This window comes from Dipodomys merriami, unplaced genomic scaffold, assembly GCF_024711535.1.
Source record: "Dipodomys merriami isolate MVZ:Mamm:240054 unplaced genomic scaffold, mDipMer1.0.p SCAF_73, whole genome shotgun sequence".
NCBI lineage: Eukaryota > Metazoa > Chordata > Mammalia > Rodentia > Heteromyidae > Dipodomys > Dipodomys merriami.
The window spans coordinates 6,123,742-6,195,830 of NW_027206324.1; positions in this window are offsets into that span (position 1 = coordinate 6,123,742).

Here is a 72,089-nt window from a genome sequence, read left to right on the forward strand (position 1 = left end):
TAACCCTAATCCTAACCCTCACCCTCACCCTAGACCTCACCCTAACCCTAATTCTAACCCTCACCCTCACACTAACCCTAACCCTCAACCTCACCCTAAACCTCACACAAACCCTAACCCTAATCCTCAATCTAAACCTCACCCTAACCCTAAACCTATCCCTAACCCTCACCCTTAACTTAACCCTCACCCTCAGCCTAAACCTCACCTTTACCCTTAACATCATCCTCACCCAAAACCTCACCCTAACCCTAAACCTCATCCTAAACTCATCCTAAACGTAAACTTAACCATCACCCTAAACCTAACCCTCACCCTCACCCTAGCCCTCACCATAACCCTAATTTTAATTCTAACCCTCATCATAACCCTCACACTAACCCTAACCCTAACCATCACCCTAAACCTAATCCTCACCCCCACCCTCACCCTCAGCCTAAACCTAAGCCTAAGCCTAACCCTAACCCTAACCCTCACACTCACCTTCACCCTCACCCTTATCCTAACCCTAACCCTAACCACAACCCTAAACCTCAACCTAACCTTCACCCTATCCCTAAGCCTAAAATTAACCTTAACCCTAACCCTCGAACTAACCCTCCAACTAACACTAAATCTAACCCTAAACCTCAAGCTCACCCTAACTCTAATTGTAACCCTATCGCTAAACCTCACCCTAACCCTAACCCTCACCCTCACCCTCACCCTCACCATAACTCTAACCCTAAACCTAACAATAACACTAATCCTAACCCTAAACCTAACCCTCACCCTAACCCTAACCCTAATCCTATCACTAAACCTCATGCTAACCCTAATACTAAACTTAACCCTCACCCTAACCCTAATCCTCACCCTCACCGTAACCCGAATACTGAACCTAACCCTCACCCTAACCATAAACCAAACACGAAACCTTAATATAACACTAACCCTAACCCTCAACCTCACCGTAGCCCTCACCCTAAGCCTGATCATAACCCTAATCCTCATCCTTACCCTCACCCTAACCCTAAAATTAACCCTCACCCATACCCTAACGTTAACCCTAATTCTCAACCTAACCCTAAACCTCAAGTTCACCGTAACCCTGACCCTAACCCTCACCTTAACCCTAAACATAACCAAACCCTAACTCTCACTCTAACCCTAAGGCTCACACTCACCCTAACCCTTACCCTAAACCTAATCCTAACCCTAAGCCTAACCCTTACCCTCAACCTAACCCTAAATCTAACACTAATTCTAACCCTAACCCTCAATCTCAGCCTCACCCTAACCCTAACTCTAAATCTAAACCTCACCTTCACCCTAACCCTAACCCTAACCCTAACCCTAACCCTAACCCTAACCCTAAACCTAACCCTAACCCTAACCCTAACCCTAACCCTAAACCTTACCCTCACCCTAGCCCTCACCCAACCCTAATCCTAACCATAACCCTCTTCCTAAACCTCCCCCTAACCCTTACCCTAACCCTAACCCTTAACATCAACCTCACCCACAGCCTAACCCTAAGCCTAACCCTAAACCTAACCTTAACACACACACTCACCCTCAACCTAACCTTAATCCTAACCCTAACACTCATCCTAACCCTCCGCATAACCCTAAACCTCACCCTAACCCTAACCCACCCTCACCCTCAGCCTAATCCTAAGCCTGACCCTAACCCTAACACTCACACTCACACTAACCCTAACCCTAAAACTCACCCTAAACATAACCCTCAACCTCAACCTCAGCCTAACCCTAAGCCTATCCCTAACCCTAACACTAACCCTCACACTCACCCTAACTCTAAACCTAATCCTACTCCTAACCTTAACTCTAACCCTCACCCTCAACCTAACCCTCACCTTAAGCCTAACCCTAACATTAATCCTAAACCTAACTCTCACCCTCAGACTCATCCTAAACCTAACTCTAACACTAAAACTCACCCTGACGCTAACCCTAACGCTAACCATATAACTAAACCTCATCCTTGCCGTAACCTTAACCCTCACCCTCACCCTCACCAGAACCTTAACCCTAACCCTAATGCTAACAATAATCCTAACCCTAACCCTAACCCTCACCCTAACCATAATCCACACCCTAACGCTAACCCTCACCCTAACACTTAACCTCACCCGAAACCTAACCCTCACCCTAAAACTATCCCTAACCCTAACAATAACCCTCACTCTAACGCTAACCCTCACCCTAACCCTAACTCTAAACCCCTAAACCTCACCCTCACCCTAACCTTAACTCTAACCCTAACCCTAACACTATCCCTCACCATAACCCTAACCCTAACCATCACCCTAAATCTAATCCTCAAACCAACCCTCACCCTCAGCCTAACCCTAAGCCTAAGCATAACCCTAAACCTAAACCTCACACTCACCCTCACCCTAAACTTAATCCTAACCCTAAACCTAACCCTAACCCCAAACCTCAACCTAAACCTGACCCTAACCTTAAACCTAAAACTAACCCTAACCCTAACCCTCATCCTAACCCTCAACCTAACCCTAACCCTAACCCTAAACCTCACCCTAACACTAACCCTAATCCTCACCCTAATCCTAGCCCTTACCCTAACCCTAATTCTAACCCTCACCCTCACCCTAACCCTAAACTTCATCCTAACCGTAAACCTCACACTAACCCTAAACCTCATCCTAATCCTCACCCTAACCATAAACCTAACCATCACCCTAACCCAAACCCTCACCCTCACCCTAGCCCTCACCCAAACCCTAATCTTAATGCTAACTATCAGACTAAATTCAACCTAACCCTAACCCTAACCATCACCCTAAACGTTTTCTAACCCCCACCCTCACCCTCAGCCTAACCCTAAGCCTAAGCCTAAGCCTAACCCTAACCCTCACAATCACCCTCACCCTCACCCTAATCCTCACCCGAATGCTAACCATAACCCTAAAGCTCAACCTAACCCTCACCCTATCCTTAACCCTAAAACTAACCCTTACCCAAACCCTCGACCTAACCCTCCAACTAACCCTAAATCTAACCCTAATCCTCACCCTCACCGTAACCCTAATCCTAACCCTAACCCTAAACCTCACCCTAATCCTAATCCTAACCCTCACCCTCACCATAACTCTAACCATAACCCTAAAAATAACACTAACCCTAACCCTAAACATAACCCTAAATCTAACCCTAAACCTAACACACACACTCATGCTAACCCAAATCCTAACCCTAACCCTCACCCTAACCCTAATCTTCACTCTCACTGTAACCCTAACCCTCAACCTAACCCTCACCCTAACCTTAACCCTAACCCTAAACCTTAATCTAACACTAACCCTAACCCTCACCACACCCTAGGCCTCACACTAACCCTAATCCTAACCCTAATCCTCATCCTTACCCTCACCCTAACCCTAACCTTAACCCTCACCCAAACCCTAACACTAACCCTAACTCTAAACCTAACCCTAAACCTCAAGCTCACAGTAACCATAACCCTAAACCTTAACCTAACCCTAAACATAACCGAACACGAATTATCACCCTAACACTAAACCTAACCCTAAACCTCACCCTAACCCTAACCCTCAACCTCACCCTCACCCTCAGCCTAACACTAAGCCTAACCCTAACCCGAACACTCAAACTCACCCTAACCCTTACCCTAAACCCAATCCTTACCCTAAGCCTAACCCTCACTCTCAACCTAACCCTAAATCTAACACTAACCCTAACACTAACCCTAAAACTCACCCTAACTCTAACCCTAAACCTCACCCTCACCCCCACCCTCACCCTAACCCTAATGTGAACCCTAACCCTCAACCTAACCCTAACCCTCACCCTCACCATAGCCGTTACCCTAAACCTCAACCTAACCCTAAACTTAAACCGAACCCTAACTCTCACCCTTACCCAAACCCTAACCCTCACCCTAACCCTAAATCTAAACCTCACCCTCACCCTCAACTTCACCCTCAGCCTAACCCTAAGCCTAACCCTAAACCTAACCCTAACACACACACTCACCCTAACCCTAACCCTAATCCTAACCCTAACCCTCATACTAACCCTCCCCATAACCCTAACCCTCACCCTAACCCTAAACATAACCAAATCCGAACTCTCACCCTAACCCTAACCCTCACCCTAACCCTAACCCTCAACCTCACCCTCACCCTCACCCTAACACTAAGCCTAACCCTAACCCTAACACTCAAACTCACCCTAACCCTTACCCTAAACCTAATCCTTATGCTAAGCGTAACCCTCACTCTCAGCCTAACCCTAAATCTAACACTAACCCTAACCCTAACCCTTAACCCCACCCTAACCCTAACCCTAAACCTCAACCTCATCCTAGCCCTCACCCTAACCCTAATCCTAACCTTAACACTCAACCTAACCCTCACCCTAACACTAAACCTAACCCTCACCCACAACCTCACCCTAACCCTAATCTGAACCCTAACCCTCAACTTAACCCTAACCTTCACAGTCACCATAGCCCTGACCCTACCCTCAACCTAACCCTAAACCTAAACCTCACCCTCACCCTAGCCCTCATCCGCAACTTCACCCTCAGCCTAACCCTAAGCCTAACCCTAAACCTAACCCTAACACACACACTCACCCTCACCCTAACCCTAATCCTAACCCTAACCCTCATCCTAACCCTTCCCATAACCCTAACCCTCACCCTAACCTTAAACCACACCCTCACCCTCAGCCTAATACTAAGCCGAAAACTAACCCTAACCCACTCACTCATCCTAACCCTAACCCTAAATCTCATCCTACCCTAACCCTCACCCTCAACCTCAGCCTAACACTAAGCCTAACCCTAACCATAATACGCACCCACACACTCACCCTAACAAAAACTATAATACTACTCCTAACTCTAACTCTAACCCTCACCCTCAAACTAACCCTCACCTTAAGCCTAACCCTTACATTAATCCTAACCCTAACCCTCACCCTCAGCCTCACCCTAACCCTAACTCTAAAACTAAACCTCATCCTGACCGTAACCCGAACCCTAACCCTATCCCTAAACCTGATCCTAGCCCTAACCCTAACCCTCACCCTCACCCTCACCATAAATGTAACTCTAACCCTAATGCTAACAATAATCCTAACCCTAACCTAACCCTCACTCTAAACATAACCCTCACCCTAACCTTAACCCTCAGCCTAACACTTACCCTCACCCTAACACTAACCCCCACCCTAACACTTACCCTCACCCTAACACTAACCCTAACCCTAACAGTAACCATAACCATCACCCTAACCCAAAACAGCACCCTCTCCCTATCCCTCTCCCTAACCCTAACCCTAATCCTCACCCTAAACTTCACACCAACCCTAACACTAAACCACTATCTAACCCTCACCTTCACCCTAACCCTCAACCTAACCCTCACCCTAACCCTAAACCTCACCCTTGCCCAAACCCTCACCCTCATCCTATCCCTCATCTTTACCCTTACCGTCACCCCCACCCTAACCCTCACTCTAACGCTAACACTCACTCTTTCACTACCCCTCACCCTAACCCTAACTCTACCCCTAAACCTCACCCTAAACCTAAACCTAACTCTAAACCTAACCCTAACACTATCCCTCACTGTTACCCTAACCCTAACCATCACCCTAACCCTAATCCTCACCCCCACACTCACCCTCAACCCAACCCTAATCCTAACCCTAAACCTAACCCAACACTAAACCTCAACTTAACCCTGACCCTAACCTTAAACCTAAAACTAACCCTAACCCTAACCCTCGACCTAACCCTCCAACTAAACCTAAATTTAACCCTAATCCTCACCCTCACCCTAATCCTAACCCTAACACTAAACCTCACCCTAACCCTAACCCTAACTGTCAACCTAACCCTCACCCTCACCATAAATCTAAAGCTAACCCTAAACCTAACCCTCACCCTAACCCTAACCCTAACCCTAAACCTTACCCTAACACTAACCCTAATCCTCACCCTCACCCTAGCCCTAACCCTAACCCTAATCGTAACCCTAATCCTCATGGTAACCCTCACACTAACACTGAACCTAACCCTCATCCTTACCCTAAGGCTAAACCTCAACCGAACCCTAAGCCTCACCCTCCCCCTCATCCTCAGCCTAACCCTAAGCATAAACCTAACCCTCACACTCATGCTAACCCTTACTCTAATCCTAATTCTAACCCTAAACCTAATCCTCACCCTCACGCTAACCCTCACCCTAAACCTAACTCTAACACTAACCCTAAACCTAACTCTCAAACTTAGCCTCAGCCTTACCCTAACTCTAACCCTAAACCTCACCCTCACACTAATCCTAACCCTAACACTAACCTTAACCCTAACCCTAAACCTCACCCTCACCCTAGTCCTGATCTTAAACCTAATCCTGACCCTCATCCTAACCCTCACCCTAACACTAACCCTAACCCTCACACTCATTCTCACCCTAACCCTCATCCTAACCCTCTCCATAACCCTTACCCTAAAGCTCAACCTAACCCTAACCCTCACCCTCAACCTCACGTTTAGCATAACCCTTAGCATAAACCTAAACCTAACCCTAACACACTCACTCATCCTCACCCTAACCCTAATCCTAACCCTAAACCTAACCTTAACCCTCACACTCACCATAACCCTAACACTAATCATAATCCTAACCCTAACCCTAACCCTCACCGTGACCCTAAGCCTCACCCTAAACCTAACCCAAAACCTAACCCTAACCCTAACCCTAACCCTCACCCTCAGCCGCACCCTAACACTAACTCTAACCCTAAACCTCACCATCACAATAACCCTAACCCTAACTTTAACCCTCAACCTCACATTCACCCTAGCCTTTACCCTAACCCTAATCCGAAACCTAACCCTCATCCTAACCCTCTGCCTAACGCTAACCCTCACCCTCAACCTCACCCTCAGCCTAACCCTAAGTCTAACCCTAAACCTAAACCTAACACACACACTCACCCTCACTCTAACCCTAATCCTATCCCCAACCCAAACCCTAAAATTCCCGCTAACTCTCACCCTAACGGTAATCCTAACACTAACCCTTACCATAACCCTCAACCTAAACCTCACCCTAACCCTAACTAACCCTAAACCTCACCATCACACTAACCCTAACTCTAACCCTAACCCAAACCCTAAACCTCACCCTAACACTAATCCTAACCCTAACCGACACCTTTAATCTCAGCCTAATCTAAGCCTAACCCTAACCCTAACCCTCACACTCACCCTAACCCTAACCCTAAACCTCACCCTAACACAACCCTCACCCTCAGCCTCAGCCTAACCCTAAGACTATCCCTAACCCTAACCCTAACTCTCACACTCACCATAACACTAACCCTAATCCTGCTCCTAAACCTAACCCTAATCCTCACCCTCAACCTAACCCTCACCTTAAGCCTAAACCTAACATCAATCCTAACCCTAACCCTCACCCTCATCCTCACCCTAACCCTAACTCTAACACTAAACCTCACCCTGACCCTAATCCTAACCCTATCTCTAAACCTCAACCTAGCCCTAAACCTAACCCTCACCCTCACCGTCACCATACTTAATCCTAACCCTAATGCTAACAATAACCCTAACCCTAACCCTAAACCTCACCCTAAACATAACCCTCACCCTAACCCTCACCCTAACACTTACACTCACCCTAACACTAACCCTAAACCTCACCATCTCCCTAGAACTCGCCCTAACCCTAACCCTCACAATCACCCTAAACTTCAAACTAACCCTAACACTCATCCTCAATCTAACCCTCACTCTCACCCTAACACTATCCCTAACCCTCACCCTAAACCTAACACTCACCCTTACCGTAACCCTCACGCTCAGCCTAACCCTCACATTTACCCTTACCGTCACCCCCACCCTAAGCCTCACTCTAACCCTAACCCTCACCCTAAGCCTACCTCTACCCGTAAACCTCACCCTCAACCTAACCCTAAATCTAACCCTAACCCTAACACTAACCCTCACCCTAACCCTAACCCTAACCATCACCCTAACCCTAATACTCACCCCCACCCTCACCCTCAGCCTAACCCTAAGCCTAAGACTAACCCTAACCCTAAACCTCATACTCAGCCTCACCCTAACACTAATCCTAACCCTAAACTTAACCCTAACCCTAAACCTCAACCTAACCCTAACCTTAACTTTAAACCTAACACTAACCCTAACCCTAACCCTCGAACTAACCCTCCAAATAGACCTAAATCTAACCTAAACCTCACCCTCACCCTAACCCAAACCCTAACCTTAACCTTAAAACTCATCCTAACCCTAACCCTAACCCTCACCCTCACCATAAATCTAAACCTAACCCTAACAATAACACTAATCCTAACCCTAAACCTAACCCTATCCCTAAACCTGACCCTAATGTTAACACTCAACCTCACCCTAACCCTAATCCTAAACCTAACCCTCACCCTAAGCCTAACTCTAACCCTAACCCTAACACTAACCATCACCCTAACCCTAATCTTCACCCCCACCCTCACCCTCAGCCTAACCCGAAGCCTAAGCCTAACCCTAACCCTAAACCTCACCCTCACCCTCACTCTTACCCTAACTCTAAACCTAACCCTAACCCTAACCCTAAACCTCAACCTAACCCTCAACCTAACCTTAACCCTAACACTTACCGTAACTCTAACCCTCGACCTAAGCCTCCAACTAAACCTAAATCTAACCATAATCCTCACCCTCACCCTAACCCTAATCCTAACCATAACCCTAAACCTCACCCTAACCCTAACACTCACCCTCACCCTCACCCTCACCATAACTCTAACCCCAACCCTTACAATAACAGTAATCCTAACCCTAAACCCAAACCTAACCATAACCCTAACCCTAATGCTAACACTCAACCACACCCTAACCCTAAAACTAACCCTAATCTTCATCCTCACCCTAACCGTCATCCTCAATGTAACCCTAACGCTCATCCTAACCCTCACCCTAATTCTAACCCTAACCCTAAACCTTACCCTAACACTAACCCTAATCCTCACCTTTACCCTAGCCCGAACCCTAACCCTAATCGTAAACCTAATCTTCATCCTAACCTTCACCCTAAATCTAAGCCTAAACCTAACCCTGTCCCGAACCCCAACCCTCCCTGGAACCCTAACACTAACCCTAACACTAACACTAACCCTAAACCTAACCCTAAACCTCAGACTCAACCTTACCCTACCCAAACCCTAACCCTAAACCTCATCCTAACTCTAAGCCTAACCAAAACACTAGTCCTAACTCTCACATTCACCCTCACCCTAACCCTAATCCTAAACCTATCCCTATCCCTAACCCTAACCCTCACCCTAACCCTTAGCCTAGCCCTCAACCTTACACTTATCCTAACCCTAACCCTCACCCTAAACTTAATACTCACCGTAATCCTAAACCTCACCCTAACACTTACCCTCATCCTAACACTAACCCTAACCCTAACCTTAACTCTCACACTAACCCTAAACATCACCCTAACCCTAAACCTCACCCTAACATTAACCCTAACCCTCACCCTCACCCTAGTCTTCAGCGTAACCCAAACCCTCATCCTCACCTTAAATCTCACACTAACCCTAATACTAATCATCAATCGAAACCTCAACCTCACCCTAACGCTAACACTAACCCTCACCCAAACCCTAACACTCACCCATAGCGTAACCCTCAGAATCAGCCTAACCCTGAACTTTTCCTTTACCTTCACCCCCACGCTAACCGGCAACCTAACGCTAACCCTCAACCTAACCCTAAATGTCTCCCTAACCCTAACCCTAATTCTAACCCTAACCCTAACACTAAACCTCACTCTAACCCTAATCCTAACCCTCACCCTCACTCTAACCATAACCCTCACCCTAACCCTAACCCTCACCCTAACACTTACCCTCACCCTAACACTAACCGAACACTAACACTAACCCTCACACTAACCCTAACCCTGACCCTAATCCTAAACCTCACCTAAACCCTAACCCTAACCCTCATCCTCACCCTAAACCTCACACTAACCCTAACCCTAATCCTCAATCTAACACTCACTCTAACCCTAACTCTAACCCTAACCCTAACCCTAAACTTAACCCTAAACCTCACCCTTATCTTAACCCTCAACCTCAGCCTAAACCTCATCTTTACCCTTACCATCATCATCAACCTAACACTCACCCTAACGCCAAACCTCATCCTAACCCTCACCCTAACCTTAAACCTAACCGTCAACCTAACCCTAACCCTAACCCTCAACCTCACTCTCAGCCTAAACCTAAGCCTTAGCCTAACCCTTACCTTAACCCTCATCCTCACCCTAGCCCTCAACCTAATCCTAATCCTAATCCTACCCCTCACCCTAATCCTCATCCTAGCCCTAACTCTAACCATCACCCTAAACCTAATTTTCACCCCCAACCTTACCCTCAGCCTAACCCTAAGCCTAAGCCTAAGCCTAACCCTAAACCTCAACCTCACCCTCACTCTCACCCTAATCCTAACACTAACCCTAACCATAACCGTAAACCTCAACCTAACCCTCACTCTAACCTTAACCCTAAAACTAACCCTAACCCTAACCGTCGACCTAACCCTCCAACTAACCCTAAATCTAACCCTAAACCAAACCTTCACCCTATCCCTAATCCTAACCCTAACCCTAAACCTCACCCTAACCCTAACACTAACCCTCACCCTCACCCTCACTCTCACCCTCACCATAACTCTAACCCTAACCCTAACAATAACACTAATCCTAAACCTAAACCTAACCTTAACCCTAACACTAACTGTAATCCTAACACTCACCCTCATGCTAACCCTAATCCTAACCCTCACCCTAACCCTAATCCTCACCTTCACTGTAACACTAACCCTCAACGTAACCCTCAACCTAAACCTAACCCTAACCCTAAACCTTAACCTAACACTAAACCTAACCCTTACCCTCAACCTAGCCCTCACCCTAACCCTAATGCTAAAACTAATCCTCATCCTTACCCTCACCCTAACCCTAACCTTAACCCTGACCCTAACCCTAACCCTAACCCTAACCCTAACTCTCAACCAAACCCTAAAACTCATGCTCACCGTAACTCTAACCCTCACCCTAACCCTAAACATAACCGAACCCTAACTCGCATCCTAACCCTAACCCTAACCCTCCACCTAACCCTAACCCTCACCCACACCCTCACCCTCAGCCTGACCCTAGAGTAACCGTAAACCGCACACTCACCCTAAACCTTACCCTAATCCTAACCCTAACCCTAACGCTAGCCCTCACCCTCAGCCTCACCCTAACACTAACCCTAACGTAACCCTCAACCTAACCCTCACCCTAACCCTAACTCTAACCCTAAACCTCACGCTCACCTTAAACCTCACCCTAACCCTACGCCTAACCCTCACCCTCACTGTAACCTTAACCTTAAACCGAAACCTAAAAATAACCCTAACCCTAACCCTAACCCTCACCCTAACCATAACCCTCTTCCTAACCCAAACCCTCAACCTAACAAACGCTCACCCTAACACTTACCCTCACCCTAACACTAACATTAACCCTAACACTAACTCTCACCCTAACACTAACCCTAAATCTAACCCTAAATCTCTAGCTCACCCTAACCCTAACCCTAACCCTAACCGTAAACCCCACCCTAACCCTAAACCTATCACAAACCCTAACTCTAAACTTAAAACTCACTATCACCCTAGCTCTTATTCTAACCCTAACCATAAACCTAAACCTCATCCTAACACTAACCCTAACCATCACCCTCACCCTCACCGTAACCGTAACCCTAAACCTAACCCTAACAATAACCATAACCCTAAACCTAACCCTCAGCCGAACCATAAACTTCACCCTAATGATAACCTTCACCCTAACACTTACCCAAATCCTAACACTAACCCTATCCCTAACATTAAACCTCACACTAACCCTAACCGTCACCCTAACCCCAAACCTCACGCTAACCCTACCGCTAACACTAACCCTCACCCTGGCCTTCACCCTAACCGTAACCCTCATCCCCACCCTAACCCTCACCCTCACCCTCACCCTCAGACTAACCCTAATGCTAATCCTAATCCTAACCCTAACCCTCAAGCTCACCCTAACCCTCACCCTTAACCTAACCTTAACTTAACACTAACCCTAACCCTAACCCTCACTCTAACCCTAACCCTAAACCTAACACTAACCCTAACCCTAATCCTCACCCTCATCCTCACCCTAAACCTAAATCTAACCCTAAACCTCACGCTCACCTTAACACTATCCCTAACCCTAACCATAAACCTCACTCTAACCCTAACAGTAAACCTCACCCTCAACCTAGCCCTTGCCCTAACCCTAATCCTAACCCTAACCCTCATCCTAACCCTCCCCCAACCCTTACCCTAACCCTCACCCTAACCCTAACCCTCACCCTCAAGGTCATCCTCAGCCTAACCCTAGCCTAACACTAGACCTAACGCTAACACACACACTCACACTCACCCTAACCCAAATCCTATCCCAAACCCTCACCCTAACCCTTACTCTAACCCTAAACCTCCCCTCACCCTAAACCTAACTCTAACCCTAACCCCAAACCTAAAACTCAACCTAACCCTAACCCTAACCCTCACCCTCAAACTCACCCTAACCGTAACCCTAAACCTAAACCTAACAATAACTCTAACCCTAACCCTAAACTTCACCCTACACATAACGCTCACCCGAACCCATACCCTCACCCTAACACTTACCCTCACCCTAACACTAAGCCTAACACTAACACTAACCCTCACACTAACCCTAACCCTAACCCTAAACCTAAACTTCACCCTCACCCTCACCCTCACCATAATTCTAACCCTAACCCTAAAAATAAAACATCCTAAAACGAACCATCACCCTAACCCTAATCCTCACACCCACCCTCACCCTCAGCCTAACCCTAAGCCTAAGCCTAACCCTCACCCTAACCCTCATACTCACCCTCACCCTAACCCTAATCCTAAACCTAACCCTATCCCTAAACCTCAACCTAACCTTCACCCTCACCCTAACCCTAATACTAACCCTAAACCGAAACCTAACCCTAACCCTCCCCCTAATCCTAACTCTGACTCTAAACCTCACCCTCACCCTAACCCTAACCCTAACCCTAAACCTCACAGTAGACCTCATCCTAACCCTAAACCTCACCCTTACCCTCAACCTCACTGTAACTCTAACCCTAACAATAACAATAACACTAACCATATCACTAACCCTAATCTTAACCCTAACCATAACCCTCACCCTCAGGCATAACCTCACCGCAAACTTAACCCTAACACTAACCCTAAACCTAACCGGAATCCTCAACCACACCCTTAACCTCAGCCTAACCCTAACTCTAACCCTAAACGTAACCCTAACCCTCACTGTAAACCTAACCCTAACCCTAAACCTAAATCTAACCCTAACCCTAACCCTCACCCTAACCCTAAGCCTAACCCCAACTCTAACCCTTACTCTCACACTCACAATAACCCTAATCCTAAACCTAACCCTTTCCCTAAACCTAACCCTCATCCTAACCCTCATCCTAGTCCTCAACCTAACCCTAATTCTAACACTAAAACTCATCCTAACACTCACCCTAAGGCTAAACCTAAACCTCACCCTAACCCTAAACCTAACCCTCACTCTCATGCTCGGCCTAAGCCTAAGTCTAAGCCTAACCCTAACCCTCACTCTCACCCTAACCCTAACACTAACCTTAACTCTAACCATAAACCTCACTCTCAACCTGACCAAAACTCTAACCCTAACCCTAAACTTAAACCTCATCCTAACCCTAAACCTAACCCTCAACCTAACCATAACCCTCACCCTAACTTTAACCCTCACCCTAACATTTACCCTCACCCTAACACTAACCCTAACCCTAACACTAACCCTCACACTAACCCTAACCATCACCCTAACCCTTAACCTCACCCTAAATATAAACCTAACCCTCACCCTCACCCTAGCCCTAACACTCATTCTCACGCTAAACCTCACACTAACCATAAAACAAATCCTCAATCTAACCCTCACCCACACCCTTCCCCTAACCTTAAACTCACCCTAACCCTAACCCTCAACCCACCATAACCCTCACCTTCAGCCTAACCCTCATGTTTACCCTTATCATCACCCCCACCCTAAAACGTTCCCTAACACTAACCCTCATCCTAACCCTCACACTAACCCTAATTCTACCCCTAAACCTCACCCTCAAACTAACCCTAACTCTAACCCTAACCCTAACACTAAACCTCACCCTAACCCTAACCCTAAACCTCCCACTCACCCTCACCATAACAGTAACCCTAACCCTAACCCTAACAATAAACCTAACACTAACCCTAACCCTCACCCTAACCATAACCCTCATCCTAACCCTAACCCTCACCCTAACCCTCATCATCACTCTAAACCTCACACTAACTCTAACCCTAATCCTAAATCTAACACTCACCCTAACCCTAACCTTAACCCTTACCCTAAAGCTAAACCTAAAGCTATGTCTCACCCTTATCTTAACCCTCAACCTAAGCCTAAACCTGACCATAACCCTTACAATCATCCTCACCCTAAACCTCCCCCTAAACCTAATCGTCATCCTAACCCAAACCGTAAACCTCACACTCAGCCTAACCCTAAGACTAAGCCTAACCCTTACTCTAACCCTCACCCTTACCCTAGCCCTCACCCTGACCCTAATTCTAACCCTAACCCTCATCCTAAACCTCACCCTAACCCTAACCCTAACCCTCACCCTCACCCTCACCCTAACCCTAATACTAACTGTAACCCTCAAACTAACCCTAAACCTCACCCTTACCATAACCCGTACCCTAACCCTCACCATAAACCTAAACTTAACCCGAACCCTAATGCTCACACTAAATCTAACCCTAAACCTCACCCTAACCCTAACCCTTATCCTCACCCTCACCCTAACCCTCAGCCTAACACTAATCCTAAACTTAACCCTCATCCTAACCCTAAACCTAACCCTAAACCTGACCCTCACCCTAACACTAACCCTCACCCTCAACCTCACCCTCAGCCTAACACAAAGCTTAACCCTAAACCTAACCCTAACACACAAACTCACCCTCACCCTAAACCTAACCCTAACCCTAACCTTAACCCTAACCCTCCCCCTAACTCTCCCCCTAACCCTAACCCTAACACTAAACCTAACCCAAACCCTCAACCTAACCCTCACCCTAAACCTAACACTAACCCTAAACATCACCCTCACCCTAAACCTCACCCTAACCCTAGCCCTCACCTTCACCCTCACAGTAACCATAACCTTAAACTGAACCCTAACAATAACCCTAACCCTAATCCTAACCCTCACCCTAACCATAACCCTCACGCTAACGCAAACCCTCACCCTAACACTTACCCACACCCTAACCCTAACACTAACCCTAACACTAACCATCACCCTAACACTAACCCTAAATCTAACCCTAAACCTCTCCCTCAACCTAACCCTACCCCTAACCCTAACCGTAAACCCCACCATAAACCTAACCCTATCACAAACACTAACTCTAACCCTAAACATCACTATCACCCTAATCCTAATTCTAACCATAACTCTAAACCTAAACCTCATCTTAACCCTAATCCTAACCTTCACTCTCACCCTCACTGAAACCTTAACCCTAACCCTAACCCTAACAATAAACCTAACCCTAACCCTCACCCCAGCCATAACACTCACCCTAACCCTAACCTCAACCTAACACTTACCCTATCCCTAACACTAACCCTAACCCTAACACTAAACCTCACACTAACCCTAACCATTACACTAACCCCAAAACTCACGTTAAGACTATCCCTAACCCTCACCCTCACCCTAGCCTTCACCCTAACCCTAACCTTCATCCTCAACCTAACCCTCACCCTCACCCTCACCCTCACCCTCAGCCTAACCCTAACACTAATCCTAATCCTAAGCCTAACCCTCACCCTAACCTTAAGCCTCACCATAACCCTAACCCTAAACCTAACACTAACCCTAAACCTAACGCTCACCCTATCCCTAACCCTAAACCTAACACTAACCCTAACAATAACCCTCAACCTCAGCCTCACCCTAACCCTAAATCTAACCCTAAACCTCACCCTCAAACTAGCCCTTGCCCTAACCCTAATTCTAACCCTAACCCTCATCCTAACCCTTCCCCTATCCCTCATACTAACCCTAATCCTCACCCTAACCCTAACCCTCACCCTTAACTTCACCCTCTGCCTAACCCTAAGCCTAACCCTAGACCTAAATCTAACCATAACCGTAACACTAACCCTATCCCACACCCTAACCCTAACTTTAACCCTAAACATCACACTCAGCCTAACCCTAACTCTAACACTAACCCAAACCCTAAACCTCAACCTAACCCTAAGCCTAACCCTCAACCTAACCCTCACCGTAATTGTAATCTTAAACCTAAACCTACCAATAACCCTATTCCTAACCCTAACCCTCACACTAAACATAATTCTCACCCTAACCCATACCCGCACCCTAACACTTACTCTCACGCTAACACTAACCCTAACACTAGCACTAACACTCACACTAAACCTAACCCTAACCCTATACCTCAACATAACCCTCAACCTCAACCTAACCCTAACACTAACCCTAAACCTAACCCACACCCTAAACCTCCCCCTAACCCTATATCTAAACCTCATCCTCACCCTAACCCTAAATCTCACCCTAACTCTAACACTTACCCTAACTCTAACCCTCACCCTAACACTTACCCTAACCCTAACACTAACCCTCACACTAACCCTAACCATCACCCTAACCCCAATCCTCAAGCTAACCCTATCCCTCACACTCACCCTCACCCTAGCCCTCACCCAAACCCTAAACCTCATCCTAATCCTAACCCTCATCCTCACCCTCACCCTCAGCCTAACCCTAACCCAAATCCTAAACCTAACATTAACCCTCACACTAACGTTAACGCTCACCCTAACCCTCACCCTAACCCTAACCCTAAACCTAACCCTAATCCTCAGCCTCAGCCTCACCATAACCCAAACCCTAACCCTAACCCACACCTTAACTCTAAGCCTAACCCTAAGCCTAACCCTAACCCTCACACTCACCCTAAACCTCACCCTAATCCTAAAACTAACCCTGCCCATAACCCTAGCCCTTTCCCTAACACTCACCCTAGTCCTCATCCTTACCCTAATCCTAACCCTAAACCTCATCCTAACCCTCACCCTAACCATAAGTATAACTCTAAACCTAACCCTAATCCTCAACCTCAGCCTAACCCTAACCCTAAATCTAACCCTAAACCTCACCCTCACCCTAACCCAAACCCTAAACCTCACCCTAATCCTAACCCTAAACCTCACCCTCACCCTAGCCCTCACCCTAAACCTAATCCTAACCCTAAACCTCTTCCTAGCCCTCACCCTAACACTAACCCTAAACCTCACCCTCACCCTAACCATAATTCTAACCCTATCCCTCAACTTAAACCTAACCGTCACCCTCACCGTAACCCTTATTCTAACCCTCACCCTAACCCTAAACTTAACCCGAACCCTAACTCTCACCCTAACCCTAACATTAACCCTCACCCTAACCCTAACCTTCAACCTTAACGTAACCATCACCCTCAGCCAAACCCTCACGTTTACCCTTAACGTCACCCCTACCCTTACTCTCACCCTAAAACAAACACTCACCCTAACCCTCACCCTAAAACTAACCCTACACCTAAACCTCACCCTCACCCTAACCATAACTCTAACACGAACCCTAACACTAAACCTCAACCTAAACCTAACCCTAACCTTCAAACTAACCCTAACCCTCACCCTCACCCAAACCCTCAACCTAAACCTAAGGCTAACAATAACGCTAAGCTTAACCCTCACACTCACCCTAACCCTAAACCTAATCCTAATCCTAACCCTAACTCGAACCCTCACCCTCACCCTCAGCCTCACCCTAACCCTAATTCTAACCCTAAACCTCATCTTTACCCTAACCCTAATCCTAACCCTCACCCTAACCGTAACCAAAACCCTAAACCTAAACCTAACCCTAACCCTCCCCCTAACTCTCAACCTAACCCTAACACTAATCCTAACCCTAAACCTCACTGTAACCCCAAATCTAACACTAACCCTCTTCCTAACCCTCACCCTAACCCTAACTCCACCATAAACCTCTCCCTCACCCTAACAAAAACTCTAACCCTAACTCTAACACTAAACCTCACCCTAACACTAACCGTCACCCTAACCCTCATCATCAGTCTAAACCTCACACTAACCCTAACCCTAATCCTCAATCTAACCCTCACCCAAACCCTAACCCTAACCCTTACCCTAACCCTAAACCTAACCCTAACGCTCACCCTTAACTTAACCCTCATCCTCAGCCTAAATCTCACCATTACCCTTACCATCATCCTCACCCTAAACCTCCCCCAAGCCTAAACCTCATTCTAACTCTAACCGTAAACGTAAACCTAACCATCACCCTAACCCTAACCCTCTCCCTCAACCTCACACTCAGCCTAACCCTAAGACTAAGCCTTACACTTACCCTAAACCTCACCCTCACCCTAGCACTCACCCTCACCCTAACCCCAACCCTAACCCTCATCCTAAACCTAACCCTAACCCTCACCCACACCCTCACACTAACCCTAATACTAACCCTAACCATCAACCTAACCCTAAACCTCACCCTCACTGTAATCCTTACCCTAATGCTCATCCTAAACCTAAACTTAACCTGAACCCTAACTCTCAACCTAAACCTAACCCTAACCCTCACCCTAACACTAACCCTAAAACTCACCCTCAACCTAGACCTCAACCTAACCCTAATCCTAATCTTAACTCTCATCCTAACCCTCACCCTAACCCTAACCCTAGCCCTCACCCTAATCCTAACCCTCACCCTCAACCTCACCTTCAGCCTAACCCTAAGCCTAACCCTAAACCTAACCCTAACACACACACTCACCCTTATCCTAACCCTAATCGTAACCTTAACCCTAACCCTAACCCTCACCCTAACTCTCACCCTAACCCAAACGTTAACACTAACCTTAACCCAAACCCTCAACCTAACCCTCACCCTAACCCTAAATCTAACCCTAAAACTCACCCTCAGACTAAACCTCACCCTAACCTTAACCATAACCATCACCCTCACCCTCAGCCTACACCTAAGCCTAACCCTAGACCTAAGCCTAAAAAACACACTGACCCTCACCCTAACCCTAACCCTAATCCTATCCCTAACCCTAACACTAACCCTTACCCTCCCCCTAACTCTCACCCTCACCCTAACCCTAACCGTCAACCTAACCCTAACTCTAGCCTTAAACCTCACCCTCACCCTCACCGTAACCGTAACTCTAAACCTAAACCTAACAATAACCCAAACCCTAACGCAACCCTTAACCTAACCATAACCGTCACCCTAACACATAACCTCTCCCGAACATTTACCCTCACCCTCACACTAACCCTGACCCTACCACTAACCCTCACACTAACCCTAACCATCACCCTAACCCTAAACCTCACCCTAAAGCTAAACCTAACCTTCACCCTTACCCTAGCACTCACTCTAACCCTAACCCTCAACCTATCCCTAAACCTCACATTAACCCTTACACCAAGCCTCAATCTAACCCTCACCCACACCCTTTCCCTAACCCTAACCCTCACCCTAACCCTAACAATCACCGCACCGTAACCCTCACCTTCAGCCTAACCCTCACGTATACCCTTACCATCACTCCCACCCTAATACTTACCCTTACCCTAACACTCATCTTAACCCTCAACCTAACTCTAACTCCACCCTAAACCTCAACCTCACCCTAACCCTAAACCTCCCCGTAACTGTATCCCTAAACTTAACCCTAACAATAATCCTAAACCTAACCCTAACCCCTCAACCTAACCATAAACCTCACCGTAACCCTAACCCTCACCCTAACCCTCATCCTCACTCTTAACCTCACACTAACCCTAACCCTAATCCTCAATCTAACCCTCACCCTAACCCTAACCCTAGCACTTACTCTAACCCTAAATCTAACCCTAACGCTCACCCTTATCTTAACCCTCACCCTCAGCCTAAACCTCGACATTACTCTTACCATCATCCTCACCCTAAACCTTCCCCTAACCCTGAACCTCATTCTAACTCTAACACTAACCGTAAACCTATCACCCTAAACCTAACCCTAACCCTCAACCTCACACTCAGCCTAACACTAAGACTAAGCCTTACACTTACCCTAACCCTCAACCTCACCCTAGCCCTCACCCTAACCCTCATCTTGACCCTCACCCTAATCCTAACCCTAACCCTCACCCTAACCCTAAACCTCACCCTCACTGTAACCCTCACCCTAACGCTCACCCTAAACCTAAACTTAACCAGAACCCTAACGCTCACCCTAAACAAAACCCTAACCCTGAAACCAAACCTAAACCTAAACCTTACCCTCACCCTAGCCCTCACCCTAACCCTAATCCTAACCTTAAACCTCATCCTAACCCTCCCCCTAACCCTAACCATAAACCTCACCCTAACCCTAACCCTCACCCTCAACCTCACCCTCATCCTCACCCTCACTGTAAACCTAATCTTAAACCGAAGCCTATCAATAACTCTAAACCTAATCCTAACCCTCACCTTAACCATAACCCTCACCCTACCCCAAACCCTCACCATAACCCTTACCCTCACCCTAAAACTAACCATAACACTAACACTAACCCTCACCCTAACACTAACCCTAAATGTAACACTAAACCTCACCCTCAACCTAACACTAACCCTATCCCTAACTGTAAACCCCACCCTAACCCTAATCCTAACCCTTACCTGCACCCTCACCCTCACCGTAACTCTAAAATTAAACCTAACAATAACACTAATCCTAACCAGAACCATCACCCTAACTCTAACCTTCACCCTCATGCTCGGCCTAAGCCTAAGCCTAAACCTAACCCTAACCCTCACCCTAAACTTAACCCTATCACAAACCCTAACTCTAACCCTAAACCTCACTGTCACCCTAACCCTAATTATATCCTTAACCCTAAACCTAAACCTCATCCTAACCCTAAACGTAACCCCCACCCTTACCGAAACCGGAACACTAACCCTAACACTAACAATAACCTTAACCATAACCCTAAGACTCACCCTAACCATAACCCTCACCCTAACCCTAACCCTCACCCTAACACTTAGCCTAACCCTAACAATAACCCTAACCCTAACACTAAACCTCACACTAACCCTAACCATCACCCTAACCCTAAATGTCACGCTAACCCTATACCTAAACCTCACCCAACCCTAGCCCTCACCCTAAACCTAACCCTCATCCTCACCCTAAACCTCACCCTCACCCTCACCCTAACCATAACTCTAACCCTCAACCTAACCGTCACCCTAACCCTAACCCTAAACCTAACACTAAACCTAACCCTAACCCTCACCCTCAGCCTCACCCTAAACCTAACTCTAACCCTAAATTTCACCCTCACCCTAATCCTAAACCTATCCATAAACCTCACCCTAACTTTAACCCTAAACCTCACCCTCACCCTAGCGCTTGCCCTAACACTAATCCTAACCCTAACCCTCATCCTAACCCTCCCCCTAACCCTAAACCTAACCCTAACCATCACCCTCACCCTCAGCCTAAATCTAAGCCTAAGCCTAGACCAAACACACTCACCCTCACCCTAATGCCAAAACTAATCCTATCCCTAACCCTAACACTTACCCTTACTCTCCCCTTAACTCTCACCCTAACCCTAACTCTAACCGTCACCCTAACCCTAACTCTAACCCTAAAACTCACCCTCACCCTAACCCTAACTCTACCCCTAAGCCAAACCCTAAACCTCAACCTAACCCTAACCTTAACCCTCACCTTCACCCTCACCGTAACCGAAACCCTAAACCTAAACCTAACAATAACCCTAACCCTAACCCTAAGCCTCACCCGAACCATAACCATCACCATAACCCAGAAACTCACCTAACACTTACCCTCACCCTAACACTAACACTAACACTAACACTAACCCTCACACTGACCCTAACCCAAACCCTAACCCTAAACCTCAACCAAACCCTCACCCTCAACCTAAACCTAACACTACCCCTAACCCTAATCCTCACCTTAACCCTCCCCCTAACCCTATATCTAAATCTCACCCTCACCCTCACCCTAACACTAACCCTAACCTTAACCCTCATCCTAAATCTAAGCCTAACCCTAACCCTAATCGTAATCCTCACCCTCACCCTCACCCTAACCCTAATCCTGAACCTAACCCTAACTCTAAACCTAACCCTCACCCTAACCCTCAGCCTAACCCTCACCATTAAACTTATCCTAACCCTAAACCTCAACCTAACTCTATACCTAACCCTAACCCTCACCGGAACCCTCACCCTCACCCTCACCCTCATGCTCGGCCTAAGGCTAAGCCTAACCCTAACCCTAACCCTCACCCTAACCCTAAATCTAACCCTAACCCTAAACCTAAACCTCATCCTAACCATAACCCTATACCTCACGCTCACACTCACAGTAACCATAACCCTACCCCTAAACCTAACAATAAACCTAACCCTAACCCTAACCCTCACCCTAACCATAACCCTCACCCTAACCTTAACTCTCACCCTAACACTTACCCTCACCCTAAAACTAACACTAGGAACCCTCACACTCACCCTAGCTTTCACCCTAACCCTAACACTCATCCTACACCCTAAACCTCACACTAACCCTGACACGAATCCTCAATCTAACCCTAACCCTCACCCTAACGCTAACAATAACCCTCACCGTAACCCTAACCTTCACCATTACCGGAAACATCACCCTCAACCTAACCCTGACCTTTAACCTTACCGTCAACCCCATGGAAACCTGCACCCTAACCCTGACCCTCATCCTAACCCTAACTGTCCCCTGAACCTCACCCTCACCATAACCCTAAGTCTAACCCTAACCCTAACACTAAACCTCACCCTAACCCTCACCTTAACACTAAAACTCATCCTAACCCTCATCCTAACTGTAAACCTAACCATCAACCTAACCCTAACCCTCACCCTCAACCTCACGCTCAGCCTAATCCTAAGCCTAAGCCTAACCCTTACCTTAACTCACACCCTCACCCTAGACCTCACCCTAAACCTAATCCTAATCCTAACCGTCTCCCTAACCCTAAACCTCAACCTAATCCTCACCCCCACCGTCACCCTCAGCCTAAACCTAAGCCTAAGCCTAACCCTAACCCTAAACCTCAAACTCACCCTGACCCTCACCCTAATCCTAACCCTAACCCTAAACCTAACCCTAATGCTAATACTCACCCTCAAGCTAACCCTAATCCTAAACCTAACCCTCACCCTAACCGTAATCCTCACCCTCATTGTAACCCTAACCCTCAACCTAATCCTCACCCTAACCCTAAACCTAACCCTAAACCTCAATCTAACACTAAAACTAACCCTCAGCCTCAGCATAGCCCTCACACTAACCCTAATACTAACCCTAATCTCATCCTTACCCTCACCCTAACCCTAACCTTAACCCTCACCCTAACCCTAACTCTAGCCCTAACTCTCAACCTAACCCTAACCCTCATGATCACCGGAAACCTAACCCTAACTCTCACCCTAACCTTAACCCTCACACTTACACTAAACCTAACCCTCACCCCCACCCTCACTCTCAGTCTAACCCTAAGCCTAACCCTAACCCTAACCATATCGCTCACACTCACCCTAACCCGTACCCTAAACCTAATCCTAACCCTAAATCTAACCCTCACACTCAACCTACCCCTCACCCTAACCCTAAATCTAACACTAACACTAAACATAACCCTCAAACTCAGCCGCACACTAACCCTAACTTTAAGCCTAAACCTCACCCTCACCCTAACCTTAACACTAACCCTAACCCTAAACCTCAACCTAATCCTAACCCTAAACCTCACCCTCACCCTAGCCCTCACCCTAACCCTAATCCTAACATTAACCCTCATCCTAACCCTCAACCTAACATTAAACCTAACCTTAACCCTAACCCTAATACGAACCCTAACCCTCAACCTAACCCTATCCCTCACCCTCACTGTACCCCTTACCCTAACCCTCAACCTAACCCTAAACTTAACCCAAACCCTAATTCTCAACCTTACCCTAACCCTAACCCTCACTCCAAGCCTAACCCTAAAGCTCACCCTCACCCTAGCCCTCACCCAACCCTAATCCTAACCCTAACCCTCTTCCTAAACCTCCCACTAACCCTTAACCTAAACCTCATCCTAACCCTAACCCTAACCCTCAAACTCACGCTCAACCTAACCCTAAGCCTAACCCTAAACCTAACCCTAACACACACACTCACTCTCACCCTAACCCTAATCCTAACCCTAACCCTCATCCTAACCCTCCCCATAACACTAACCGTCATCCTAATCCTAACCCACACCCTCACCCTCAGCCTAATCCTAAGCCTAACCCTAACCCTTACCCTCACACTCACCCTAAACCTAACCCTATACCTCACCCTAACCCTAACCCTAACCCTCAACCTCAGCCTAAACCTAAGCCTATCGCTAACCCTAACCCTAACTCTCACACTCACCCTAACGCTAACCCTAATCCTACTCCTAACCCTAACCCTAACCCTCACCCTCAACCTAACCCTGACCTTAAGCCTAACCCTAACATTAATCCTAAACCTAACCCTGACCCTCAACCTCACCCTAACCCTAACTTTAACACTAAACCTCACCATAACACTAACCCTAAATCTAACCCTAACCCTCACACTCAACCTAACCCTAACCCTAATCGTAACCGTAAACCCCACCCTAACCCTAACTCTAACCCTCACCTGCACCCTCACCCTCACCGTAACTCTAACCATAACCCTAACAATAACACTAATCCTAACCAGAACCATCACCCTAACTCTAACCCTCACCCTCATGCTCGGCCTAAGCCTAAGCCAAAGCCTAATCCTAACCCTCACCCTCACCCTCACCGTAACCCTAACCCTAATCCTAACAATAACCTTAACCATAACCCTAACCCTCACCATAAACATAAACCTCACCCTAACCCTAACCATCACCCTAACACTTACCCTAACCCTAACAATAATCCTAACCCTAAACCTCAACCTCAGCCTCACCCTAACCCTAACGCTGAACCTAAACCTCACCATCACCCTAACCCTAACCCTAACCCTAATAATAAACCTCACCCTAACCCTAAACCTAAACCTCAGCCTTACCCGAGACCTTACCCTAACCCTAATCCTAACCGTAATCCTCTTACTAACCCTCCCCCTAACCCTAACCCTAACCCTCTCCCTAACCCTGAACCTCACCCTCACCCTCAGTCTAAACCTAAGCCTAACCCTACACCTAAAACTAACACACACACTCACCCTCAACCTAATCCTAATCCTATCCCTAACCCTAACCTTAACCCTCCCCCTAACTGTCACCCTAACCCAAACCCTAACCCTAAGCCTAACTATAACCCTAAACCTCACCCTCACCCAAACCCTAACTATAACCCTAACCCCAACCTAAACATAACTCTAACCCTAACCCTCACCCTCACCGTAACCTTAACCCTAAACCTAACCCTAACCATAATCCTAACTCTATTCCTAACCCTCACACTTACCATAACACTCACCCTAACCCATATCCTAAACCTAACACTTACCCTCATCCTAACACTAACCCTAACCCTAAAACTAACCCTCACACTAACCCTAACCCTAACCCTAACTCTAAACCTCAACCTAACCCTCACCCTCAACCTAACCCTAACACTAACCCTAATCCTAACACGTACCCTAACCCTCCCCCTAACTGTATAGCTAAACCTCACCCTCACCCTAAGCATAAGCCTCACCTTTACCCTTAGCATAATCCTCACCCTAATCTCACCCTAGCCCTAAACCTCATTCTAACCCTCACCCTAACCATAAAACTAACCCTCACCCTAACCCTCACACTCACCCTCAACCTAACCCTAATACTAAAGGTAACCATATCCCTCAACCTCAACCTAACCTTCAACCTCACACTAACCCAAACACTAACCTTAACCCTAAACCTCACACTAACCCTCCCCCTAACCCTAACTAACCCTAAACCTCACCATCACCCTTACACTAACCCTAACCATAAACCACACAATAACCCTAACCCTAAACCTCACCCTCAACCTCACCGTAGCTCTAACCCTAACCATAACAATAACACTATCCCTAACCCTAACCCTAAGAATAATGCTAACCCTCAGACTCACCCTCACTGTAAACTTAAACCTAAAAATAACCCTGAAGATAACCCTAACCCTAAGCCTAACCCTAAACCTAACCCTAAACCTAACCTTAACCCTCACCGTAACCCAAACCCTAACACAAACCCTAAACATAAACCTAACCCTAATCCTCAGCCTCATCCTCACCCTAACCCAAACCCTAACCCTAACTCTAAGCCTAACCCTAACCCTAACACTAACTCTCACACTCACCCTCATTCTAACCCTAATCCTAAACCTAAACCTATCCCTATCCCTAGGCCTAAACCTAACCCTCACCCTAGCCCTCACCCTTACCCTAATCCTAACCCTAAACATCAACCAAACCCTTGCCCTAACACTAACATTAACACTCAACCTAACCCGAAGCCTTACCCTAACACTAACCCCAACTCTAACCCTAAATCTCACCCTCATCCTAAACCTAACTCTAAACCTAACCCTAAACCTAAACGTCATTCTAAACCTAACCCTAACCCTCACCCTCAGTGTAACTGTAACCTAACCCTAACCCTAACCCTAACAATAACCCTACCCTAACCCTAACCCTAACCCTCACCCTGACCCTAAACTTAACCGAACCCTAACTCTCACCCTAACCCTAACCTAACCCTCCCACTTACCCTAACCCAAACCCTCACACTCACCCTCAGCCTAACTTAAGCCTAACCCTAACCCCAACCCTAACCCTCGTACTCACCCTAACCCTTACCCTAATCCTAATCCAAACCCTAAGCCTAACCTTCATTCTCAACCTAACCCTCACCCTAACCCTAACTCTAACACTTACCCTAACCATAACCCTCAACCTCAGTCTCAACCTAACCCTCAATCTAACCCTAAACCTCAACCTCACCATAACCCTAACCCTAACACTAAACCTAAACCTCACCCTAATCCTAATCCTAAACCTCACCCTCAGCCTAGCCCTCACCCTAACCCTAACCCTAATCCCAACCCTAACACTCATCCTATCCCTCACCCTAACACTAACCCTAACCCTCACCCTCACCCTCAACCTAATCCTAACCCTAAACCTCAACCTAACAATAACTCTCACCCTCACCGTAACCCTTACCCTAACCCTCACCCTAACCCTAAACTTAACCGAACCCTAACTCTCACCCTAACCCTAACCCTAACCCTCACCCTAACACTAAACATCACCCTTAGCCTAACCCTCACATTTACCCTTACCATCACCCCCACCCTAACACTCACCCTAACCCTAACACTCAAACTAACCCTCAACCTAACCCTAACTCTAACCCTAAACCTCACCCTCACCCTAACCCTAACTCTAACACTAACCCTAACCCTAACTTTAACACTTAACCTCACCCTCACCCTCAGCTAAAAACTAAGGCTAACCCTAAACTTCACACTCATCCTAACCCTAACCCTAATCCTAATCCTAACCCTAACCCTAACCCTCACCCTCTCCCTCAGCCTCAACCTAACCCTAATTCTAACCCTAAACCTCAACCTCACCCTTACCCAAAGGCTAACCCTAACCCTAACCCTAACCCTCCCCCTAACTTTCAACCTAACCCTAACCCTAACACTAACCCTAACCCTCAAACTCAACCTAACCCTCACCCTAAACCTAACTCTAACCCTAAATTTCACACTCACCGTAACCCTCACTCTAACCCTAACCCAAAGTCTAAACCTCACCCTAACACTAACCCTAAACCTCAACCTCAAACTAGCCCTCACCCAAACCCTAATCCTACCCCTAACCCTCATCCTAACCCTCACCCTAACACTAACCCTAAACTTCACCCTCACCCTAACCCTAATCCTAACACTAACCCTCCACCTAACCCTAACCCTCACCCTCACCATAAGCCTTACCTATCTCTCGACCTAACCCTAAACTTAACCCGAACCCTAAATCTCAAACCACCCGTAACCCTAACCCTCACCCTAACCCTAACCCTCACCCTTACCGTAACCCTCACCCTCACCTTTAACCTTACCGACACCCTCACCATAAACCTAACCCTAACCCTAAACCTCAACCTAACCCTAACCCTCAACCTCACAATCAAAATCACCATAATTCTACCCCTAACACTAACAACAATAACACATACCCTAAACCTAACCCTAACCGTAACCATAACCATAACACTCACCCTCACCCTCACCCTCAGCCTAAACCTAAGCCTAACCCTAACTCTAACCCTCACCAGAATCCTACGCTAACCCTAAACCTATCCCTAACCCTAACCCTAAACCTAACCCTAATCCTCAGCCTCACCCTCACCCTAACCCAAACCCTAACCCTAACACTCAGCCTTAACCTAAGCCTAAACTTAACCCTAAACCTCACAGTCACACTCAGCCTAACCCTAATCCTAAACCTAACCCTATCCCTAACCCTAACCTTCACCCTAACATTCACCCTAACATTTACCCTCAACCTAACCCTAACCCTCACCCTAACCATAACCCTCACCGTAACCCTAACCCTCACCCTACCAGTTACCGTCACCCTAACACTAACCCTAACCCTAACACTAACCCTAACCCTCACCCTCACCCTAGCCCTCACCCTAACCCTAATTCTAACCCTCCCCCTCCCCCTAAACCTGACCCTCATCCTCACCCTAAACCTCACACTAACCCTAACACTAATCCTCATTCTAACCCTCATCCTATCCCTAACCCTAACCCTTACACCAACCCTAAACCTAACCCTAACGCTCACCCTTATCTTAACCCTCACCCTCACCATAAACCTCACATTAACCCTTACCATCATCCTCACCCTAACCTCACCCTAACCCTAAACCTCATCCCAACCCTCACCCTAACCGTAAACCTAACCATCACGCTAACCCTAACCCTCACCCTCAACCTCACCCTCAGCCTAACCCTAAGCCTAAGCTGAAACCTAACCCTAACTCTCACACTCATCCTCACCCTCACCCTAACCCTAACACTAAACATAACCCTAACTCTAAACCTCAACCTAACCCTCACCTTAACCTAAACCCTAACCCTAACCCTAACCCTAACCCTCGACCTAACACTCCCCCTAACCCTAAATCTAACTGTAAACCTCACCCTCACCGTAATCCTAATCCTAACCTTGACCCTAAACCTCACCCTAACCCTCACCCTAACCAACACTCTCACCCTCACCCTCAACCTCACCCTCACTGTTACTCTAAACATAACCCTAAAAATAACAGTAATCCTAAACCTAAACCTAACCCTAAACCTAACCCTAACCTTAATCCTAACACTCACCATCAACTTAACCCTAATACTAACCCTAAACCTCACCCTAACCCTAACACTCACATCACCGTAACCCTAACTCTCATCCTAACCCTCACCCTAACCCTAACCCTAAACCTAAACCACATCCTAACACTAACCCGAACCCGAACACTCACCCTAGCCCTCACCCTAACCCTAATCCTAACCCTAATCCTCACCTAACCCTCACACTAAGCCTAACCTTAACCCTCACCTTAACCCTAATTTTAACCCTAATCCTCACCCTAACCCTCAACTTAACCCGAACCCTAAGTCTCAACCTAACACTAAACCTGACCCTCAACCTAACCCTAACCCTCACCCTCACCCTCACCCTCAGTCTAAACCTAGACTAACCCTAATCCTAAACCTAACCCTCACACTCTCCCTAACCCTTACCCTAATCCTAATCCTAACCATAAGCCTAACCCTCACCCTCACCCTAAACCTCACCCTAAACTTAACCCTAAACCTCACCCTAACCATAACCCTAAACCACACCCTCAGCCTAACCCTAAGCCGAACCCTAAACCTAACCCTAACATACACACGAACCCTCACCCTAACCCTAATCCTAAATCTAACCCCAACCCTAAACCTAACCCTCCCCTTAACTCTCACTGTAAACCTAACCCTCACACTAAACCTAACCCTCAACCTAAACATGACCCTAACCCTAACCCTAACCCTAAACCTCCCGCTCACCCTAATCCTAACTCTAACCCTAACCCAAACCCTAAACCTCACCATGACCCTAACCCTAATCCTAAACCTCACCCTAACCCTAAACCTAACCCTCACCCTCAGCCTAAACCTAACCCTCACCATAACCCTAACCCTAACCCTAATCCTAACACTAACCCTAAACCTAAAACTAACCCTAATCTTAACCCTAAATGTAACCCTAATCCTCAGCCTCACCCTCACCCTAACCCACACCCTAACCCTAACCCTCATCCTAACTCTAAGCCTAATACTAACCCTAACCATAACTCTTACACTCACACTCACCCTAACCCTATTCCTAAACCTAACCCTATCCCTATCCCTAGCCCTCACCCTAAACCTCACCCTTACCCTAATCCTAATACTAAACCTCATCCTAAATCTCACCCCAACCCTAACTCTAAACCTCACCATAACCTGAAGCCTAACCCTCACCCTCATGCTCGGCCTAAGCCTAAGCCTAAGCCTAACCCTAACATTAACCCTCACCCTAAACCTAACCCTAACACTAACCCTAACTCTAACCCTAAATCTCACCCTCATCCGAAACCTAACTCTAAATCTAACCCTAAACCTAAACCTCATCCTAACCCTAACCCTAACCCTCATTCGTACTATACCTGTAACCCTAACCCTAACCCTAACAACACGCTAACCCTAAACCTCACTCTAAGCCTAAACTTAACCGAACCCTAACTCTTACCCTAACCATAACCCTAACTTTCACCATTACCCTAACCCTCACCCTCACCCTCACCCTCAGCCTAAACCTAAGCCTAACCCTAACCCTAACCCTAACCCTCACAGTCACCCTAACACTTACCATAATCCTAATCCTAACCCTAAGCATAACCCTCACCCTTAACCTATCCCTAATTCTCACTGTAACCCTAAACCTAACCCTAACCCTAACCCAAAACCTAACCCTAATCCTCAGCCACACCGTCAACCTAACCCAAACCCTAACTCTAACCCTCACCCTAACCCTAAGCCTAACCCTAACCCTAACCCTAATGCTCACACTTACCCTCACCCTAAACCTAAACCTAAAACTAACCCTAACCCTAACCCTAAACCTCACCCTAAGCCTCACCCTAATCCTCACCCCAACCCTAATCCTAAACCTACAACTCATCCTAACCCTAACCCTAAACCTCACCCAAACCCTAAACTTAACCGAACCCTAAGTCTCACCCTAACCCTAAACTTAACCCTCAACCTTACCCTAACCCTCACCCTCACTCTCAACCTCACCCTAAATCTAAGCCTAAACCTACCCCTACCCCTAACCCTCACACTCACCCTAACCCTTACCATAATCCTAATCCTAACCCTAAGCGTAACCCTGACCCTCTAACTAACCCTCACCCTAACCCTAACTCTAACACTAACCCAAACACTAAACCTCAAACTCAGTCTCAACCTAACCCTAAATCTAACCCTAAAACTCACCCTCATCCTAACCCTAACCCTAACCCTAACCCTAAACCTCACCCTAACCCTAAACCTAAATCTCACCCTCACCCTAGCCCTCACCCTAACCTTAATACTAATCCTAACCCTCATTCTAACCCTCACCCCAACACTAACCCCAACCCTCACCCTTACCCTTACCCTAATCTGAACCCTACACCTCAACCTAACCCTAACTCTCACACTCACCCTAACCCTTACTCTAACCCTCACCCTAACCCAAACTTAACCCAAACCCTAAATCTCACCCTAACCTTAACCCTAAACCTAACCCTCACACTTAGCCTAACCCTTACCGTCACCCCATCCTAAACCTCACCCTAAACCTAACACTCAACCTAACACTCACCCTAACTTTAACTCTACCCCTAAACCTAACCCTCACCCTAACCCTAACTCTAACACTAACCCTAACACTAAACCACACCCTAACCCTAACCATAACCCTCAAACTAAACCTAACACTCACCTCACCCTCACTCTCAGCCTATACCTAAGGCTAACTCTAACCCTCACACTCCCCCTATCCCTAACCCTAATCCTAATCCTAACCCTAACCCTAACACACACCCTCAACTTAACCCTCAGCCTAACCATAACTCTAACACTAACACTAAGCCAAACCCTCACCCTAACACTCACCCTAACCCTACCTCTAACCCTAAACCTCAAACTCACACTGACCCTAACCCTAACCCTAAACCTGAACTTCACCCTTGCCCTCACCCTAACCCTAACCCTAACCCTAACCTTCATCCTAACCCTCACACTAACCCTAACCCTAACCCTCACCCTAACCCTAACCCTACCCCTCAACCTAACACTCAGCCTAACCCTAAGCCTAACCCTAAACCTAACCCTAAACCACACACTCACCCTCACCCTAACCCTAATCCTAACCATAACCCTAACACTTAACCTCACCCTAACCATAAACCTAAAACTTACCCTAACCCTAACCCTCAACCTAACCCTCACCTGAACCCTAACTCTAACCCTAAACCTCACACTCACCCTAAACCTAAATCTAACCCTAACCGTAAACCTCCCTTAAATCTAACCCTCATCTTCACCCTCATCGTACCCCTAACCCTAAACCTAACAATAACCATAAAACTAACCCTAAACCTCACCCTAACCATAACCCTCACCCTAACACTAACCCTCACGCTAAAACTTACCCTAACCTTCAGCCTCATCCTATCCCCCACCCTAAACTTAATTCTAACCCTAACACTCACCCTAAACCTAACCCTCATCTTCACACTAAAACCTCACACTAACCCTAACCCAAATGCTCAATCTATCCCTCACCCTCACCCTAACACTAACCCTGATACATACACTCACCCTAACCCTAACCCTATCCATCACCCTAACCCTAACCCTCACCCTCACACTCACCCTCAACCTAAACTTAAGCCTAAGAAGAACCCTAACCCTATCCCTAACCCTAACCCTAACACTGACCCTAAACCTAAACCTAACCCTTAACTTAACCCTACTCCTCAGCCTCACGCTCAACCTAACCCAAACCCTAACCCTAAACCTCACCCTAAATCTAAGCCAAAACCTAACCCTAACCCTAACCCTCACAGTCACCCTAACACTTACACTAATCCTAATCCAAAACCCTAAGCATAATCCTCACCCTTAACCTAACCCTAATCCTCACTGTAACCCTAAACCTAACCCTAACTCTAACCCAAAACCTAACCCTAATCCTCAGCCGCACCCTCACCCTAACCCAAACCCTAACCCTAACCCTCAGCCAAAACCTAAGCCTGACCCTAACCCTAACCCTAACGCTCACACTCACCCTCACCCTAAACCTAATCCTAAACCTAACCCTATCCCTAACCCTAACCCTCACCCTAAGCCTCACCCTAGCCCTCACCCCAACCCAAATCCTAAACCTAAACCTCATCCTAAACCTAACCCTAACCCTCACCCTAAAATTAAACTTACCTGAACCCTAACTCTCACCCTAACCCTAACCCTAACCCTCACCCTCACCCTCACCCTCAGCCTAAATCTAAGCCTAAACCTAACCCTAACCCTAACCCTCACTCTCACCCTAACACTTACCATAATCCTAATCCTAACCCTAAGCCTAACCCTCACCCTCTACCTAACCCTCACCCTAACCCTAACTCTAATACTAACCCAAACCCTAACCCTCAACCTCAGTCTCAACTTAATGCTAAATCTAACCCTAAAACTCACCCTCATCCTAACCCTAAACCTAACCCTAACCCTAAACCTCAACCTAACCCTGAACCTAAACCTCACCCTCACACTAGCCCTCACCCTTACCCTAATACTAATCCTAATCCTCATTCTCACCCTCACCTAACACTAACCCCAACCCTCACCCTTACCCTAACCCTAATCTTAACCCAAAACCTCAACCTAAACCTAACTCTCACCCTCACCCTAACCCTTACCCTAACCCTCACCCTAACCCTAAACTTAACCCGAACCCTAAATCTCACCCTAACCCTAACCCTAACCCTCACCCTTAGCTTAACCCTCAAGTTTACCCTTACCATCACCCCCACCCTAAACCTCACCCTAACCCTAACAACCTAAGACTCAGCCTAACCCTAACTTTAACCTTAAACATCACCCTCACCCTAACCCTAACTCTAACACTAACCCTAACATTAAACCACATCCTAACCCTAACCCTACCCGCAAACAAACCTAACACTCACCCTCACCCTCACACTCAGCCTAAACCTAAGGCTATCTCTAACCCTCACACTCCCCGTCTCCCTAAACCTAATCCTAATCCTAACCCTAACCCTAACACACAACCTCACGCTAACCCTCAACCTAACCCTAACTCTAACACTAACACTAAGCCAAACCCTCACCCTAACACTCACCCTAACCCTATCTCTAACCCTAAACCTCAAACTCACATTGACCCTAACTCTAACCCTTGCCCTCACCCTAACCCTAACCCTAAAACTCACCTTCACCCTAGCCCTCACCCTAACCCTAATCCTAAACCTAACCTTCTTCCTAACCCTCACCCGAACCCTAACATTCCCCCTCAACCTAACCCGCAGCCTAACCCTTAGCCTAACCCTAAACATAACCCTAACCCACACACTCACCCTCACCCTAACCCTAATCCTAACCATATCCCTAACACTTAACCTCACCCTAACCCTAAACCTAAAACTAACCCTCATCCTAACTCTCACCTGAACCCTAACTCTAACCCTACACCTCACACTCACCCTAACCCTAAATCTAACCCTAAACTTAACCCTAAACCTCCCCTAAATCTAACCCTCAAACTCACCCTCACCGTACCCCTAACCCTAAACCTCACAATAACCCTAAAACTAACCCTAAACCTCACTCTAACCATAACCCCCAACCTAACACTAACCCTCACGCTAACACTTACCCTCATACTAACACTAACCCTAACTCTAACACTAACCCTCACAGTAACCCTAACTCTCACCCTAACCCTAAACCTCACCTTAACCCTAACCCTAACCCTCAGCCTCACCCTAGCCCCACCCCAATCTTAATTCTAACCGTAACCCACACCATAACCGTAACACTCATCCTCACCCTAAACCTCACACTAACCCTAACCCTAATCCTCAATCTATCCCTCACGCTCACCCTAACACTCACCCTAACCCTAACCCTCATCCAAACACTCACCCTAACCCTAACCCTATCCATCTCCCTAACCCTAAACCTCACCCTCACCCTCACCCTCAGCCTAAACCTAAGCCTAAGCCTAACCCTAACCCTAACACTCACCCTCACCCTAGCCATCACCCTAAACCTAATCCTAACCCTAACCATCATTATAACCCTCACCCTAACCCTAATCCTAACCATCACCCAAAACCTATTCCTAAACCCTAAGATCACCCTCAGCCTAACCCTAAGCCTAAGCCTATCCCTAGCCATAACCCTCACCCTCAGCCTCACCCTCACTGCAAACAACCCAAAACATAACACTAAAAATAACCCTAATTTAAACCCTAACCCTAACCCTAATCCTCACCCCACCCTCAACCTCAGGCAAACCCTAACCCTATCCCTAACCCTCTCAATGAAAGCCTAACCCTAACCCTAACCCTAAACCTAAACCTAAACCTCACCCTAACCTTAAACCTAATCCTAATGCTCATCCTCACCCTCACCCTAACCCAAAACCTAAACTTAACCCTCACCCTAAACCTAAGCCTAAACCTAACCCTAACCCTAACCCTCACCCTCACCCTCACCCTCACCCTAAACTTAATCCTAACACTAACCCTATCCCTAACCCTAACGCTCACCCTAACCCTCGCCCTAGCCCTAAGCCTAACCATAATGCTAACACTAAACCTCACCCTAACCCTCACCCTAACCCTAACCCTAACCCTCACCCTAACCCTAACCTTAACCCTCAACGTCATTCTCAGCCTAAGCCTAAGCCGAAGCCTAATCCAAACCCTAAACCTCACCGTAACCCTAATTGTAACACTAAGGCTAACTCTAAACCTAAACCTCACTCTCACCCTAACCCTAACTCTAACCCAAACATTAAACCTAAACCTCATCCTAACCCAAAACATAACCCTCACTCTCACCCTCACCATAATTGTAACTCTAACCCTAACCCTAAAAATAACCCGAACCCTAACCCTCACCCGAACCATAACCCTCACCCTAACCCAAACCCTCACCCTAACAAATACCCTCAACCTAACACTAACAGTAACCCTAACACTAACCCTCACACTAACCCTAATACTAACCCGATACCTCAACCTAACCCTCACACTCACACTAACCCTAACACTAACCCTAAACTTAACCCTCACCCTAACCATCCCCCAAAACTATATCTAACCCTAAACCTCACCCTCAACTTAACACTAAAACTAAACCTAACACTAAACCCCACCATAACCCTAACCGAAACCCTCACCAATACTCTCACCCTCAACATAACTCTAACCATAACCTTAACAATAACACTAACCCTAACCCTAAACCTAACCCTAACCATAAGCCCAACCCTAATCCTAACACTCACCCTCACCCTAACCTTAATCCTAACCCTAAACCTCACCCTAACACTAACCCTCACCCTCACCCAAACCCTAGCACTCACCCTAAACCTAACCCTAAGCCTAATCCTCATCCTAACCCTCACCCTAACCCTAACCCTAACCCGCACCCACAGCCTCCCCCTCCTCCTCACCATAACTCTAACCCTAACCCTAACAATAACACTAACCCAAACCCGAATCATCAACCTAGCCTTAATTCTCACCCCCACCCTCACCCTCAGCCTAACCCTAAGCCTAAGCCTAACCCTCACACTAACCCTCATACTCACCCTCACCCTAACCCTAATCCTAAACCTAACCCTATCCCTAAAGCTCAACCTAACCCTCAACCTCTCCCTAACCATAACACTAAACCTAACGCTGACCCTCACCCTAAACCTCACCCTCACCCTAACCCTAACCCTTACCCTAAAACTCACACTAAACTTCACCCTAACCAAAACCCTCACCCTCACCCTCAACCTCACCGTAACTCTAACCCTAACCCTAACATTAACACTAACCCTAACACGAACACTAAACCTGACCCTAACCATAACCCTCACCCTCAGCCTCACCCTCACCGCAAACTTAACCCTAATCATAACACTAACAATAAACCAAACCCTACCCCTAACCCAAAACCTAATCCGCACCCCCACCCTCACCCTCACCCTCAGCCTAACCCTAGGCCTAAGCCTAACGCTAACCCTAACCCTCACCATAATCCTAACCTTAACCCTAAACCTAACCCTAACCCTAACCCTAAACCTAACCCTAATCCTCAGCCTCACCCTCACCCTTACACAAACCCTAAACCTAACCCTAATCCTCAGCCTCACCCTCACCCTTACACAAACCCTAACCCTAACCCTCACCCTAACCCTAAGCCTACACCTAACCCTAACCCTAACCCTAACATTTACCCTCACCCTAACACTAACCCTAACTGTCACACTAACCCTCACAGTAACCCTAACTCTCACCCTAACCCTAAACCTCAACCTAAACCTAACCCTCATCTTCACTCTAAACCTCACACTAACCCTAACCCTAATCCTCAATCTATCCCTCACCCTCACCCTAACTCTCACCCTAACCCTAACCCTCATCCAAACACTCACCCTAACCCAAACCCTATCCATCACCCTAACCCTAAACCTCACCCTCACACTCACCCTCAGCCAAAACCTAAGCCTAAGCCTAACCCTAACCCTAATACTCACCCTCACCCTAGCCCTTCCCTAAACCTAATCCTAACCCTAACCCTCATCATAACCCTCACCCTAACCCTAATCCTAACCATCACCCAAAACCTATTCCTAACCCCCAAGATCACCCTCAGCCTAACCCTAAGTCTAAGCCTAACCCTAGCCCTAACCCTCACCCTCAGCCTCACCCTCAATGCAAACTCAACCCAAAAAATAACACTAAAAATAACCCTAATTTAAACCCTAACCTAACCCTAATCCTCACCCCCACCCTCACCCTCAGCCTAACCCTAAGCGTAACCCTAGGCCTAACCCTAACCTTCACTGTAACCCTAACCCTAATCCTAATCCTAAACCTAACCTTAAACCTAACCCCAGTCCTCAGCCTCAACCTCACCCTAACCCAAACCCCAACCCTAGCCCTCACCCTAACCCTAAAACTCACCCTCCCGCTCACAGTAACCGTAACACTAAACCTAACCCTAACAATAGCCCTAAACCTAATATTAACCCTCATCCTAACCATAATCCTCACCCTAACCCAAACCCTCACCCTAACAATTACCCTCACCCTAACACTAACACTAACCCTAACACTAACACTCACACTAACCCTAACCCTATCCTTAAACCTAAACCTCAACCTAACCCTCAACCTCACGCTAACCCTAACACTAACCCTATCCCTATCCCTCACCTTAACCCTCTCCCTAACCCTATATCTAACCCTAAACCTCACACTCACCATAACCCTAACCCTAAGCCTAAACCCCATCCTAACCCTAACCCTAACCCTCAACCACACCCTCACCCTCACTGTAACTCTAACCCTAACCCTAACAATAACACTAACCCTAAACCGAACCATCACCCTAACCCTAATCCTCACCCCCACCCTCAATCTCAGCCTAACCCTAACCCTAACCCTCACCCTAACACTTACCCTCACCCTAACACTAATCCTCAATCTAACCCTCACCCACACCCTTCCCCTAACTCTAACCCTGACGCTAACCCTAATTCTACCCCTAAACCTCACCCTCACCCTAACCCTAACTGTAACCCTAAACCTAACACTAAACCTCACCCTCACCCTAAACCTAACCCTCACCCTAAACCTAAACCTCACCCTCACCCTCACCCTCAGCCTAAACCTAAGGCTAACACTGACCCTAACCCTAACCCTCACACTCACCCTAACCCTAACCCTAATCCTAATCCTAACCCTAAACCTAACCCTCACCCTAACCCTAACCCTAATCCTAACCCTAACCCTAACCCTCAACCTCAGCTTCACACTAACCCTAATTCTAACACTAAACCTCACCCACATCCTAAAATAACACTAACCCTAACCCTAACCCTCCCCCTAACTCTCAACCTAACCCTAACACTAACACTAACCCTAACCCTAAATCTCAACCTAACCCTCACCCTAACCCTAAATCTATCCCTAAAACTCACCCTCTCCCTAACCCTCACTATAACCCAAACTGAAACCCTAATCCTCACCCTGACCCTAAACTAACCCTCACCCTCACCCTCACAGTAACCGTAACCTAAACCTAACACTGACCCTCTCCCTAACCCTCATCCTAACCCTCTCCCTAACCCTATATTTAACCTTAAAACTCACCCTCACCCTAACCCTTACCCTAACCCTAAACCACACCCTAACCCTAAACCTAACCCTCATCCGCACTCTCACCATCACTGTAACTCTAACCCTAACCCTAACAATAACACTAACCCTAACCCGAACAATCACCCTAACCCTAATGCTCACGGCCACCCTCACCCTCAGCCTAACCCTAAACCTAACCCTAACACTATCCCTAATCCTCACCCCCACCCTCACCCTCAGCCTAACCTTAAGTCTAAGCCTAACCCTCACCCTCACCCTAACCCTAACCCTCACCCAAACCCTAATCCTCAACCTAACCATCACCCTAACCCTAACTCTACCCTGTAACCTCACACTCACCATCAGCCTAAACTTAAGGCTAAGCCTAAGCCTAATCCTAACACTCTCACTCACCCTTACCATAACCCTAATCCTAACCCTAACTCTAACTCACACCCTCACCTTAACCCTTACCCTAACCCTAACACTAACCCTAAACCTAACCCTCACCCTCAGCCTTACCCGAATCCTACTTCTAAAACTAAACCTCACCCACATCTTAACGCTAACACTAACCCTAACCCTAACCCTAAACCTCCCCCTAACTCTCAACCTAACGCTAACACTAACACTAACCCTAACCCTAAAATTCAACCTAACCCTCAACCTCACCCTAACCCTAACACTAACCCTATCCCTAACCCTCACATTAACCCTCTACCTAACCCTATATCTAACCCGGAACCTCATACTCACCCTAACCCTAACCTTAAACCCCACCTTAACCCTAACACTAACCCTCACCCTCACCCTCAAACTCACTGTAACTATAACCTTAACCCTAACAATAACACTAACCCTAACCCGAACCATCACCCTAAACCTAATGCTCACCCCCACCCTCACACTCACCCTAACCCTAAACTTAACCATAACACTAACCCTAATTCTCACCCCCACCCTCACCCTCACCCTAACCCTAAGCCTAAGGCTAACCCACACCCTCACGCTCACCATAACCCTAGTCCTAAACCTAACCCTATCCCTAAACCTCAAACTAACCCTCACCCTCACCCTCACCCTAACACTAACCCTAACCCTAAACCTCACCTTAACTCTGCCCATAAACCTAACCCTAACCCTAACCCTAACCCTCAACCTAACCCTAGCCCTAACCCTAAACCTAACCCTAAGCCTAACCATAAACTTAACAGTAATGCTCACCCTCACCCTCACCCTAACCCAAACCCTTAACCTAACCCTCACACTCACCTTCAGCCTAACCCTAAGCCTAACCCTAACCCTATCCCTAACTCTCATCGTAACCCTCACTCTAACCCTAAGCCTAACCCTCAATCTAACCCTAACCCTAACCCTAAAGCTAACACTAGTCCTCACCCTCACCCTAACACTAAGCCTCACCCTCACACTAACCCAAACCCTAACCGTAAACCTCACCATAACCCTAAGCCTAATGGTAACCCTAACACTAACCCTCACCCTCACCCTCACACGAACCCTAATCCTAACCTAACCCTATCACTAAACCTAACCCTCACCCTAACCCTCAGGCTAGCCCTCACCCTGACCCTAATCCTAACCCTAAACCTCATAGTAACACTCACCCTAACCCTAACACTAACCCTCACCCTAACACTAACCCTAACCCTCACCCTCATGCTCGGCCAAAGCCTAAGCCTAAGCCTAACCCTAAACCTCACCCTCACCCTAACCCTAACATTAACCCTAATTCTAGCTGTAAACCTCACTCTCACCCTAACCCTAACTCTCACCCTAACCCTAAAGCTAAACCTCATCCTAACCCTAACCTAACAATCAGCATCACCCTCACTGTAACCATAACCCTACCCCTAAACATAACAATAACCCTAAACCTAACCCTAAACCTCAAACTATCCATAACCCTCACCCTAACCGTAACCCTCGACCTAACACTTGCCCTCACCCTAACACAAAACCTAATCCTAACACTAAACCTCACACTAAATCTAACCATCACCCTAACCCTAAACCTCACCCTAGCCCTAACACTAACCCTCACCCTCACCCTACCCCTCACCCTAAACCTAACCCTCATCCTCACCCTAAACCTCACACTAACCGTAACACTAATACTCAATCTAACCCTCACCCACATCCTTCCCATAACCCTAACCCTCACCATATCCCTAACCCCCACCCGACCGTAACCATTACACTCAGCCTAACACTCAAGTTTACCCTTACTGTCAACCCCACCCTAACTCTTACCATGACCCTAATGCTCACCTAACCCTCACCCTAACCCTAACTCTACCCCTAAACCTCACCCTCACCCTAAACTAACCCTAACTCGAAATCTAACCCTAACATTAAACCTCAAACTAACTCTAACCCTAACCCTCACACTAACCCTCACTATAAACGTAACCCTAACCCTAACCCTAACAATAACCCTAACCCTAACCCTCACCCTAACCATAACCCTCAACCTAACACTTACTCTCACCCTAACCCTAACCCTAACCCTAACACTAACCCTTACACTAACCCTAACCCTCAGCCTAATCCTAAACCTCACCCTAACCCTAACTCTAACACTAACCCTCACCCTCACCCTAGCCCTCAACCTAAGCCTAATTCTAACCCTCACCCTCAACCTAACTGTATCCCAATTCCTCACCCTAAAACTCACATTAACCCTAACCCTAATCCTTCATTTAACCCTCACCCTAACCCTAACCCTAACCCTAACCCTAAACCTATCCGTAACACTCAACCTTATTTTAAACCTCACCCTCAGCCTAAACCTACCCTTTACCCTTACTATTATCCTTACCCTAACCCTAAACCTCATCCTAACAGTCACTCTAACTGTAAACGTAACCATTCAAATAAACCTAACCCTCACCCTCACACTAGCGCTCACCCTAAACCATCCTAATCCTAACCCTCACCCTAACACTAACCCTAACCCTAAGCCATAACCTCAACCTAACCCTCACTCTAACCCTAACCCTAACACTAACCCTAACCATAAACCACAAGCTAACACTCCCCCTAACCCAAATCTAACCCTAAACCTCAACCTCACCCTAACTCTAATCCTACCCCTAACCCTAAACCTCACCCTAAACCTAACCCTAACCCTCACCTTCACCCTCACCCTCACCCTCACCTTAAAGCTAACCCAAACCCTAACAATAACACTAATCCTAACCCTAAACCTAACCATAACCCTAACCCTAACCCTAACCCTAATCCTAACACTCACCCTCACCCTCAGCCTAACCATAAGCCTAAGGCTAACCCTAACCCTCACACTTACCCGCACCCTAACCCTAATCCTAACCCTAACCATAACCCTAAATCTTAACCTCAACCCAAGCCTCACCCTAACCCTAACCCTCACCCTCAACCACACCCTCACCGTAACTGTAACTCTAAACCTAACCCTAACAAAAACCCTAAACCTAATCCTAACCCTCAACCATAAACCTCAGCTAAACCAAACCCTCACGCTAACACTTACCCTCACCCTAACACTAACCCTAACCCTAACACTAATCCTCACACTAACTCTAACCCTAACCCTAAACCTCAACCTAAACCTCACTCTCACCCTAACAATAATCCTAACCCTAACCCTAAAACTCACCCTAACCCTAAACCTAACCCTCCCCCTCCCCTTCCCCCTCACCCTCACCATAACTCTAACCCTAACCCTAACAATAACAGTAATCCTAAACCTAAAAATAACCCTAACCTTAACCCTAACACTAATCCTAACACTCACCTTCTTGCTAACCATAATCCTAACCCTAACCCTCAACCTAACCCTAATCCTCACCCTCACCATAACCCGAACCCTCAAACTAACCCTCCCCATATCCCTAAACCTAACCATAAACATTAATCAAACACTAACCCTAACCTTCAGCCTCAAAATTGCCATCACCCTAAACCTAATCCAAGCCCTAATGCTCATCCTTACCCTCACCCTAACCCAAAACCTAACCCTAAATCTCAACCTAACCCCAAAACCTCAAGCTCACCGTAACCCTAACCCTAACCCTCACCATAACCCTAAACATAACTGAAACCTAACTCTCACCCTAACCCTAACGCTAACCCTCACGTAACCCTAAACCTAAACCTCACCCTAACCCTAACCCTCACCCTCAACACAGCCTAACCATAAGCCTATCCATAACCCTAACCCTAACCCTCACACTTACCCTAAACCTGACCCTAATCCTACTCCTAACCCTAACTCTAACCCTCACCCTCAACCTAACCCTCACCTTAAGCATAAACCTAACATTAATCCTAAATCTAACCATCAACCTCAGCCTCACCCCAACCCTAACTCTAAACCTAACCCAAACCATAAACCTCACCCTAACACTAAACTTTACCCTAACCCACACCCTCACCCTCAGGCTAATCCTAAGCCTAACCCTAACCCTCATCCTCACTCTCACCCTAACCCTAATCCTAACCCTAACCCTCATCCTAACCCTCCCCCTAACCCTTACCCTAAACCTTACCCTAACCCTAACCCTCACCTTCAACCTCATCCTTAGCCACACCCTTAACCTAAACCTAAACCTAACCTAACACACTCACTCAACCTCACCTTAACCCTAATCCTAATCCTAACCCTCACCCTCACCCTTACTGTAACCCTAAGCCTAACCCTAACCAGAACCTTAACCCTCACACTCACCCTAACCCTTACCATAATCCTAATCCTAACCCTAACCCTAAGCCTCACACTCAGCCTCAGCTTAACCCTAAATCTAATCCTATACCTCACACTCACCCTAACCCTAACCCTAAACCTAACCCTAAACCTCACCCTAACCCTAACCATAAACCTCAACCTCTTCCTAGCCCTCACTCTAACACTAATCCTAACATTCAACCTAACACTAATCTTAACCCTAAACCTATTCCTAATCCTAACTCTAACCCTAACCCTCACCCTAACCCTAACCCTCACCCTCAACCTCAGCCTAACCTTAAGCCTATCCCTAACCCTAAACCTAACCCTCACACTCACCCAAAGCCTAACCCTAATCCTACTCCTAACCCTAACTCTACCCTCACCCTCAACCTAACCCTCACCTTAAGCCTAACCCTAACATTAATTCTAAACCTAACTCTCACCCTCTGTCTCATCCTAACCCTAACTCTAACACTAAACCTCACCCTGACCCTAACCATAACCATATAACTAAACCTCATCCTAGTCCTAAACCTAAGCCTCACCCTCACCCTCATCATAACCGTAACCCTAACCTTAATGCTAAAAATAATCCTAACCCTCACCCTAACCATAACACTCACCTTAACACTAATCCTCACCCTAACACTTACCTTCACCCTAACACTAACTCTAACCCTAACACTAATCCTCACACTAACCCTCACCATCACCCTAACACTAATCCTCAATCTAACCCTCACCCTAACCCTAAAGCTAACACTAACCCTCACCCTAACTCTAACCCTAACCCTTACCATAACCATCGCCCTCAGCCTAACCCTCAAATTTACCCTTACCATCACCCCCAAGCTAACCCGCACCCTAACCCTAACTGTACCCCTAAACCTCACCCTCACCTTAACCCTAACTCTAACCCTAACCCTAACACTAAACCTCACCCTAACCCTAACCCTAACCTTAAACCTCACCCTCACACACACCCTAGCCCTTACTCTAACTCTAATCCTAACCCTAACCCTCATCCTAAACCTCCCGCTAACACTAACTGTCAACATCAACCTCACCCTCACCCTAACCCTAAACCTAAACCTAACACACACACTCACCCTCACTCTAACCCATATCCTATCCTTAACACTAACCCTAAACCTAACCCTCCCCCTAACTCTCACTATAACCCTAAACCTAAAACTAACCCTTACCCTGACCCTCAACCTAAACCTCACCCTAACCCTAACTCTAAACCTAAACCTCAACCTCACCCTAACCCTAACCCAAACCCTAAACCTCAACCTAACACTAATCTTAACACTAACCCACACCCTCACCCTCAGGCTAATCCTAAGAATAACCGTAACCCTAAACTTCACCCTAACCCTAAACCTCACGCTCAACCTCAGCCTAACCCTAAGCCTATCCCTAATCCTAACCCTAACCCTCACACTCACCCTAACACTAACCCTAATCCTACTCCTAACCCTAACCCTAACCCTCATCCTCAACCTAACCCCCACCTTAAGGCTAACCCTAACCCTAAATCTAACACTAAACCTCACCCTAACCCTCACCCTAACCCTAACCCTAAACCTCATCCTAGCCCTAACCCTAACCCTCACACTCACCCTCACCATAACCTTAACCCTAACCCTAATGCTAACAATAACCATAACCCTAACCCTAACCCTCACACTATCCGTAACCCTAAACCTAACCCTAACCCTCACCCTAACACTTACCCTCACCCTAACACTAACCCTAACCCTAACAGTAAACCTCACACTAACCCTAAACATCACCCTAACCATAAACCTCACCCTAACACTAACCCTAAACCTCACCCTTTCCCTAGACCTCGCCCTAACCCTAACCCTCATCCTCACCCTAAAATTCACACTAACCCTAACCCTAAACCTCAACCTAACCCTGTAACTAACCTTAACCCTAACACTTGCCCTAATCCTAACCCTAGACCTAACCCTCCAACTAAACTTAAATCTAACCATAAACCTCAACCTCACCCTAACACTAACCCTAACCCTAACTCTAACCCTAATCCTCACCTTCACCATCACTCTCAACATAACTCTAACCCTAACCCTAACAATAACAGTAATCCTAACCCTAAACCTAACCCTAACCCTAACCCTAACCCTAATGCTAACACTCAACCTCAACCTAACCCTAATCCTAACCCTAAACCTCACCCTAACCCTAACCCTCACCCTCACCATAAGCCTAACCCTCATCCTAACCATCACCCTAACCGTAACCCTAACCCTAAGCATTACCCTATCACTAACCCTAATCCACACCTTCACCCCAGCCCTCACCCTAACCCTAATCGTAAACCTAATCCTAACTCTAACCCTAAATCTTATCCTCACCCTAACCCTAACTCTAACCCTAATCCTAACCCTAACAATAACCCTAACCCTCACCCTAACCATAATCCTCACCCTAACCCTAAACCTCACACTAACACTTACCCTCACCTACCACTAACCCTAACCCTAACACTAACCCTCACACTAAGCCTAACCCTAAACTCACCCTAACGCTAACCCTAAACCTAACCCTCAACTTAACCCTAACCCTCACGCTCAATGTAACCCTAACCCTAACCCTGACCCTCACCCTAACCATAACCCTCACCCTCACCTTAACCCTCACCCTAACACTTACCCTCACCCTAACACTAACCCTAATACTAATCCTAACCCTATCACTAACACTCACCCTCACAGTAACAGTAACCCAAACCATAATCCTAACAAAAACCCTAACCTTCACACTAACAATCACCCTAAACATTACCCTCACCCTAAACCTAACCCTCACCCTAACAATTACCCTCACCTTAACACTAACCGTAACCCGAACACTAAGCCTCACACTAACCCTACCCTTCACCCTAACCCTAACCCTCACCCTAACACTTACCCTCACCCTAACACTAACCCTAATACTAATCCTAACCCTAACCCTAACACTCACCCTCACAGTAACAGTAACCCAAACCATAATCCTAACAAATTTCCTAACCATAACCCTAACCCTCACCCTAACCATTACCCTCACCCTAAACCTAACATTCACCCTAACAGTTACCCTCACCTTAACACTAACTGCAAACCGAACACTAAGCCTCACACTAACCCTAACCATCACCCTAACCCTAAACCTCAACCTAACCCTATCCCTATCCCTAAAGTCTTTACAGAAGCTGTGGCTCAAGCAGGAGATTGCTTCCTTAGTAAGATTATGGTTCTTGCTGAGTTCAAATCCCAATCCTTTGATTTGAAGGGGTTTTTTTTTTTGTTAATCAAAGAATGTGCTTGTATTTGTTTCTTCTTTTGATTTTTTTCTTTTGCTTGTATAAGAAGGGATAAATATTTGCTTAACACTATGTTCAACCTCTAGCCCTTATGCTATGCCAATGGCTAGAGAATATGGTAAAGGAAACTTATTCATAGTCTTATGCATACTATAGGTGTCCCTAACCCTAACCCAAAACCTGAACCAAACCCTAATCCTCAGCCTCACCCTCACCCTAACCCAAAACCTAACCCTTACCCTCACCCTAACCCTAAGCCTAACCCTAACCCTAACCCTCACAATCACCCTCACCCTATCCCTAATCCTAAACCTAACCCTATCCCTAAACCTAACCCTCACATTAACCCTCAGCCTAGCCCTCACCCTAACACTAATCCTAACCCTAAAACTTATCCAAACCCTCACCCTAACCCTAACCCTAGCCCTCACCCTAACCCTAACCCTCACCCTCAGGCTCAGCCTAAGGCTAAGCCTAAGCCTAAGCCTAAGCCAGACCCTAACCCTAACCCTCACACTAACCCTAAACCTAACACTAACCCCAACCCTAACCCTCACCCTCAGCCTCACCCTAACCCTAACTCTAATAATAAGCCTCCCCCTCCCCCTAACCCTAACCGTCACCCTCATCGATAAAGTAACCCTAACCCTAACAACAAACCTAACAATAACCCTCACCCTAACCATAACCCTCACCCTAACCCTAACCCTTACCCTAACACTTACCCTCACCCTAACACTAACACTAACCCTCAGAGTAACCCTAACCCTCACCCTAATCCTAAGCCACACCCTAACCCAAAACCTCACCCTAACCCTAGCCCTCACCCTAACCCTAATTCTAACCCTCATCCTCACCCTAAACCTCACACTAACCCTAACCCTAAACCTCAATCTAGCCCTCACCCGAACCCTAACCCTAACCCTTCCCCTAACCCTAAACTTAACCCTAACCCACAATCTTATCCTAACCCTCACCCTCAGCTTAAACCTCACCTTTACCCTTATGATCATCCTCACCCTAAACCTCCCCCTAACCCTAAACCTTATCCTAACTCTCACCCTAACTATAAACCTAAACATCACCCTAACCCTAATCCTCACCCTCAAACTCAAACTCAGCCTAACCCTAAGCCTAAGCCTAACCCTTATCCTAAACCTCACCCTCTCCCTAGCCCTCACCCTAACCCTAATCCTAACCCTAACCCTCATCTTAACCATCACCCTAACCTTAAACCTAACCATCACCCTAACCATAATCTTCACGCCCACACTCAACCTCAGCCTAAACCTAAGCCGAGGCCTAACCCTAAGCCTAACACTCACACTCATCCTCACCCTAAACCTAATCATAAATCTAACCCTACCCCTAAACCTTAATCTCTACCTAACCATCACCGTAACCTTAACCCTAACTCTAACTCTAACCCTAACCCACGAACTAACCCTCCCCCTAACCCTAAATGTAACCATAAACCCCACCCTCACCCTAGCCCTAATCCTACCCCTAACCAAACCTCACCCTAACCCGAACCCTAACCCTCACCCTCACCCTCACTTGAACTCTAACTCTAACCCTAACAATAACACTAATCCTAACCCTAAACCTAACCCTAACCATAACACTTATCCTAACACACATCCTCACCCTAACCCTAATCCTAACCATAACACTAACCCTCACCCTCACCATAAACTTAACCCTCATCCAAACCCTCACCCTAACACTAACCCTCACACTAAACCTAACACAAACCCACACCCTAACCCTAAACCTAACCCTAACCCTCAACCTAACCCTAGCCCTCACACTCACCATAACCCTAACCCTACTCCTCATCCAAACTCTAAACTTCTCCTGAACCCTAACTCTCACCCTAACCCTAAGCCTAACCCTCACCCTAACCCTCACCCTCACCCTCACCCTAACCCTAAGCCTAACACTAAAGCTCACAATAACCCTAAGCCTTATCCTAATCTCAATCCTAACCCTAAGCCTAAGCCTCACACTCACCCTAACCCTCATTCTAACACTAAATCTAACACGAACCCTAACCCTCAAAATCAGCCTCAACCTAACCCTAACTCTAACCCTCACACTCACCCTCAACCTAACCCTGATCCTAAACCTAAACCTTAACCTCAATCTAACCCTCACCCTAACCTTAACCCTAACACTAACACTAACACTAACCCACGAACTAACCCTCCCCCTAACTCTAAATCTAACCCTAAACCTCCCCCTCACCCTAACCCTAATCCTAACCCTAACCCTAATCCATACCCTAACCCTCACCCTAACCCTCACCATCACCCTTACCTTCAGCATGAATGAAACCACAACCATAACAATAACACTAATCCTAACCCTAAACCTAAACCTAAACCTAACCCTAACCCTAATCCTAAAACTCACCCTCACCCTAAGCCTAATCCTAACCCTAACCCGAACCCGAACCCTAACCCTCACCCTCACTATAACACTAACCCTAATTCAAACCCTTACCCTTACCCTAAACCTCAACCTAACACTAACCCTAAACCTCACCCTCACCATAGCCCTCACCCTAACCCTAATCTGAACCCTAATCCTCATCCTAACCCTCAGCCTAACCCTAAACCTAACCCTCACCCTAACGGTAAACCTAACTCTAACCCTCAACCTAACCCTAACCCTCATGCTCACCGTAAGTCTAAACCTAACCCTCACGCCAACCCTAAACTTAACCCGAACCCCAACTCTCAAACTAAAACTAACCCTAACACTCACCCTAACACTAACCCTCCCCCTTACCATCAACATAACCCTAAGCCTTACCATAACCCTAACCCTCACACTCACCCTAAACCTTACCATAATTCTAATATTAACCCTAAGCCTAACCCTCACCCTCAACCTAACCCTCACCCTAACCCTAACTTTAACACTAACCCTATCCCTAACCCTCACAATCAGCCTCAATGTAAACCTAACTCTAACCCTGAACCTCACCCTCACCTGAACCCTAAATCTAAACCTCACCCTCACCGTAGCCCTCACCCTAACCCTAATCCTAACCCTAACCCTCATCCTAAACCTCCCCATAACCCTAACACTAACCCTCACCCTAACTCTAACATTCACCCTCACCCTCACCCTCAGCCTAATCTTAAGCATAACCCTAATCCTAACACAAACCCTCACACTAACCCTAACCCTAATCCTAAACCTCAACCTAAACCTCACCCTCACCCTAACCCTTACAATAACCCTAACACTAAACCTCACCCTAACCCTCCCCTAACCCTAAATCTAACCCTAAGCTTCACCCTCACCCTCACACTAGCACTAACCCTAAGCCTCAACTTAAAAACTAACCTCACCCTAACCCTAACCCTCACCATTACACTTCCCCTCACTCTAAAACTAACCTTAAACCAAACACTCGCCCTCACACTAACCCTAAACCTCACCCTCATCCTAACACTTACCCTAACCCTAACACTAACCTAACCCTCACCCTCACCCTAGCCCTCACCTTAACCCTAATTCAATCCCTCATGCTCACCCTAACCCTAACCCTAATCCTCACCCTAAACCTCACACTAACCTTAACCCTAATCCTCAATTTAACCCTCACCCTAACCCTAACCCTAACCCTTACCCTAACCCTAAACCTAAACCTAACACTCACCCTTATTTTAATCCTCAGCCTCAGCCTAAATCTCACCATTACACTTACCATCATACTCACCCTAACACTCCCCCTAACCCTAAACCTCATCCTAACCCTCACCCTAACCGAAAACCAAAACATCACCCTAACCCTAAACCTCATCCTCAAACTTATGCTCAGCCTAACCCTAAGCCTAAGCCTAACCCTTATCCTAACCCTCACCCTCACCCTAGCCCTCACCCTAACCCTAATCCTAACCCTAACCCTCATCCTAACACTTAACCTAACCCTAACCCTAACCATCATCCTAACCTTAATCCTCAAACCCACCCTCACCCTCAGCCTAACCCCAAGCCTAAGCCGAACCCTAACCCTAACCCTCACACTCACCCTCACCCTAACCCTAATCCTAAACCTAACCCTAACTCTAACCCTTAACCTCAACCTAACCCTAACCATAACCTTAACCCTAACACTAACCCTAACCTTAACCCAAGAACTAACCCTCCCCCTAACCCTAAATCTAACCCTAAAACTCACCCTCATCCTAATCCTAATCCTAACCCTAAACCTAAACCTCACCCTAACCCTAACCCTAACCCTCACCCTCACCCTCACCGAAAATCTAACCATAACCCTAACAATAACACTAACCCTAACCCTAACGCTCACCTTAACTCTAACCCTAACACAAAACCTCAACCTATCCCTAACCTTCATCCTAACCCTAAAGTTAACCCGAACCCTAACTCTGACCCTAACCCTAACCCTAATCCTTACCCTAAACCTCACCCTCACCCTCAGCCTAACCCTATGCTTAACCCTAACCCTAACCCTCACACTCACCTTATCCCTTATCCTAATCCTAATCCTAATGCTAAGCCTAACCCTCACCCTCACCCTAACCCTAACTCCAACACAAACCCTAACGCTAAACCTCACAATCAACCTCACCCTAACCCTAACTCTAACCCTAAACCTCACCCTCACCCTCACCCTAACCCTAAGCCTAAACCTCACCCTAACCCTAACGCTAAATCTCACCTTCATCCTAGCCCTCACCCTAACCCTAATCCTAACCCTAACCCTCATCCTAAACCTCACCCTAACACTAACCCTAAACCTAACCCTCAACCGCACCCTAAATCTTACACTAACCCTCACCCTCACCCTAAACTTAACACGAACCCTAACTCTCACCCTAACCCTAACCCTCACCCTAAACCTAACCCTAAACCTCACTCTCACCCTAGCCCTCACCCTAACCCTAATCCTAATCCTAACCCTCATCCTAACCCTCCCCTTAACCCTCACCCTAACCCTAACCCTCACTTTCAACCTCACCCTCACCCACACCCTAAGCCTAACACTAAACCTAACCGTAACATACACACTCACCCTCACCCTAACCCTAATCCTAACCCTATCACTAACCCTAACGTTCCCCCTAAATCTCACCCTGACCCTAACCCTAACACTAACCCTAACGCTAACCCTCAAACTTACCTTCACCCTAAACCTTACCCTAAACCTAAATCTAACTCTAACCCAAAACCTAAACCTCAACCTATCCCTAACCCTAACACTCACCCTCACTGTAAACGTAACCCTAAACCTAACCCTAACAATAACACTAACCCTAATACTAACCCTCATCCTAACCATCGCACTCAACCTAACCCTAACCCTCACACTAACACTTACCCTCAACCTAACACTATCCGTCACACTAACCCTAACCCTAACCCTAAAACTAAACCTCAAGCTAAACCTCACCCTCACACTAACCCTAACACTCACCCTCACCCTAACCCTCCCTCTAACCCTATATCTAACCCTAAACCTCAACCACACCCTAACCCTAACCCTAACCCTAACCCTCACCCTAACCAAAACCCTCACCCTAACCCTAAGCCTCACCAAAACGCTTACCCTCACCGTAACACTAACCCTAACACTAACACTCGCCCTCACACTAACCTTAACCCTCATCCTAATCCTAAACCTCACCCTATCTCTAACCCTAACCATAACCCTAACCCTTACTCTAACCCTAAACCTCACAATTCACTGTAAACCTAACTCTAACCCTAACCCAAACCCTAAACCTCAGCCTAAACAAAACCCTAACCCTAACCCTCACCCTCACCCTAGCCCTCACCCAAACGCTAATTCTAACCCTCACTCTCACCCTAACCCTAACCCTCATCGTCACCCTAAACCTCACACTAACCCTAAACCTAATCCTCAATTTAACCCTTACCCTAACCCTAACCCTAACCCTTATCCTAACCCTAAACCTAACCCTATCACTCACCCTTAACGAAACCCTCTCTCTCAGCCGAAACCTCACTTTTACCTTTATCATCATTCTCAACCAACCCTCAACCTAACAGTAAATCTCGTCCTAACGCTCACCCTAACCATAAACCTAATCCTCACCCTAACCCCAACCCTCACCCTCAACCTCACACTCAGCCTAACCCTAAGCCTAAGCCTAAGCCTTACCCTAACCCTCACCCTCACCCTAGCCGTCACCCTAATCCCAATCCTAACCCTAACTCTCATCCTAACACTCAACCTAACCCTAAATCTAACCATGACCGTAACCATAATCCTAACCCCCACCCTCAGCTTCAGCCTAACCCTAAGCCTAAGCCTAACCCTCACCCAAAACGTCACACTTACCCTCACCCTAAGCCTAATCCTAAACCTAACCCTATCCCTAAACCTCAACCTAAACCTTTCCTTCACCCTAACCCTAACATTAACCCTAGCCCTAAACCTCACCCTAACCCTCCCCCTAACCCTAAGTCTAACACTAAACCTCACCCTCACCCTAACCCTAACCCTAACCCTAAACCTCACCCTACACCTCACCCTAACCCTAACCCTCACCCTCACCCTCAAACTCACCGTAAATCTAAACCTTTCCCTAACAATAACACTAACCCTAAACTTAACCGTAACCCTAAACTTAACACTCACCCTCAGCCTCACCCTCACCGCAAACTTAACCCTAACCATAACACTAACAATAACCCAAACCCTAACCCTCATCCTCTCCTCCACAATCACCCTCAGTCTAACCCTAAGCCTATCCCTAATCCTAACCCTAACCTTAATCCTAAACATAACCCTTACCCTCAAGGTCACCCTCACCGCAAACTTAATACTAACCATAACACTAACAATAACCCTATCCCTAACCCTAACCCTAATCTTCACCCCCACTCTCACCCTCAGCCTTAACCTAAGCCTAATCCAAACCCTAAACCTAACCCTAAACCTCACCGTAACACTATCACTAAACCTAACCCTAACCCTAAACATAACCATAACCCTAAACATAACCATAATCCTCAGCCTCACCCTCACCCTAACCCAAACCCTAACCCTCACCCTCACCCTAACCCTAAGCCTAACCCTAAACCTAATCCTAAACCTCACACTCACCTTCACCCTAACCCAAATCCTAAACCTAACCCTATCCCTAACCCTCACCATCTCCCTAACCCTCACCCTAACCCTTATCCTAAACCTAATCCTAACCCTAAGCCTAACCCTCACCCTCACCCTAACCCTCACCCTATCCCTAACTCTAACACTAACCCTAACCCTAAACCTCACCCTCAGCCTAATTCTAACCCTAAACCGCACCCTCACCCTAACCATTACCCTAACCCTAACCTTCACTCTAACCCGAACCCTAAACCTCAACCTAACCCTCACCTTAACCCTAACCCTAACAGTAACCCTAACCCTAACCCTCCCCCTAACCCTAAGTCTAACCATAAACCTCAGCCTTATGCTAACCCTAATCCTAAACCTCACCCTAAACCTAACCCTAAACCTCACCCTCAGCCTCTCCCTCACAGTAACTCTAATCCTAACCCTAAAAATAGCACTAATCCTAACCCTTAACCTAACCCTAACCCTAACCCTAACCCTAATCCTAACACCTACATCACCCTAACCCTAATCCTAACCCTAACCCTCACACTAACCCTAAACCTCACCCTCACTCTAACCCTAACCCTCATCCTAACCCTCACCATAACCCTAAACCTAACCCTCACCCTAACCCTCACACTTACACTCACCCTAAGCCTACTCCTAAACCTAACCCTATCCCTAAACCTGAACCTATCCCTTTCCCTCACTCTAACCCTAACACTAACCCTAGCTGTAAACCTCACCCTAACTTTCCCCCTAACCCTAAGTTTAACCCTAAACCTCACCCTCACCCTAACCCTAACACTAACCCTAAACCTCACCCTACACCTCACCCTAAACCTAACCCTCACCTTCACCCTCAAACTCACCATAACTCTAACCCTTACCCTAATAATAACACTAAGTCTAAATTTAACCCTAACCCTAAACATAACCCTCACCCTCAGCCTCACCCTCACCGCAAACTTAACCCTAACCATAACACTAAAAATAACCCTAACCCTAACTCTAATTCTCACCCCCACCATTACCCTCAGCCTAAGCCTAAGCCTAACCATAATCCTAACCCTAACCTTAAACCTAAACATAACACTCACCCTCAGCATCACCCTCACCACAAACTTAACCATAACCATAACACTAACAATAACCTTATCCCTACCCCTAACCATAACCCTAAACCTAATCCTCAACCCCACTGTCACCCTTAGCCTAAACCTAAGCCTAATCCTAAACATAAACCTAACCCTAACCCTAACCCTCACCCTAACCCTCACCCTAATCCTTATCCTAAACCAAATCCTAACCCTAAGCCTATCCCTCACCCTCAACCTAATCCTCACCCTATCCCTAACTCTAACACTAACACTAACCCTAACCCTCACCCTCAGCCTCACCCTAACCCTAACTCTAACCCTAAACCCAACCCTCACCCTAACCCTAACTCTAACCCTAAACCCAACCCTCACCCTAACCCTAACCCTAACCCTAAACCTCACCCTAACCCTAACCCTAAACCTCAACCTAACCCTCACCTTAACCCTAACCCTAACATTTACCCTAACCCTAACACTCATCCTAACCCTCCCCCTAACCCTAAGTCTAACCATAAACCTAACCCTTACCCTAGCCCTAATCCTAACCCTAACCCAAAACCTCACCCTAAACCTAACTCTAACGCTCACCCTCACCATCACCCTTACAGTAACTCTAAATGTAACCCTAACAATAACACTAATCCTAACCCTAAACCAAACGCTAACCCTAAACCTAACCCTAAACCTAAACTAATCCTAAAACCTACCCTCAACCTAACCCTAATCCTAACCCTAACCCACACACTAACCCTAAACCTCACCCTCACTGTAACCCTAACCCTCATCCAAACCCTCAACCTAAACCTAAACCTAACCTTCACCTTAACCCTTACCCTCACCCTGAACTGCACACTCAGTCTAACCCTAAGCCTAACCCTAAATCTAACCCTAACACATACACTCATCCTCACCCTAAGACTAATCCTAACCCTAACCCTAACCCTAACCCTCAACCTCCCCCTAACTCTCACCCTAAATCTAAAACTAACACTAACCCTAAACCCAACCCTCAACGTAACCCTCACCCTAACCCTAACACTATAACTAACCCTAAACCTCACCCTCACTTTCACCGTAACCGTAACCATAACCGTAACCCTAACCCTAACAATAAACCTAACCCAAACCCTAACCCTAACCCTAACCATAACCCTCACCGTAACCCTAACCCTCACTGTAACACTTCCACTCACCCTAACACTAACACTAAGCATAACAGTAACCCTCACCCTCACCCTAGCCCTCACCTAAACCCTAGTCCTAACCCTCACCCTCACCCTAACCCTAACCCTCATTCTCACCCTAAACCTCACACTAACCCTAACCCTAACCATCAATCTAAACCTCACCCTAACCCTAAACCTAACCCTTACCCTAACCCTAAACCTAACCTTAACCCTCATCTTTATCTTAACCCTCACCCTCAGCCTGAACCTCACGTTTACCCTTACCTAACCAACACCCTAACCGTAAACCTAACCATCACCCTAACCCTAACCCTCAACCTCAACCTCACACTCAGCCTAAGCCTAAGCCTAAGTCTAAGCCTTACCCTAAACCTCACCCTCACCCTAGCCCTCACCCTAACACTAATCCTAACTCTAACCCTCAAACTAACCCTCACCCTCACCCTAACCCTAACCATTAGCCTAACCCTAATCCTCACCCCCAGCCTCACCCTCAGCCTAACCCTAACCCTAACCCTCACACTCACACTAACCCTAACCCTAATCCTGAACCTAACCCTAACCCTAAATCTCAAGCTAACCCGCACCCTAACCTTAACCCTAACACTAACCCTAACCCTAACCCTCGATCTAACCCTCCCCCTAATCCTAAATCTAACCCTAAACCTCACCCTCACCCTAACCCTAATCTTAACCCTAAAGCTAAACCTCACCCTAACCCACACCATCACCCTCACCCTCACCCTCATCTTAACTCTAACCCCAACAATAAAAATAACAATAATCCTAACCCTAAATATAACCCTAACCCTAAACTTATTCCAAACACTCACCCTAACCCTTACCCTAATCCTAACCCTAAACCTAAACCTAACCCTCACCCTCACTGTAACCCTAACCCTCATCCTAACACTCACCCTAACCCTAAACCTAAACCTCATGCTAACACTAACCCTAACCCTCACCCTCATCATAGCCCTCACCCTAACCATAATCCTAACCCTAATCCTCATCCTAATCCTCACCCTCACCCTAAACCTAACCCTAACCCTCACCCTAACACTAACCCTAACCCTAACCCTCATCCTAACCCTAAACTTAACCTGAAACCTAACTCTCACCCTAACCCTAACCCTAACACTCACCCTAACCCTAACCCTCACCCTCACCCTCATCCTACCCTAAACCTAACACTAACCCTAACCCTAAACCTCACACTCACCCTAAACCTTACCCTAAACCTAATCCTAACCCTAAGCCTAACCCACACCCACACCCTAACCCTCAACCTATCCCTACCTCTAACACTAACACTAACCCTAACCCTCACAATCAGCCTCACCCTAACCCTAACTCTAACCCTAAATTTCAGCCTCACCCTAACGCTAACCCTAACCCTCACCCTAACCCTCAACCTAACCCTAAACCTAAACCTCACCCTCACCCGAACCATAACACTCACCCTCACCCTAGCCCTCACCCAAACCCTAATCCTAACCCTAAACCTCATTCTAAACCTCCACCTAACTTATGACTAACCCTCACCCTAACCCTAACTTTCTCACCCTCAACCTCACCCTCAGCCTAGCCCTAAGGCTAACCCTAACCCAAACCCTAAACCTCACCCTAACCCTAACCCTAACACTAACCCTAACCCTAACCAAAATCATAACCCTCACCCTCAGCCTCAACATCACCGCAAACTTAACCCAAACCATAACAGTAACAATAACTCTAACCCTCACCCTAACCCTCACCCTAACCCTAAACCTAAACCTCACCCTCAACCTTACCCTCAACTTAACTCTAACCCTAACCCTAACAAGAAACCCAAACCCTAAACCTAACCCTAACCCTTACCCTCAACTTAACTCTAACCCTAACCCTAACAATAGCCCTAACCCTAAACCTAACCCTAACCCTCACACTCACAGAAACTCTAACCCTAACCCTAACACTAAACCTGACCCTAATGCTATCCATAAGCCTCACCCTCACTCTGGCCCTTACCCTAACCCTAATACTAACCCTAATACTAACCCTAAATTTCATCCTAACCCTCACCCTAATGCTAAAACAATAACCCTCACACTAGCCCTCCAACTAACACTAAATCTAACCCTAAACCTCCCCCTCACCTAACCCTAACCCTCACCCTCACCCTCATCATCTGCCTAACACTAAGCCTAACCCTAACTCCAAACCTAACCCTAACACTAACCCTAACCCTAACCTTCACCCTAACTCTCAACCTCACCCTACCCACACCCTAAACCTAAGCCTAAGCCTAACCCTCACCCTAACTCTCACTCTAACCCTAACCCCAACCCTCAACCTAATCCTAAACTTCACCCTCACCCTAACTCTAATCCTAACCCTTACCCTAACCATAACCCTCACACTCACCCTCACCTTAACCCTAGACCTAATCCTAACCTTAACCCTAACCGTCACCCTCACCATAAACCTCATCCTAACCCTAACACTAACAGTAACCCTAACCCTAACCCTAAGCATAACCCTCACCCTCAGCCTAACCCTCACTGCAAACTTAACCCAAACCATAACACTAACAATAACCCTAACCCTCACCCTAACCCAAACCCTAACCCTAAAACTAACCCTAACCTTAACCCTAATCCTAAACCTAAACCTAAACCTAACCCTAATCCTAACCCTCAGCCACACCCTCAAAGTAACCATAACCCTAAACCTAACCCTTACAATAACCCTAAACCTAAACCTATCCCTCATCTTAACCAAATCCTTCACCCTAACCCTAACCCTCACCCTTACACTTACCCTCACCCTAACCCTAACCCTAACCCTCACACTCACCCTAACCCTTACCCTAATCCTAATTCTAACCCTAAGCCTAACTCTCACCCTCACCCTCACCCTAACCCTAACACTAACCTTACCCCTAATCCTCTCCTTTAGCCACCCCTAACCCTAATTGTAACCCTAAACCTCCCACTCCCCCTAACCCTAACCCTAACCCTAACCCTAAACCTCACCCTAACCCTACCCCTACACCTCACCCTCACCCTAGCCCTCACCCTAACCCTAATCCTAACCCTTATACTAACCCTCACCCTAACCTTCAGACTAACCCTAACCGTCACCTTCAAAAAACCCTTACCCTAACCATCACTCTAACCCTAAACTTAACCCAAACCCTAACTCTCACCTTAACCCTAACCCTAACCCTCACCCTAACCCTCACCCTCACCCTCACCCTCAGCCTAAGCCTAAGCCTAAGCCTAACCCTAACCCTAAACATTACCCTCACCCTAACCATCACCATAACCATAACCCTAATCCTAACACTAAACCTCACCCTAACCCTAACCTTAATCCTAATCCTAACCCTAACCCTAACCCTGGCCCTCACCCTAACCCTCACCTTAACCCTAACCCTAACCATAACCCTATTCCTCACCTCAATCTCATCCTAACCGTAACAGTAACCCTAACCCTCACCCGAAACCTAAACCTCATCCTAACCCTAGCCCTAAACCTCACTCTCACCCTAGCCCTCACCCTAACCCTAATCCTAACCCTAACCCTCATCCTAACCCTCCCCCTAACCCTAACCCTAACCCTCACCCTAATGCTAGCCCCCACCCACAACCTCACCCTCAGCCTAACCCTAAGCCTAACCCTAAACCTAACCTTAACACCCATACTCACCCTCACATTTACCCTAATCCTAACCCTAAACCTAACCCTAACCCTCACGCTCACCCTAACCCTCACCTTAACCCTAACGCTAACATTAACCCTAACCCTAACGCACACCCTCAGCCTCACCCTAACCCTAACCCTCACCCTCACCCTAACCCTAACCGTGACCCTCACCCTAGCGCTCACCCAAACCCTAATCCTAACCCTAAACCTCATCCTAACCCTCCTCTTAACCCTATGACTAACCCTCACCCTAACGCTAACTTTCTCACCCTCAACCTCACCCTCAGCCTAACCCTAAGCCTAAACCTAAACCTGACACTAACAAAAACACTCACCCTCAGCCTAACCTTAAGCCTAAAACTAACGTTAACCCACACACTCACCCTCACCCTAACCCTAATCCTAACCCTAACCCTTACACTATACCTCCCCCTAACTCTCACCATAACCCTAACACTAACACTATCCCTAACCCTAATTTTCAACCTAACACTCACCCTAACCCTGACTCTAACCCTAAACCTCACCCTCACCCTAACCCTAACTCTAACCCTAACCCAAACCCTAAACCTCACCCTAACCCTAATCCTAAACCTAACACTGTCCCTAAACCTAACCCTCACCCTAGCCCTCAAACAAACCCTAATCCTAACCCTAAACCTCATCTTAAACCTCACCCTAACCCTAAACCTAATCCTCACCCTCACCCTTACCCCCAACTTAACTCTAACCCTAAGCCTAACAATAACCCTAACCCTAAACCTAACCCTAATCCTCACACTCACCGTACTCTAACCCTAACCGTAACACTAAACCTCATCCTAATGCTAACCATAAACTTCACCCTCACTCTAGCCCTCACCCTAACACTAATCCTAACCCTAAACCTCATCCTAACCCTCACTCTAACCCTAAAAGCCTAACCATCACACTAGCTAAATATAACCCTAAACCTCACCCTCACTTAACCCTAACCCTCACCCTCACCCTCACCCTCCGCCTAACACTAAGCCTAACCCTAACTCCAACCCTAACCCTAACATTAACCTTAACCCTAACCCTCACCCTTACCCTCACCCTAACCCTCAAACTCACCCAAGCCCACATCCTAAACCTAAGCCTTAGCCTAAGCCTCACCCTAACTCTCACTCTAACCCTAACCCCAACCCTCACCCTAACTCTAATCCTAACCCTAACCCTAATCCTCACACTCACCCTCACCTTAACCCTAGTCCTAATCCTAAACTTAATGCTAACTCTCACCCTCGCCCTAAACCTCACCCTAACCCTAACCGTAACATTAACCCTAACTTTAACCCTAACCGTAACCCTCACCATGAGCCTTACCCTCAGCACAAACAACCCACACTATAACACTAACAATAAACCTAACCCTCACCCTAACCCTAACTCTAACCATAAACCTAACGCTAACCTTAAACCTAAACCTAAATCTGACCCTAACACTAATCCTAACCCTTACCCTCACCCTCACAGTACACATAACCCTAACGCTAACCCTTACAATAACCCTAACCCTAACCCTATCCCTCATCCTAACCATATACTTCAACCTAAACCTAACCCTCACAGTAACACTAACCCTCACCCTACCCTAACATTAACCCTCACACTCACCCTAACCCTTGCCCTAATCCAAATCCTAACCCTAAGACTAACCCTCACCGTCACCCTAACCCTCACCCTAACCCTAACTATAACACTAACCCTAACCCTAAACCTCACCCTCAGCTTCCCCCTAATCCTAACTCTAACCCTAAACCTCACCCTCCCACTAACCCTAACCAAAAACCTAACCCTAATCCTACCCCTAAACCTAACCCTCATCCTAGCCCTCATGCTAACCCGAATTCTAAACCTTACCCTCATCCTAACCCTCACACTAACACTAACCCTAACACTAACACTCACCCTTACCCTAAACCTAACCCTAACCCTCAACCTAACCACAACCATCACCATCACCCTAACCCTCACCCTAACCCTAAACTTAACCCAAACCCTAACCCTAACCCTAATATTAACCCTAAATCTCACCCTAACCCTAAACTTAATCCTAATCCTAACCCTAACTCTCACCCTCACCCTAATCCTCAACTTAACCTTAACCCTAACATTAACCCTAACCCTAACCCTCAACCTCAACCTTAACCCTAATTGTAACCCTAAACCTCACCCTCGTCCTAACCCTAAACCTAACCCTAAACCTCATCCTAACCCTAACACTAAACCTCACCCTCACCCTAGCCCTCACACTAACCCTAATCCTAACCCTAACCCTCATCCTCACCCTCCCTCTGACCCTAAACCTAACCCTTACCCTAACGCTAATCCTCACCCTCAAACTCACCCTCAGCTTAACCCTAAGCATAACCCAAAACCTAAACCTAACACACACATGCACCCTCACCTTTACCCTAATCCTAACCCTAAACCTAATCCTAACCCTAAGCCTCCCCTTAACTCTCACCCTAACCCTAACCCTAACACTAACCCTAACCATAACCCTCAATCTAATCCTCAACCTAACACTCACCCTAACCTTAACTCTAACCCTAAACCTCACCCTCACCCTAAACCTAACTCTAACCATAACCCAAACCCTAAACCTCACCCTAACCCTAAACCTAACCCTCACCCTCACCTTAACAGTAAATCTAAACCTAACCCTAACAATAACCCTAACTCTAATCCTAACCCTCACCCTAACCATAACCCTCACCCTAACCCAAACCCTCACCCAAACACTTACCCTCACACTAACACTAACCCTAACCATAAAACTAACCCTCACACTAACCTTAACCCTAACACTAAACCTAAACCTCAACGTAACCCTCACCCTCATGCTAACACTAACACTAACCCTAACCCTAAACCTCACCCTCACCCTCCCCCTAAACCTATATCTAACCGTAAACCTCACCCTCACCCTAACCCTAACCCTAACCGTAAACCCCACCCTAACCCTAACCATCAATCGCACCCTCAACCTCACCGTAACCCTAACCCTAACATTAACAATAACACTAAACCTAACCCTAACTATCACCCTAACCCTAATCCTCACTCCCAACCTCAGCTTCAACCTCGCAGCAAACTTAACCCTAACCATAACACTAACATTAAACCTAAACCTAACCCTAACCCTAATCCTCACCCCCACCCTCATTCTCAGCCTAACACTAAGCATAACCCTAACCCTAAGGCTAACCCTCACCGAAACCCTAACCCTAACCTTAACCCTAACCCTATACCTAACCCTAACCCTAAACCTAACCCTAACCCTAAACCTAACCCTAATCCTCAGCTTCACCCTCACCCTAAACCAAACCCAAACCCGAACCCGAACCCTAATCCTAAGCCTAATCCTAACCCTAACTCTAACCTTCACACTCACTCTACCCTAACCATATTCCTAAAACTAACAGTATCCCTAAACCTAACACTCACCGTAACCCTCACGCTAGCCCTCACCCTAACCCTATCCTAACACTAACCCTCACCCTAACCCTATCTCTACCCTTAAACCTCACCCTCACCCTATCCCTAACTCTAACCCTAACACTAAACCTCACCCTAACCATAACCCTAACCCACACCCTCACCCTCATCCTCAGCCTAACCCTACACCTAAGCCTAAACCTATCCCTAACAAACACACTCACCCTCACCCTAACACTAATCCTTAACCTAACCCTAACCCTCCCCATAACTCTCACCCTAACCCTAAACTTAACAAGAACACTAACCCATACCATCACCCTAATCCTAAACCTAACCCTAACCCTAACCCTCACCCTCAACCTAGCCCTCAACCTAACCCTAACTCTCATCCTCACCCTAAACCTCACACTAACCCTAACACTAATCCTCAATCTAACCCTCACCCTCACTCTAACCCTAACCCCCACCCTTAACGTAACCCTCAACCTCAGCCTATCCCTCACCTTTACCCTTACCATCACCCTCACACTAAACCTCACCCTAACACTAATCCTCATCCTAACACTCACCCTAATGGTAACCCCAACCATCATCCTAACCCTAACCCTCACCCTCACACTCAGCCTCAGCCTAACCCTAACCCTAAGCCTAACCCTAACCCAAACCCTCAACCTCAACCTAGCCCTCACCCTAACCCTAATCCTAAACCTAGCCCTCATCCTAACCCTTAAACTAACCATAACCCTAAACATCTTTCTAAACCTAACCCTCATCCCCACCCATACCCTCAGCCTAACCCTAAGCCTAAGGCGAACCCTAACCCTAACCCTCACACTCACTCTCACCGTAAACCTAATCCTAAACCTAACCCTAACCCTAACATTAAACCTCAACCTAACCCTCACCCTAAACCTAACTTTAACACTAACCCTAACCCTAACCCTCACCCTAACCCTCCCCATACCCCTAACTTAACAATAAATCACACCCTAACCCTAACCATAACCATAACCCTAAAACTCACCCTAACCCTGATCCTAACCCTCATCCTCACCCTCACTGTAAATCTAACCCTATCCCTAATCCTAACCCTCACCCTCACCCTAACCCTAACCATAACACTCACCCTAACCCTAACTCTCACACTCACCATAATCTTAATCCGAACCCTAACCCTAAACCTCACCCTAACGCTAACCCTAACCCTCACCCTCACGCTAACCCTCACCCTAACCCTAATGCTATGCCTAAACCTTATCCTAACCCTCACCCTAACTCTAAAACCCTAACCCTAACCCTCACCCTCACGCTAAACCTACCTCTAACCCTAAGCAAACCCCAACCCTAACCCTAACATTCACACTCACCCTCACCCAAACCCTAATCCTAAAACTAACCCTATCCCTAACCCTAACACTCACCCTAACCCTAACAGTAACCCTCACACTATCCCTCACCTTAACACTAACTCTAACCCTAAACCTCACCCTCACCCTAATGCTAACCCTCACCGTCACTCTCACCCTCAGCTTATCCCTAAGCCTAACCCTAACCCTAACTCTCACACTCACCCTCACCTTAACCCTAATCCTGACCCTAAACCTAAGCCTCATCCTAACCCTAACACTCACCCTAACCCTAACACTAACCCTAACCCTAAACCTCAACCTATCCCTCACCCTAACCCTAAGTCTAACCCTAAACCTGACCCTCACCCTAACCCTGAACCTCACCCTCACCCTAGCCCTCACACTAACGCTAATCCTAACTTTAAACCTGATCCTAACCCTCAGCCTAATCCTAAACCTAACCCTCACCCTCACCCTAACCCTCAAGCTTAAACTCACCCTGAGCCTAAAAATAAGCCTAACCCTAAACCTAACCCTAACCCACACACTCACCCTCACCCTAACCCTAATCCTAACCCTAACCCTAACCCTAAACCTCACCGTCAACCTAGCCTTCACCCTAACCCTAATCCTAAACCTAACCCAAACTCTAACCATAACCCTAAACCTAAACCTCACCCTAAACCTAACCCTAACCCTCACCCTCACTGTAAGGGTAACCCTAACCCTAAACCTAACAATAACCCTAACCCTAACTCTAACCCTCATCCTAACCATAACACACACCCTAAACCTAACCCTCACACTAACACTGACCCTCAACCTAACACTAACCCTAACCCTATCACTAACCCTAACCATCACCTTAACCGTAAACCTCACCTTAACCCTAACCCTCACCCTCAACTTTGCCCTCAACCTATCCCTAACCCTCATCTTCACCCTAAACCTCACACTAACCCTAACACTAATCCTCAATCTAACCCTCACCCTCACCCTAACCCTAACCCTCACACTTACCGTAACCCTCATGCTCAGCCTAACCCTCAACTTTACCCTTACCGTCACCCTCACCCTAACCCTCACCCTAACCCTAGTCCTCATACTAAGCCTTCCACTAATGGTAACCCCAACCATCACCCTAACCCTAACCCTCACCCTCACCCTCAGCTTCAGCCTAACATTAAGCATAACCCTAACCCCAACCCTGACCCTAACACTAACCCTAACCCTCATTCTAACACTCACCCTAAACCTAAGCTTAAACCTCAACCTCACCCTAGCCCATACCCAAACCCTAAGCCTAAGCCTAACCATCACCCTAACCCTCACTCTAATCCTAAACCTAACCCTAACACTCACCCTCACCTTAACCCTAATCCTAATCCTAAACCTAATACGAATGCTCACCCCCACACTAAACATCACACTAACCCTAACCCTAACCCTAACCCTAACTCTAACCCTAAACCTCACCCTCACCCTAACCATAAAGCTAACCCTAATCCTAAACCTCACCCTAAACCTAAACCTTACCCTAATACTTACCCTCACCTTAACACTAACACTAACCCTAACACTAACCCTCACACTAAGGCTAATCATCAACCTAAACCTAAACCTCACCCTAACCCTAGCCCTCAACTTCACCATAGCCCTCACCCTAACCCTAACACTCATCCTAACCCCAAACCTCACACTAACCCTAAGACTAATCCTCAATCTAACCTTGACCCTCACCCTAAACCTAACCTGAACCTGAACCCTTACCATAACCCTCACCCTCAGCCTAACCCTCATCTTTTCTCTTACTGTCACCCTCACCCTAACCCACACCCTAAACCTAACCCTCATGCTATCCCTCCCCCTAACCATAAAACTAACCATCACACTAACCCTAACCCACACGCTTACCTTCAGCCTCAGCCTAACCCTAAGCCTAAGCCTAAAACTAACCCTAAACCTCACACTCACCCAAGCCCTCACCCTAAAACTAATCCTAACCCTAACCCTCATCCTAACTCTCAACCCAACCATAACCTGAACCATCACTCTAAACCTAATTCTAATTCCCACATTCACCCTCAGGCTAACCCAAAGCCGAAGCCTAACCCTAACCCTAACCCGCACAATCACACTCACCCTAACCTTAATCATAACCCTAACCCTAAACCTAAACCTCAACCTAATCCTCACCCTAACCCTAACCCTAACCCTCATCCTCACCTTAGTCCTCACCCTAACCCTCACCACAAACCTAACCCTCACGCTCAACATAACCCGAACCCTAACCCTCACCCTAACCCGAATCTTAACCCTAAACCTAAACCTCACCCTAAGCCTAAAACTAACCCTCACCCTCACCTGAGCCCCCACCCTAACCCTAATTGCAACCCTAACCCTCACCCAAACACTAACCCTAACCCATAACTTAACCCTAAACCTAATTCTAACCCTCAACCTAACCATAACCCTGACCCTCACCGTAACCCAACCCTAACCCTCTCCATAACCCTAAACCTAAACCAAACCCTAAACCTTACCCTAACACTAACCAGAACCATAACCCTCACCCTATCCCTCGTCATAACCCTAATCCTAACCCTAACCCTAATGCTAACCCTCGCCCTAACCCTAAACCTAACCCTCACCCTAAACCTAGCCCTAATCCTAATCCTCAACCTAACCCTAACCATAACCCTAAGGCAAAAACTCACCCGAACCCTGAACCTAACCCTAACCCTAAACCTCACCCTAAACCTAACCCTCAACCTCACCCTCACCCTCAGCCTAGCCGTAACCCTAACCCTAACCCTAACATTAACCCTCATCTTAACCTTCACCCTAACCCTAAACCTAACCCTCACCCTAACACTAACCCTCACACTTAACCTCAAACTTAGCCTAAAACTAAGCCTAACCCTAAACCTAACCCTAACCCACACAATCACCCTCAACCTAACCCTAATCCTAACCCTCAACCTAACCCAAACTCTCACCCCGAACCTCACCTTTAGCCTAACCCTAAGCCTAACCCTAAACCTAAACTTAACCCACACACTCACCCTCACCCTAACTCTATTCCTAACCCTAACCCCAACCCTAACCCTCACCCTCACCCTAGCCTTCACCCTAACCCTAATCCTAACCCTAACCAAACTCTAACCATAACCCTCATCCTAAATCTCACCCTAAACCTAGCCCTAACCCTCACCCTCACTGTAAGGGTAACCCTAACCCTAAACCTAACAATAACCCTAAACCTAACTCTAACCCTCACTCTAACCATAACACTCACCCTAATCTTAACCCTCACCCTAACACTTACCCTCACACTTACACTAAGCCTAACCCTAACACTAACCCTCACACGAATCTTAAACCTTAACCTAACCCTAAACCTCACCCTAACCGTAACCCTAACCCACACCCTCACCCTAGCCCTCACCCTAACCCTAATCCTAAGCCTAACACTCATCCTAACCCTCATTCTAACCCTAACACTAACCCTCACCCTAAACCTAACCCTTACACTCACCCTCAGCCTAACCATAAGCCTAAACGTAACCCTAACTCTAACCCTCACACTCACCCTCACCCAAACACTAATCCTAAACTTAACCCTATCCCTAACCCTAAACCTCACTCTAACCCTCACACTAACCCTAACCCTAACACTAACCCTCACACTAACCGTCACCCTAACGTTAATTCTAACCCTAAATCTCACCCTCATCCTAACACTAACCCTCACCCTCACCCTCACCCTCAGCCTAGCCGTAACCCTAACCCTAATCCTAAACTTAACCTTCATGCAAACCCTCACCCTAACCCTAAACCTAACCCTCACCCTAACCCTAACCCTCACACTTAACCTAACCCGTAGCCTAAACCTAAGCATAACCCTAAACCTAACCCTAACCCACACACTCACCCTCAACCCAAGCCTAACCCTAACCCTCACCCTAACCCAAACTCTCTCCCCCAAACTCACCTTTAGCCTAACCCTAAGCCTAACCCTAAAACTAAGCCTAACCCACACACTAACTCTCACCCTAACACTATTCCCAACACTAACCCCAGCCCTAACCCTCACCCTCACCCTAGCCTTCACCCTAACCCTAATCCTAACCTAACCCAAACTCTAACCCTAACCCTAACCCTAAATCTCACTCTAAACCTAACCCTAACGCTCACCCTCATTGTAAGGGTAACCCTAACCCTAACCCTAACAATAACCCTAACCCTAACTCTCAGCCTCACCCTAACCATAACACTCAACCTAACCCTAACCCTCAACCTAACACTTACCCTCACCCTTACACTAAGCCTAACCCTAAGACTAACCCTCACAATAATCTTAAACCTTAACCTAACCCTAAAACTCACCCTAACCCTAACCCTAACCCACACCCTCACCATAACCCTAATTGTCACCCTAACCCTCACCCTAATCCTAACCCTCACCATAAACCTCACACTAAACCTAAACCTAATTCTTAATTTAACCCTCACCCTCAACCTAAACCTAAGCGGAACCCTAACCCTAACCCTCACCCTAACCCCAACCCTTATCCTTATCTTAACCCTCAACCTTAGCCTAATCCTCACCTTTATGATACCGTCACCCTCACAATAACCCTCACCCTAACCCTAAACCTCATCCTAACCCTCACACTAACCCTAACCCTTATCCTCAACCTCACCCTCAGACTAACCCTAAGCCTAAACCTAACCCTAACCCTCAACCAAACCCTAGCCCTCACCCTAACCCTAATCCTAACCCTAACCCTCCTCCTAACTCTCAACCTAACCCTAACACTAACCAACACTCTAACTGAAACCCTGACACCCCACCTCACCCTAATCCTCACCCTCAACCTCACCGTAACTCTAACCATAACCCTAACAATAACATTAATCCTAACCCTAAACCTAACAATAACCCTAATCATATATCTAACCCTCACCCTCAGCCTCACCCTCACTGCAAACGAAACCATAACCATAACACTAACAATAATCCTAATCCTAACCCTAACCCTCACCCTCACCCTCACCCTAACCCTTATCCTAACCCTAACCCTCACCCTAAGCCTAATCCTAACCCTCACCATAATCCTAACCCCATCCTAACCCTCACCCTAACCCTAACCCTAAACCTCACCCTAACCCTTATCCTAACCCTAACCCTCACCCTAACCCTAATCCTAACCCTCACCATAATCCTAACCATCATCCTAACCCTCACCCTAACCCTAACCCTAAACCTCACCCTAACACTAACCCTAACCCTCACTCTCACCCTAGCCCTCCCCTTAACCCTAATACTAAGCCTAATCCTCATCCTAACACTCACCCTAACCCTAACCCTAACCCTCACCCTAACCCTAATCCTAACCCTAACACTCAAACTAACCCTAACCCTCACCCTCACTGTAACCTGAAACCTAAACCTCACCCAAACCCTAAAATTAACCCGAACGCTAATTCACACCCTAACGCTAACCCTAACCCGAACCCTAACCCTAACCCTCACCCTTACCCTCACCCTCAGCTTAACCATTAGCCTAACCCTAAACCTAAGCCTAACCCAAACATTCATCCTAAAATTAAACCTAATACTAATCCTAACCCTAACCCTAACCCTCACCCTCATCCTAACCCTCACCCTAACCCTAACACTAATCCTAACCATAAACCTCACCCTAACCCTCACCCTAACCCTAACTCTAACCCTAAACCTCACCCTCACCCTCACCCTAAACTTAACCCTAACCCTAAATCTCACCCTAACTCTAACCCTCACCCTCACCCTCACCCTCAGCATAACTCTAATCCTAACCTAACAATAATACTAATCCAAACCCTAACCCTAACCCTAACGCTCACCCTAAACCTCACCCTAACCCTAAACCTAAACCTCACCCTCAGCCTCACCTTCACTGTAAACTTAACCCTAACCATAACACAAACCATAAACCTGACCTTATCCCTAATCTAACCCTCACACTCACCCTAACCCTAACCATAACCCTCACCCTAACCATAACAATCACCCTCACTGTAACCCTAACCCTAAACCTCACCCTAACCCTAAACCTAACCCTAACCCTAAATCTCACCCTAACCCAAACCCTAACCCTCAACTTCACCCTAGCTCTCACCCCAACCCTAATCATCCTCACCCTAAACCTCACACTA